General features: G+C 47.4%; 2 protein-coding genes across 2 annotated transcripts; both read left to right on the top strand.

The window, feature by feature from the left end:
- Positions 1 to 35,819: 35,819 nt before the first annotated feature.
- On the top strand, positions 35,820 to 41,826 carry LOC139269196 (uncharacterized). The gene is made up of 2 exons (XM_070888288.1): positions 35,820 to 36,495; positions 40,808 to 41,826. The coding sequence occupies exons 1-2, from the start codon at positions 35,820 to 35,822 to the stop codon at positions 41,824 to 41,826; spliced, it is 1,695 nt and encodes a 564-aa protein (XP_070744389.1).
- A 9,499-nt stretch (positions 41,827 to 51,325) lies between these two features.
- On the top strand, positions 51,326 to 59,935 carry LOC139269195 (GATA zinc finger domain-containing protein 14-like). The gene is made up of 4 exons (XM_070888287.1): positions 51,326 to 52,072; positions 53,732 to 54,406; positions 56,560 to 56,706; positions 59,666 to 59,935. The coding sequence occupies exons 1-4, from the start codon at positions 51,326 to 51,328 to the stop codon at positions 59,933 to 59,935; spliced, it is 1,839 nt and encodes a 612-aa protein (XP_070744388.1).
- Positions 59,936 to 72,089: the final 12,154 nt, after the last annotated feature.

Below are 72,089 nucleotides of genomic sequence, written 5' to 3'. Positions count from 1 at the left end.
TTGTGTAATACGATCACCCGGAAGAGTAATGATGACACCCAGAGGAGTAATATCAACCAGAGAAGTACTACGGGCACCCAGAGGAGTAATATAAAAACAGAGGAGTAATACCGCCACCCAGAGGAATAATAGCGTCACCCCGAGTAGTAATACCTTCATGCAGAAGAGTAATACTGTCACCCAGAGGAGTAATACCGATATCCACAGGAGTAAAACGGTCACTCATGGGAGTTAATCCGTCACCGAGAAGAGTAATACCGACACCCAGAGGAATAAGACCGACATCTAGAGGATTAATACCATCACCCAGATGATTAATACCGCCACCCAGTGGAGTACTACCGACATCCAGAGGAATAATACCGATACACAGATGAATAATAGCGTCTCCCAGAGGAGTAATACCGAACCCCAGAGGAGTAATATCGACATCCAGATGAATACTACCGACATCCAGAGGAGTAATACCGTCAGCCAGAGCAGTAATTCCGACAACCAGAGATGTAGTACCTAAACCCAGAGGACTAATACCCTCAGCCAGAGGAGTAATACCGACATTTAGAGGAGGAATACCGACATCCAGAGGAGTAATGCCGACACCCAATGGAGTAATACCGACACCCAGATGATGAATACCAACATCCAGAGGAGTAATACCGACACGCAGTGGAGTAATATCGACAACCAGGCGCGAAATAACAACCCAGAGGAGTAATACCGTCACATAGAGATACAATATCGACACCCAGAGGAGTAATACCGACACCCAGAGGACTAATACCGTCACCCAGAGGAGTAATACCGCCATTCAAAGAAGTAATGCCGACATCCAGAAGAGTAATACTTTCACCACGACGAATAATACCGACACACAGAGGAGTAATACGACAACCAGAGGAGTAATTCCGTCACCCGCCGGTGTAATCCCGACACCCAGAGGAGTAATACCAACCCAGAGGAGTAATACCAACACCCAGATGAGTAATATCGACACAGAGGTGTCATACCGACATTCAGACGAGTAAGACCAAACCAGAGGAGTAATACCGCCACCCACAGGAGTAATAGCTTCACCCCGAGTAGTAGTACCTAAATCGAGAGGAGTAATACTGTCACCCAGAGGAGTAATACCGATATCCAGAGGGGTAATATGGTCACCCAGGGGAGTTATACTGTCAACAAGAGGAGTGATACCAACACCCAGAGGAATAATACCGATATCCAGAGGAGTAATGCCATCACCTAGAGGAGTAATACTTTCACCCAGAGGTGTAATATTTTCAACCAGAGGAGTAATACCGTCACCCAGAGGAGTAACACCGACAACCAGAGTAGTAATACCGACATCCAGTTGAGTAATATTGTCACCAAGAGGAGTAATACCGCTATCCAGAGGAGCAATACCGACACCAGAGGAGTAATACCGACAGCCAGAGGAGTAATACCGAACACCAGAGGAGTAATACCGAAACCCAACAGAGTAATACCGACACACTGAGGAGTAATACCGACACGCAGCGGAGCAGTGCAGAGACCCAGAGGAGCAATACCGACACACTATTCAGTAATTCCGTCACCCGGCGGTGTAATCCCGACACCCTAGGAGTAATACCATCATCCAGAGGAGTAATACCGTCACCCAGAGGAGTAATACCAACCCAGAGGAGTAATACCAACACCCAGATGAGTAATATCGACACACAGAGGAGTCATACCGACACCCAGACGAGTAAGACCAAACCAGAGGAGTAATACCGCCACCCACAGGAGTAATAGCTTCACCCCGAGTAGTAGTACCTAAATCGAGAGGAGTAATACTGTCACCCAGAGGAGTAATACCGATATGCAGAGGGGTAATACGGTCAACCAGGGGAGTTATACTGTCAACAAGAGGAGTAATACCAACACCCAGAGGAATAATACCGATATCCAGAGGAGTAATACCATCACCCAGAGGAGTAATACCGTCACCCAGTGGAGTAATACCGTCACCCAGAGAAGTAATACTTTCACCCAGAGGATTAATACCGAAAAGCAGAGGAGTAAAACCGTCGCGAAGAGGAGTAATACCATCACCCAGAGGAGCAATAGCGACATCCAGAGAAGAATAACTGACATGCAGAGGAGTAATACCGACACCCAGACGAGTAATACCGTCACCCAGAGGTCGAATACCGACATCCAGAGAAGTAATACCGACATCCAGGTGAGTAATAATTTCTCCCATAGGATTAATACCGAAAAGCAGAGGAGTAAAACCGGCGCGAAGAGGAGTAATACCGACACCCAGAGGAGCAATACCGACACCAGAGGAGTAATACCGACACCCATAGGAGCAATACCGACACCAGAGGAGTAATACCGACACCCAGAGGAGTAATACAGATATCCAGAGGAGTAACACCGTCACAAAGTGGAGTAATACCGACACCCATAGGAGTAATACCGACATGCAGAGGAGTAATACCAACACCAAAGGAGTAATACCGTCACCCAGATGAGTAATACCGAAACCCAAACGAGTAATACCGACACCCTGAGGAGTAATACCGACATGCAGCGGAGCAATGCAGAGACCCAGAGGAGCAATACCGACACCCAGTTGAGTAATTCCGTCAGTCGCCGGTGTAATCGCGACACCCAGAGGAGTAATACCAACCCAGAGGAATAATACCAACACCCAGATGAGTAATATCGACACACAGAGGAGTAATACAGACATCCAGAGGAGTAACACCGTCACAAAGTGGAGTAATACCGACACCCATAGGAGTAATACCGACATGCAGATGAGTAATACCAACACCAAAGGAGTAATACAATCACCCAGATGAGTAATACCGAATCCCAAACGAGTAATACCGACACCCTGAGGAGTAATACCGACATGCAGCGGAGCAATTCAGAGACCCAGAGGAGCAATACCGTCACCCAGTTGAGTAATTCCGTCAGCCGCCGGTGCAATCCCGACACCCAGAGGAGTAATACCAACCCCGAGGAGTAATACCAACACCCAGATGAGTAATATCGACACACAGAGGAGTCATACCGACACCCAGACGAGTAAGACCAAACGAGAGGAGTAATACCGCCACCCACAGGAGTAATAGCTTCACCCCGAGTAGTAGTACCTAAATCGAGAGGAGTAATACTGTCACCCAGAGGAGTAATACCGATATCCAGAGGGGTAATAAAGGTCACTCAGGGGAGTTAAACTGTCAACAAGAGGAGTAATACCCACACCTAGAGGAATAATACCGATATCCAGAGGAGTAATACCATCACCCAGAGGAGTAATACCGTCACCCAGTGGAGTAATACCGTCACCCAGAGAAGTAATACCGTCAGTCAGAGGAGCAATAGCGACATCCAGAGAAGTATAACTGACATACAGAGGAGTAATACCGACACCCAGACGAGTAAGACCGTCACCCAGAGGACGAATACCGACATCCCGAGAAGTAATACCGACATCCAGGTGAGTAATACTTTCACCCATAGGATTAATACCGAAAAGCAGAGGAGTAAAACCGGCGCGAAGAGGAGTAATACCGACACCCAGAGGAGTAAGACCGACACCAGAGGAGTAATACCGACACCGAGAGAAGTAATACCGACATCCAGAGGAGTAATACCGTCACAACGTGGAGTAATACCGACACCCATAGGAGTAATACCGACATGCAAATGAGTAATACCAACACCAAAGGAGTAATACCGTCACCCAGAGGAGTAATACCGAATCCCAACAGAGTAATACCGACACCCTGAGGAGTAATACCGACACGCAGCGGAGCAATGCAGAGACCCAGAGGAGCAATACCGAGAACCAGTTGAGTAATTCCATCACCCGGCGGTGTAATCCCGACACCCAGAGGAGTAATATTGTCACCCAGAGGAGTACTACCGAAACACTGAGGAGTAATACTGTGACCCAGAGGAGTAATACTGTCAACCAGTGGAGTAATATCGAGACCCAGAGGAATAATACTGTCACGCAGAGAGTAATACCGACAGCCAGAGGAGCACAATCGACATCTAGAGGAGTAGTACTGACACTGAGAGGAGCGATACCGTCACCCAGAGGAGTAATGTCGTCACCCAGAGGAGTAACACCGATACCCAGAGGAGTAATGCCGTCACCGAGATGAGTAATCCCGACAACCAGAGGAGCAATACCAATACCAGAGGAATAATACTGTCGACCAGATAAGTAATACCGAAACCCAGATGAGTAATGTCATCACCCAGAGGAGTAATACCTACACCTAGAGCAGCAATAATGACACCCAGAGGAGCAATACCGTCAGCCGGAGGAACAATAACGACACCGAGAGGAGTAATACCTACATCCAGAGGAGTAATAGCGACACCCAGAGGAGTAATATCGACACCCAGAGGCGTAATACAGAAATCCAGAGGGGTGATGCCGCCACACAGAGGAGTAATACTGACATCTAGAGGAGCAATACCGACATCCAGAGGAGCAATACTACACCGAGAGGAATAATACCGACACACAGAGCAGTAAAACCGACACCCAGAGATGTAGTACCGACACGCAGTGGAGTAATATCGACAACCAGGCGAGTAATAACAACCCAGAGGAGTAATACCGTCACGCAGAGATGCAATATCGACACCCAGAGGAGTAATACCGAAACCCAGAGGACTAATGCCGTCACCCAGAGGAGTAATACCGACATGCAGATAAGTAATACCAACACCCAGAGGAGTAATACCGTCATCCAGAGGAGTAATAACGAAACATAGAAGAGTCAATCCCACACCCAGAGGAGTAATACCGACACCCACCGGAGCAGGACTGAGACGCAGGGGAGCAATACCGACACCCAGTTGTGTAATACGATCACCCGGAAGAGTAATCACGACACCCAGAGGAGTAATATCAACCAGAGAAGTACTACGGACACGCAGAGGAGTAATATAAAAACAGAGGAGTAATACCGCCACCCAGAGGAATAATAGCGTCACCCCGAGTAGTAATACCTTCATGCAGAAGAGTAATACTGTCACCCAGAGGAGTAATACCGATATCCACAGGAGTAAAACGGTCACTCATGGGAGTTAATCCGTCACCGAGAGGAGTAATACCGACACCCAAAGGAATAAGACCGACATCTAGAGGATTAATACCATCACCCAGATGATTAATACCGTCACCCAGTGGAGTAATACCGTCACCCAGTGGAGTACTACCGACATCCAGAGGAATAATACCGATACACAGATGAATAATAGCGTCTCCCAGAGGAGTAATACCGAACCCCAGAGGAGTAATATCGACATCCAGATGAATACTACCGACATCCAGAGGAGTAATACCGTCAGCCAGAGCAGTAATACCGACAACCAGAGATGTAGTACCTAAACCCAGAGGACTAATACCCTCAGCCAGAGGAGTAATACCGACATTTAGAGGAGGAATACCGACATCCAGAGGAGTAATGTCGACACCCAATGGAGTAATACCGACACCCAGATGATGAATACCAACATCCAGAGGAGTAATACCGACACGCAGTGGAGTAATATCGACAACCAGGCGCGAAATAACAACCCAGAGGAGAAATACCGTCACCTAGAGATGCAATATCGACACCCAGAGGAGTAATACCGACACCCAGAGGACTAATACCGTCACCCAGAGGAGTAATACCGACATTCAAAGAAGTAATGCCGACATCCAGAAGAGTAATACTTTCACCACGACGAATAATACCGACACACAGAGGAGTAATACGACAACCAGAGGAGTAATACCGACACCCAGAGAAGTAATACCGATATCCAGAGGAGTAATACCGTCACCAAGTGGAGTAATACCGACACGCAGAGGAATAATACCGAAATGTAGAGGAGTAATACCAACACCAAGACGTGTAATACCTTCACCCAGAGGAGTACTACCGACACCCAGAGGAGTAATACCGACACCCGGAGGAGTAATACTGTCACGTAGAGGACTATTACCGATATCCAGAGGAGTAATACGATCACCCAGGGGAGTTATACCATTACCGAGAGGAGTAATACCGACACGCAGAGGAATAATACAGACATTCAGAGGAGTAATACCATCACCCAGATGGGTAATACCGTCACCGAGAGGACAAGTACTGTCACCCAGGGGAGCAATGCCGACATTCAGATCAGTAATACCGATATCCAGATGAGTAATGCCGACATCCAGAGTAGTAATACCGCCAGCCAGAGGGGTAATACCGACATCCAGTGGTGTAGTACCGAGAGCCAGTGGAGTGATACCAAACCCCAGAGGAGTAACATATACATCAAGAGGAGTAATACCGTCACCCAGAGGAGTAATACTGTCATGCATGGGAGTAATTCCGACGTCCAGAGGAGTAAAACCAACACCCAAATGAGTAATACCGACATCCAGAGGAGTACTACCGTCACACAGAGGAGTAATACAAACACCCTGAGGACTAATATCGACATGCAGAGGAGTAATACTGTCACTCATGGGAGTTAATCCGTCACCGAGAGGAGTAATACCGACACCCAGAGGAATAAAACCGACATCTAGAGGATTAATACCATCACCCAGAGAATTAATACCGTCACCCAGTGGAGTACTACCGACATCCAGAGAAATAATACCGATACACAGATGAATAATAGCGTCTCCCAGAGGAGTAATACCGAACCCCAGAGGAGTAATATCGACATCCAGATGCATACTACCGACATCCAGAGGAGTAATACCGTCAGCCAGACCAGTAATACCGACAACCAGAGATGTAGTTACGAAACCCAGAGGATTAATAACCTCAGCCAGAGGAGTAATACCGACATTTAGAGGAGGAATACCGACATCCAGAGGAGTAATGCCGACACCCAATGGAGTAATACCGACATCCAGAGGAATAATACAGACATTCAGAGGAGTAATACCATCACCCAGATGGGTAATACCGTCACCGAGAGGAGAAGTACCGTCAACCAGGGGAGCAATACCGACATCCAGAGAAGTAATACCGACACGCAGAGGAGTAATATCGACATCCAGAGGAGTAATACCGACACTCATAGCAGTAATATAGACACCCAGATCAGTAATACCGACATCCAGATGAGTAATACCGTCACCCGGATGAGTAATACCGACACCCAGAGGAGTAATGCCGTCACCCAGAGGAGTAAAACCGAACACAAGAGGAGTAATATCGACATCCAGATGAGTAATGCCGACATCCAGAGAAGTAATACCGTCAGCCAGAGGAGTAATCCAGACAGCCAGTGGTGTAGTACCGAGAGCCAGTGGAGTGATACCGAACCCCAGAGGAGTAACATATACATCAAGAGGAGTAATACCGTTGCCTAGAGGAGTAATACCGTTACCCAGAGGAGTAATACTGTCACACATGGGAGTAATTCCGACGTCCAGAGGAGTAAAACCAACACCGAGATGAGTAATACCGAAATCCAGATGAGTAGTACCGTCACGCAGATGAGTAATACCGACACCAGAGGAGTAACACCGTCACGCAGAGGGGTAATACAAAGACCCAGAGGATTAATATCGACACCCAGAAGTGTAATACCGGCACTCAGAGGAACAATACCGGCACCGAGAGGAGTAATACCGACACCCAGATGAGTAATAGCGACACCCAGAGGAGTAATACCGACACCCAGGGCAGTAATTCCGAATTCCAGCGGAGTAATAACGTCACCCAGAGAAGTAATACTCTCACCCAGAGGATTAATACCGAAAAGCAGAGGAGTAAAACCGTCGCGAAGAGGAGTAATACCGTCACCCAGAGGAGCAATACCGACATCCAGATAAGTATAACTGACATGCAGAGTAGTAATAACGACACCGAGACAAGTAATACCGTCACCCAGAGGACGAATACCGACATCCAGAGGAGTAATACCGACACCAGAGGAGCAATACCGACACCCAGAGGAGTAATACCGACATCCAGAGGAGTAATACCGTCACAAAGTGGAGTAATACCGATACCCTTATGAGTAATACCGACATGCAGAGGAGTAATACCGTCACCCGGAGGAGTAATACCGAACACCAGAGGAGTAATATCGACACCCAGGGCAGTAATTCCGAAATCCAGCGGAGTAATACCGTCACCCAGAGAAGTAATACTCTCACCAAGAGGATTAATACCGAAAAGCAGAGGAGTAAAACCGTCGCGAAGAGGAGTAATACCGTCACCCAGAGGAGCAATACCGACATCCAGATAAGTATAACTGACATGCAGAGTAGTAATACCGACACCCAGACAAGTAATACCGTCACCCAGAGGACGAATACCGACATCCAGAGGAGTATTACCGACACCAGAGGAGTAATACCGACACCCAGAGGAGTAATACCGACATCCAGAGGAGTAATACCGTCACAAAGTGGAGTAATACCGATACCCTTAGGAGTAATACCGACATGCAGAGGAGTAATACCGTCACCCGGAGGAGTAATACCGAACACCAGAGGAGTAATATCGACATCCAGAGGAGTAATACCGACATCCAGATGAGTAATACCGTCACAAAGTGGAGTAATACCGATACCTAAAGTAGTAATACCGACATGCAGAGGAGTAATACCGTCACCCAGAGGAGTAATACCGAATACCAGAGGAGTAATACCGAAACCCAACAGAGTAATACCGACACCCTGAGGAGTAATACCGACACGCAGCAGAGCAGTGCAGAGAGCCAGAGGAGCAATACCGGCACACTATTCAGTAATTCCGTCACCCGGCGGTGTAATCCCGACACCCAGAGGAGTAATACCGAACAGCAGAGGAGTGATATCGACATCCAGGCGAGTAATGCTGACATCCAGAGAAGTAAAACCGACATCCAGAGGAGTAATACCGACATCCAGGTGTGTAATACCGACACCCAGAGGGGTAATATCGACACCCAGAGGAGTAATACCGACACGCAGCGGATAAATACCGACACACCGACGAGTAATACCAACCCAGAGGATTAATACTGATATCCAGAGCTGCAATGCCGACAACCAGAGGAGTAATTCTTCCACCCAGAGGTGTAATATTTTCAACCAGAGGAGTAATACCGTCACCCAGAGGAGTAACACCGACAACCAGAGTAGTAATACCGACATCCAGTTGAGTAATATTGTCACCAAGAGGAGTAATACCGCTATCCAGAGGAGCAATACCGACACCAGAGGAGTAATACCGACCCCGAGAGGATTAATACCGAACACCAGAGGAGTAATACCGAAACCCAACAGAGTAATACCGACACCCTGAGGAGTAATACCGACACGCAGCGGAGCAGTGCAGAGACCCAGAGGAGCAATACCGACACACTATTCAGTAATTCCGTCACCCGGCGGTGTAATCCCGTCACCCAGAGGAGTAATACCGTCACCCAGGGGAGTAATACCGACACCCGGAGGAGAAATATCAACACCCAGAGGAGTAAAACCGACATCCAGAGGAGTAATTTCGTCACACAGAGGAGTAATACCGAACAGCAGAGGAGTGATATCGACATCCAGGCAAGTAATGCTGACATCCAGAGAAGTAAAACCGACATCCAGAGGAGTAATACCGACATCCAGGTGTGTAATACCGACACCCAGAGGAGTAATATCGACACCCAGAGGAGTAATACCGACAAGCAGCGGATAGATACCGACACTCCGACGAGTAATACCAACCCAGAGGAGTAATACTGATATCCAGAGCTGCAATGCCGACAACCAGAGGAGTAATACTTTCACCCAGAGGTGTAATATTTTCAACCAGAGGAGTAATACCGTCATCCAGAGGAGTAACACCGACAACCAGAGTAGTAATACCGACATCCAGTTGAGTAATATTGTCACCAAGAGGAGTAATACCGCTATCCAGAGGAGCAATACCGACACCAGAGGAGTAATACCGACACCCAGAGGAGTAATACTGACACGCAGAGGAATAATACCGAAATGTAGAGGAGTAATACCAACACCCAGAGGAGTAATACCGTCAGCCAGAGGAGTAATACCGATATCCAGTGAAGCAATACCGAGACACAGAGGAGCAATACCGACACCCAGTTGAGTAGTACATTCACCCAGAGGAGTACTACCGACACCCAGAGGAGTAATACCGACACCAGGAGGAGTAATACTGTCACGTAGAGGAATATTACCGATATCCAGAGGAGTAATAAGATCACCCAGGGGAGTTATACCGTTACCGAGAGGAGTAATACCGACACGCAGATGAATAATACAGACATTCAGAGGAGTAATACCATCACCCAGATGGGTAATACCGTCACCGAGAGAAGAAGTACCGTCACCACAGGGGAGCAATACCGACATCCAGAGGAGTAATACCGACACGCAGATGAATAATACAGACATTCAGAGGAGTAATACCATCACCCAGATGGGTAATACCGTCACCGAGAGAAGAAGTACCGTCACCACAGGGGAGCAATACCGACATCCAGAGAAGTAATACCGACACGCAGAGGAGTAATACCGACATCCAGAGGAGTAATACCGACACACATATTAGTAATATAGACACCCTGATCAGTAATACCGACATCCAGATGAGTAATGCCGTCACCCAGATGAGTAATACCGACACCCAGAGGAGTAATGCCGTCACCCAGAGGAGTAATACCGAACATCAGAGGAGTAATATCAACAACCAGATGAGTAATGCCGACATCCAGAGAAGTAATACCGTCAGCCAGAGGAGTAATACAGACAGCCAGTGGTGTAGTACCGAGAGCCAGTGGAGTAATACCGTCATCCAGAGGAGTAATACTATCACACATGGGAGCAATTCCGACGTCCAGAGGAGTAAAACCAACACCCAGATGAGTAATACCGACATCCAGATGAGTAATACCGTCACTCAGATGAGTAAGACAAACACCCAGAGGACTAAAATCGACACCCAGAAGTGTAATACCGACACTCAGAGGAGCAATACCGGCACCGAAAAGAGTAATGCCGACACCCAGATGAGTATTAGCGACACCCAGAGGAATAATACAAACAACCAGAGGACTAATATCGACACCCAGAAGTATAATACCGACACTCAGAGGAGCAATACCGGCACCGAGAGGAGTAATACCGACACCCAGATGAGTAATAGCGACACCCAGAGGAGTAACACCGTCACCCAGAGGAGTAATACAAACACCCAGAGGACTAATATCGACACCCAGAAGTGTAATACCGACACTCAGAGGAGCAATACCGGCACCGAGAGGAGTAATACCGACACCCAGAGGAGTAATACCGACACCCAGGGCAGTAATTCCGAAATCCAGCGGAGTAATACCGTCACCCAGAGAAGTAATACTTTCACCCAGAGGATTAATACCGAAAAGCAGAGGAGTAAAACCGTCGCGAAGAGGAGTAATACCGTCACCCAGAGGAGCAATACCGAGATCCAGAGAAGTATTACTGACATGCAGAGTAGTAATACGGACACCAAGACAAGTAATACCGTCACCCAGAGGACGAATACCGACATCCAGAGGAGTAATACCGACACCAGAGGAGTAATATCGACACCCAGAGGAGTAATACCGACATCCAGAGGATTAATACCATCACAAAGTGGAGTAATACCGATACCCATAGGAGTAATACCGACATGAAAAGGAGTAATACCGTCACCCGGAGGAGTAATACCGAACACCAGAGAAGTAATATCGCGACCCAGAGGAGTAAATTCGTCATCCAGAGGAGTAATACCTTCATCCAGTGGAATAATGTCGTCACCCAGAGGAGTAATGCCGCACAGCAGAGGAGTAATATCGACATCCAGAGGAGTAATGCTGACATCCAGAGAAGTAATACCTACATCCAGAGGAGTAATACCGACATCCAGGTGTGTAATACCGACACTCAGAGGAGTAATCTCGACACCCAGAAGAGTAATGCCGACAAGCAGTGGAGAAATACCGACACCCCGACGAGTAATACCAACCCAGAGGAATAATACCGATATCCAGAGCTGGAATACCGGCACTCAGAGGAGTAATACTTTCACCCAGAGGTGTAATATTGACAACCAGAGGAGTAATACCGTCACCCAGAGGAGTAACACCGACCAGCAGAGTAGTAATATCAACATCCAGATGAGTAATAGTGTCACCAAGAGGAGTAATACTGTCATCCAGAGCAGTAATACTGTCGAATAATATGGACACCAAGAGGAGTAACACCGTCACCCAGAGGAGTAATTCAGTCACCCAGAGGGGTAATACTGTCGAGTAATACTGTCACCCAGAGAAGTAATAGCGACATCCAAATGAGTAATACCGACACCCAGAGGAGTAATACTGACTCCCAGAGGAGTAATACTGTCGAATACTACTGGCACCTAATGGAGTAATACAGTCACTCAGAGGTGCAATACCGATACTGAGAGGAGTAATACCGACATCTAGGTGAGTAATTCCGAAACCAGAGGAATAATACCGAGACCCACAGGAGTAATACCATCATCCCGAGGAGTAACACCGACACCCAGAGGAGTAATACCGATATCCAGAGGATTAATACTCTCATCCAGAGGAGTAATATCGATATCCATATGCGGTCACCCAGGTGAGTTATACCGTCACCGATAGGAGTAATACCGATACGCAGCAGAGTAATAGCGACATCCAGAGGAGTAATACTGTCACCCAGGGGAGTAAATCCGACGTACAGAGGAGTAAAACTGACACGCAAGGGAGTGATACCGACATCCAGAGGAGTAATACCTTCAGCCAGAGGAGCACTACTGACACCAGAGGAGTAATTTCGACGCCCAGAGGAATAATACCGACATTAAGAAGAGTAACACCGTCACCCAGAGGAGTAATACCGACACCCAGTTGAGCAATAAAGACACCGAATGGAGTAATACCGACTCCCAAATGAGCAATGGCGACATCCATAGGAGTAATACCGACATCCAGAGGAGTAATTGCGACATCCAGAGGAGTAATACAGACATCCGGAGGAGTAATACCGACACCCAGAGGAGCAATACCGACATCCAGAGGAATAATACCGACACCCAGACGTGTAATATCAAATCAGAGGAGTAATATCGACATCCAGAAGTGTAATACCGCCACCCAGAGGAGAAATACCGACAGCCAGAGGAGCAATACCGACACCCTGATGAGCAATACCGACACACAGTGGCGTAATACCGACAACCAGATGATTAATACCGTCACGAAGAGGAGTAATACCGACGTCCAGAGGAGAAATACCGATAACCAGAGGAGTAATACTGTCAACCAGAGGAGTAATACCGAAAACCAGATGCGTAATGTAGTCACCCAGAGGAGTAATACTGTCAACCAGATAAGTAATACCGAAAACCAGATGAGTAATGTCGTCACCCAGAGGAGTAATACCTACACCCAGAGGAGCAATACCAACACCCAGCGGAGCAATACAGATACCCAGAGGAGTAATACCTTCACCCCGAGGAGTAATACCGAAACGCAGGTTAGTAAAACCGTCACGAAGAGGAGTAATACCATCACACAGAAGAGAATTACTGTAAACCAGAGGAGTAATACAGACGCCACAGAACTAATACAGACACCCAGATGAGTAATATTGTCACCCAGATGAGTACTACCGACACACTGGGGTCTAATACTGTGACCAGTGGGGTAATACCGAGACCCAGAGGAATAATACTGTCACCCAGAGAGTAATAACGACAGCCAGAGGAGTAATATCGATATCTATAGGAGTAGTACCGAGACTGAGATGAGCAATACTGTCACCCAGAGGAGCAACGCCATCACCCACAGAGTAATACCGATACCCAGAGGAGTAATGCCGTCACCCAGATGAGTAATCCCGGCACCCAGAGGAGCAATATCAACATCGAGAGGAGTAATAATGTCGACCAGAGAGGTAATACCAAAACCCAGATGAGTAATGCCATCACCCAGAGGAGTAATACCTACATCCAGATGAGCAATACTGACACCCAGAGGAGCAAAACCGACAGCCAGAGGAGTAAGATCGACATCCACAGGAGTAAGATCGTCACCCAGAGGAGCACAACAAACAGCGAGGAGTAATACCGACACCCAGAGGAGTAATACCGACACACAGAGGAGTAAAATGGACATCCAGAGGAGCAATAGCGACAGCCGGGGGAGCAACAATGGCACCTAGAGGAGTAATACCGACATCCAGAAGAGTAATTCCAACATCCAGGGGAGTAATGCAGACATCCGGAGGAGTAATACCGACACCCAGAGGCGCAATACCGACATCCAGAGGAGTAATACCGATATCCAGAGGAGTAATACCGATACGCAGAGGAGTAATACCGATACCCAGACGTGTAATACCAAATCAGAGGAGAAATGCCGACATCCAGATGTGTAATACCGCCACCCAGAGGAGCAATACCGACAGCGGAGGAGCAATACCGACACCCAGATGAGCAATACCGACACCCAGTGGCGTAATACCGACAACCAGATGATTAATACCGTCACGAAGAGGAGTAATACCGACGACCAGAGGAGCAATACCGATAACCAGAGGAGTAATACTGTCAACCAGAGGAGTAATTCCGAAAACCAGATGAGTAATTTCGTCACCCAGAGGAGTAATACTGTCAACCAGAGGAGTAATACCGAAAACCAGATGAGTAATGTCGTCACCTAAAGGAGTAATATCTACACCCAGTGGAGCAATACCAACACCCAGAGGAGCAATACCGATACCCAGGAGAGTAATACCTTCACCCTGAGGAGTAATACCGAAACGCAGGGGAGTAAAACCGTCACGAAGAGGAGTAATACCATCACACAGAAGAGAATTACTGTAACCCAGAGGAGTAATACAGACGTCACAGGACTAATACAGACACCCAGATGAGTAATATTGTCAGCCAGACGAGTAATATAGACAGCCAGAGGAGTAATCCCGACACACACAGGAGTAATATTGTCACCCAGATGAGTATTACCGACACACTGAGGACTAATACTGTGACCAGTGGATTAATACCGAGACCCAGAGGAATAATACTGTCACCTAGAGAGTAATAACGACAGCCAGATGATTAATATCGACATCTAGAGGAGTACTAAGTAGACTGATGGGAGCAATACTGTCTCCAAGAGGAGTAATGCCATCACCCACAGGAGTAATACCGATACCCGGAGGAGTAATGCTGTCACCCAGATGAGTAATCCCGACAGCCAGAGGAGCAATACCAACACCTAGAGGAGCAATACTGTCGACCAAAAGAGTAATACCGAATCCCAGATGAGAAATGCCATCACCCAGAGGAGTAATACCTACATCCAGAGAAGCAATACTGACACCCAGAGGAGCAATACCGACAGCCAGAGGAGTAATACCGACATCCACAGTAGTAAAACCGTCACCCAGAGGAGCAAAACCGACACCAGAGGAGAAATACCGACACCCAGATGAGTAATACAGACCCACAGAAGATTAATATCGACATCCAGAGAAGCAATACCGACACCCGGAGGAGCAATAACGACATCGAGAGGGGTAATACCGCCATCCAGAGGAGTAATTGCGACACCTAGAGGAGGAATACCGACACCGAGATGAGTAATACCGAAATCCAGAGGGATGGTGCCGTCACCCAGAGAAGTAGTACTGTCACCCAGAGGAATAATACCGAATAGCATGGGCGCAAAGCCATCACGTAGAGAAGTAATACCTTCACCCACTGGAGCAATACCGACACCCAGAAGAGTGATACTGTCACCCAGAGGAGTAATACCGACTTCCAGAGAAGTAATACCACCATCCAGAGGAGCCATACTGTCACCAAGAGCAGAAATACTGACAGCCAGAGGACGAATACCAACACCCAGAAAAGTAATACCGAAACACAGAGGAGTAATACCGATACCCAGACGAGTAATACCGACACCCGGAGGAGCAATAACGACACCGAGAGGAGTAATACCGACATCCAGAGGAGTAATAGCGACACCCAAAGGCGTAATACCGAAATCCAGTGGGGTGATGCCGTCACCCAGAGAAGTAATACTGTCACCCAGAGGAATAATACCGAATAGCAGCGGAGCAAAAACGTCATGAAGAGGAGTAATACCTCCACCCAGAGGAGCAATACCGACACCCAGAGTAGTGATACCGTCACCCAGTGGAGGAATACCGACACCAAGAGGAGTAATACCGATATCCAGATGAGTAATACCAAACCAGAGGAATAATACCGCTACCCAAAGGAGTAATATAGTCACCCGCAGTAGTAATACCTTCATCCAGAGGAGTAATACTGTCACCCAGAGGAGAAATGTCGATATCCAGAGAAGTAATACGGTCCCCCAGTGGAGTTAATCCGTCACCGAGAGGAGTAATACCGACACCCAATGGTATAATAACGACATCCAGAGGATGTATACCATCACCCACAGGAGTAATACCGTCACCCAGAGGAGTAATACCGACATCCAGAGGCGTAATACCGACACGCAGAGGTGTAATAATGATATCTAGAGGAGCAATACCGACACCCAGAGGAGCAATACTGACGCCCAGACGAGTAATACCGACACCCAGTAGAATAGTACCGTCACCCAGAGGAGTAATACCATCACACAGAGGAGCAATACTGTCATCTAGAGGAGTAATACAGACACCAGAGGAGTAATACCATCACCCAACGGAGTATACCCACATCTAGATGAGTAATACCCCATCCAGAGCAGTAATACCAACATCCATATAGTAATACCGACAACCAGAGGAGTAGGAGTAATACCGGCATCCAGAGAGTAATACCGACACCCACACGAGCAATACCATCACCCAGAGGAGTAATACCGTCACCCAGAGGAGTAATACCATCACACAGCGGAGTAATACTGTCACCCAGAGGAGTAATACAGACGCCGAAGGAGTAATTCCGAAACCCAGAGGAGTAAAACTATCACCCAGCGGAGTAATATCCACATCCAGAGGATTAATACCCAATCCAGAGGTGTAAAACCGACATCCAGAGAGTAATACCTACAACCAAGGAGTATGAGTAATACCGGCACACAGAGAGTAATACCGACACCCGGACGAGCAACACCATCACCCAGAGGAGTAATACCATCACCCAGAGGAGTAATAACATCACACAGGTGAGTAATACTGTCACCCAGAGGAGCAATACAGGCACCAGAGAATTTATACCGACACCCAGAGGAGTAATATTGTCAGCCAGAGGAGTAATACTGTTAACCAGAGGAGCACTACTCTCACCCGGAGGAGTAATATTGTCACCCAAAGGAGTAATACCGACAGCCAGAGGAGTAATCCCGTCAGCCAGATGAGTAATATTGTCATCCAGAGGAGTAATACAATCACACAGAGGAGTAATACTGTCACCCAGAGGAGTAGTACCGAAACCCAGAGGAGTAATACTGTCAACCAGAGGAGTACTCCCGTCACCCAGACGAGTAATACCGACAGCCAGAGGAGTAATCCCGACATCCAGCGAGTAATACCTACAACCAGAGGAGTATGACCAACACACTGAGGATTAATACTGTGACCAAGAGGAGTAATAATGTCAACCTGTGGAGTAATACCGAGACACAGAGGAATAACACCGTCACCCACAGGGTAATACCGACAGCCAGAGGAGTAATATCGACATCTAGAGGAGTAGTACCTAGACTGAGGGGAGCAATACTGTCTCCCAGAGGAGTAATGCCATCACCCACAGGAGTAATACCGATACCCAGAGGAGTAATGCCGTCGCGCAGATGAGTAATCTCGACAGCCAGAGGAGCAATAACAACACCCATAGGAGTAATGCTGTCGACCAGCGGAGTAATACCGAAGCCCAGAGGAGCAATACTGACAGCCAGAGGAGTAATACCGACATCCACAGGAGTAAAACCGTCACCCAGAGGAGCAAAATCGACACCAGAGGAGAAATACCGACTTCCAGATGAGTAATACCGACACACAAAGGATTATTATCGATTTCCAGAGGAGCAATACTGACACCCGGAGGAGCAATAATGACTCCGAGGGAGTAATACCGACAAGCAGTGGAGTAATGCCGGCACCCAGAGGCTGAATACCGAAATCCAGAGGGGCGATTCTGTCACCCAGAGAATTAATACTATCACCCAGAGGAATAATACCGAATAGCAGGGGAGCAACTCCGTCACGAAGAGGAGCAATACCGTCACCCAGAGGATTAATTGCGACATCCAGAGAAGTAATACCACCATCCAGAGGAGCAATCCTGTCACCAATAGGAGAAATACCGACAGCCAGAGGAGTAATACCGGCATCCACAGGAGTAAAACCGTCACCCAGAGGAGCAATACCGACACCCAGAGGAGTAATACCGACAATACCAGAGGAGTAATACCGACACACAGAGGAGTAATATCGACATCCAGAGGAACAATACCGGCACCCGGAGGAGCAATAACGACACCAGAGTAGTAATACCGACACCCAGAAGAGTAATACCGACACATAGAGGAGTAATACTGACGTCCAGAGGAGCAATGTCGGCACCCGGAGGAGCAATAACGACACCGAGAGGAGTAATACCGACATCCAGAAGAGTAATAGCGACAAACAGAGGAGTAATAACGACACCCAGAGGCGTAATACCGAAATCCAGAGGGGTGATGCCATCACCCAGAGAAGTAATACTGACACCCAGAGGAATAATACCGAATAGCATGGCAGCAAAATCGTCACGAAGAGGAGAAATACCTTCACCCAGATGAGCAATACAGACACCCAGATGAGTGATACCGTCACCCAGAGGAGTAATACCGACACCCAGAGGAGTAATACCGACACCTAGAGGAGTAATACCGATACCCAGACGAGTAATAACAAACCAGAGGAATAATACCGCTACCCAGCGGAGTAATAGCATCACTCCGAGTAGTAATATCTTCATCCACAGGAGTAATACCGTCACCCAGAGGAGAAAAACCGATATCCAGTGGACTAATACCGACATCCAGAGGATTAATACCATCAGCCAGAGGAGTAATACCGTCAGCTAGAGGAGTAATACCGACATCCAGAGGCGTAATACCGACACTCAGAGGTGTAATACCGACATCTAGAGGAGCAATACGGACACCCAGAGGAGCAATACCGACACCGAAAGGAGTAATATCCACACCCAGAGAGTAATACCGGCACCCAGCCGAGTAATACCGTCACCAAGATAAGTAATACCTTCAGCTAGAGGAGTAATACTGTCACCCAGAGGATTAATATAGACACCAGAGGCGTAATACAGACACCCAGAGTAGTAATACCGTCACTCGTCGGAATAATAACTACATCCAGAACATTAATACCCCATCCAGAGGAGTAATATCGACATCCAGAGAGTAATACCGACAACCAGAGGAGTAGGAATAATACCGGCACCCAGAGAGTAATACCGACACCCAGGCGAGCAATACCATCACGCAGAGGAGTAACACCGTCACACAGAGGAGTAATACCATCATATGGATGATTAATGCTGTCACCTAGATGAGTAATACAGACGCCAGAGGAGTAATACCGACACACAGAGTAATAGTACCATCACCCAGCGGAGGAATACCCACATCCAGAGGATTAATACCCCATCCAGAAGAGTCATACCGACATCCAGAGAATAATACCGACAACCAGAGAAGTGGGAGTAATACTGGCACCCAGAGAGTAATACCGATACCCAGACGAGCAATACCATCACCCAGATGAGTAATACCGTCACCCAGAGGAGTAATCCCATCACACAGAGGAGTAATACCGTCACACAGAGGAGTAATACCATCACACAGAGGAGTAATCCTGTCACCCAGATGAGTACTGCAGACGCCAGTGGAGTAATACCTACACCCAGAGGAGTAATACCATCACCAAGCGGAGTAATACCCACATCCAGAGGATTAATACCCCACCCAGAGGCGTAATACCGGCATGCAGAGAGTATTACCGATAACCAGAGGCGTAGGAGTACTACTGGCACCCAGAGAGTAATACCGACACCCAGACGAGCAATACCGTCACCCAGAGGAGTAATACTGTCACCCAGAGGAGTAATACAGACACCAGAGGATTAATACCGACACCCAGATGAGTAATATTGCCAGCCAGAGGAGTAATACTGATAACCAGAGGAGTAATAAAGTCACCCAGACGAGCAATATTGTCACCCAGAGGAGTAATACCGATAGCCAGAGGAGTAATCCCGACACCCAGAGGAGTAATACTATCACCCAGAGGAGTAATACTGTCACTCAGTGGAGTAATACCGAGACCTAGAGGAATAATACTGTCACCCAGTGGAGTAATACCGAAAGCCAGAGGAGTGATAGCGACATCTAGAGGAGTAGTGCCGACATCGAGAGGGCAATACCGTCACCCAGAGGAGTAGGACCGTCACCCAGAAGAGTAATACCGATACCCAGAGGAGTAATGACGTCGCTCAGATCAGTAATACCGACAACCAGAGGAGCTATACCAACACCCAGAGGAGTAATACTGTCAAACAAAGGATTAATACCGAAACCCAGATGAGTAATGTCGTCACCCGGAGGAGTAATACCTACACCCAAAGGAGCAATACCAATACCCAGAGTAGCAATACCGATACCCAGATGAGTAATACCGATATTCAGAGGAGTAATGCCGTCACCCAGAGGAGTAATACCTCACACAGAGGAGTAATACTGCCACGCAGAGGAGTAATAAAGACACCAGAGGAATAATACCGTCACCCAGATGAGTAATATTGTCACCCAGACGAGTAATACCGACAGCCAGAGGAGTAATCCCAACACCCAGAGGAGTAATATTCACACCCAGAGGAGTATTACCGACACACTGGGGATTAATACTGTCACCCAGGGGAGTAATACTGTCACCCAGTGGAGTAATATCGAGACCCAAAGGAATAATACTGTCACCCAGAGATTACTACCGACAGCCAGAGGAGTAATATCGATATCTAGAGGAGAAGTACCGACACCGATAGGAGCAATACCTTCACCCAGACGAGTAATACCGTCTCCCAGCGGAGTAATACTGTCAACGAGAGGAGTAATACCGAAACACAGATGAGTAGTGTCGTCACCCAGAGGAGCAATACCAACACCCAGAGGAGTAATACTGTCAACCAGAGGAGTAATACCGAAACGCAGATGAGTAATGTCGTCACCCAGAGGAGTAATACCTACACCCAGAAGAGCAATACCAACGCCCAGAGGAACAATACCGATACCCAGAGGAGTAATACCGGTATCCAGAGGAGTAATACCGTCACCCAGAAAAGTAATACCGAAACGCAGGGGGGTAAAACCGTCACGACGAAGAGTAATACCATCGCACAGTGGAGTAATACTGTAACCCAGAGTAATACAGACGCCACAGGATTAATACAGACACCCAAATGAGTAATATAGTCATCCAGGCGAATAATACTGATAACCAGAGGAGTAATACCGTCACCCAGAGGAGTAATATTGTCACCTAGAGGAGTAATACCGACATCCACAGAAGTAATACCACCATCCAGAGGAGCAATACTATCAGCAAGAGGAGAAATAGCGACACCCAGAGGAGTAATACCGACATCCAGAGGAGTAATACCGACATCAAAATGAGTAATACCATCACCCAGTGGAAGAATACCGACACCCAGATGAGTGATACCGACATGCAGTGGAGTAATACCAACACCCAGAGGAGTAATACTTTCAGCCTGAGGATTAATACAGCAACTAGAGGATTAATACCGACACCCAGATTAGTTTATTTTCAACCAGAGAAGTAATGCTGATAACCAGAGGAGTAATACCGTCACACAGAGGAGTAATAGTGTCACCCATCGGAGTAATACTGATAGCCAGAGGAGTAATGACGATACCCAGATGAGTAATATTGTCACCCAGAGGTGTACTACCGACACACTGAGCAGTAAAACTGTCACCCAGAGGAGTAATACTGTCACCCAGTGGAATAATACCGAGACCCAGAGGAAAAATGCTGTCACCCAGAGAGTAATACCGAAGCCGGCGGAGCAATACCAACATCCAGAGGAGCAATAATGTCAACCAGAGGAGTAATACCGAAACCCAGATGAGTAATGTCGTCACCCAGAGGAGTAGTGCCTACACCCAGAGGAGCAATAACGACACCCAGAGGAGTAATACCGAAACCCAGAGGAGTAATACCGACACCTAGAGTAGTAATACCGATACCCAGACGAGTAATAACAAACCAGAGGAATAATACCGCTACCCAGAGGAGTAATAGCATCACTCCGAGTAGTAATATCTTCATCCACAGGAGTAATACCGTCACCAAGGGGAGAAATACCGATATTCAGTGGACTAATACCGACATCCAGAGGATTAATACCATCAGCCAGAGGAGAATACCGTCAGCTAGAGGAGTAATATCGACATCCAGAGGCGTACTACCGACACTCAGATGTGTAATACCGACATCTAGAGGAGCAATACGGACACCCAGAGGAGCACTACCGACACAGAAAGGAGTAATATCGACACCCAGAGAGTAATACCGGCATCCAGCCGAGTAATATCATCAGCCAGAGGAGTAATACCGTCAGCTAGAGGAGTAATACCGACATCCAGAGGCGTAATACCGACACTCAGAGGTGTAATACCGACATCTAGAGGAGCAATACGGACACCCAGAGGAGCAATACCGACACAGAAAGGATTAATATCGACACCCAGAGAGTAATACCGGCACCCAGCCGAGTAATACCGTCACCCAGAGAAGTAATACCGTCAGCTAGAGGAGTAATACCATCACCCAGAGGAGTAATACTGTCAGCCAGAGGATTAATATAGACACCAGAGGCGTAATACCGACACCCAGAGGAGTAATGCCGTCACCCGGCGGAGTAATAACGACATCCAGAACATTAATACCCTATCCAGAGGAGTAATATCGACATGCAGAGAGTAATACCGACAACCAGAGGAGCAGGAATACTACCGGCACCCAGAGAGTAATACCGACACCCAGGCGAGCAATACCATCACGCAGAGGAGTAACACCGTCACACAGAGGAGTAATACCATCATACAGATAATTAATGCTGTCACCCAGATGAGTAATACAGACGCCAGAGGAGTAATACCGACATCCAGAGGAATAGTACCATCACCCAGCGGAGGAATACCCACATCCAGAGGATTAATACCCCATCCAGAAGAGTCATACCGACATCCAGAGAATAATACCGACAACCAGCGGAGTGGGAGTAATACTGGCACCCAGAGAGTAATACCCACACCGAGACGAGAAATACCATCACCCAGAGGAGTAATACCGTCACCCAGAGGAGTAATCCCATCACACAGAGGAGTAATACCGTCACACAGAGGAGTAATGCCATCACACAGAGGAGTAATCCTGTCACCCAGATGAGTAATACAGACGCCAGTGGAATAATACCGACACCCAGAGGAGTAATACCATCACCCAGCGGAGTAATACCCACATCCCGAGGATCAATACCCCATCCAGACGCGTAATACCGGCATCCAGAGAGTATTACCGACAACCAGAGAAGTAGGAGTAATACTGGCACCCAGAGTGTAATACCGACACCCAGACGAGCAATACCATCACCCAGAGGAGTGATACTTTCACCTTGAGGAGTAATACAGACACCAGAGGATTAATACCGACACCCAGATGAGTAATATTGTCAGCCAGATGAGTTATACTGATAACCAGAGGAGTAATAAAGTCACCCAGACTAGCAATATTGTCACCCAGAGGAGTAATACCGGCAGCCAGAGGAGTAATCCCGACACCCAGAGGAGTAATACTTTCACCCAGAGGAGTAATAATGTCACTCAGTGGAGTAATACCGAGACCCAGAGGAATAATACTGTTACCCAGTGGAGTAATACCGACAGCCAGAGGAGTCATATCGACAACTAGAGGAGTAGTGCAGAAATGGAGGGCAATACCGTCACCCAGAGGAGTAAGACGGTCACCCAGAGGAGAGATACCGATACCCAGAGGAGTAATAACGTCACCCAAATCAGTAATACCGACAACCAGAGGAGCTATACCAACACCCAGAGGAGTTATACTGTCAACCAGAGGAGTAATACCGAAACCCAGATGAGTAATGTCGTCACGCGGAGGAGTAATACCTACACCCAAAGGAGCAATACCAACACCCAGAGTAGCAATACCGATACCCGGATGAGTAATACCGATATCCAAAGGAGTAATACCGACACCCAGAGGAGTAATACCGACACCTAGAGGAGTAATACCGATACCCAGACGAGTAATAACAAACCAGAGGAATAATACCGCTAGCAAGCGGAGTAATAGCATCACTCCGAGTAGTAATATCTTCATCCACAGGAGTAATACGGTCACCCAGAGGAGAAATACCGATATCCAGTGGACTAGTACCGAAATCCAGAAGGTTAATACCATCAGCCAGAGGAGTAATACCGTCAGCTAGAGGAGTAATACCGACATCCAGAGGCGTAATACCGACACTCAGAGGTGTAATACCGACATCTAGAGGAGCAATACGGACACCCAGAGGAGCAATACGGACACCGAAAGGAATAATATCGACACCCAGAGAGTAATACCGCCACCCAGCTGAGTAATACCGTCACCCAGAGAAGTAATACCGTCAGCTAGAGGAGTAATACCATCACCCAGAGGAGTAATACTGTCACCCAGAGGATTAATATAGACACCAGAGGCGTAATACCGACACCCAGAGGAGTAATACCGTCACCCGGCGGACACATAACTTCATCCAGAACATTAATACCCCATCCAGGTGAGTAATATCGACATCCAGAGAGTAATACCGACAACCAGAGGAGTAGGAATAATACCGGCACCCAGAGAGTAATACCGACACCAGGCGAGCAATACCATCATCCAGAGGAGTAACACCGTCACACAGAGGAGTAATACCATCATACAGATGATTACTGCTGTCACCCAGATGAATAATACAGACGCCAGAGGAGTAATACCGACACCCAGAGGAATAGTACCATCACCCAGCGGAGGAATACCCACATCCAGAGGATTAATACCCCATCCAGAAGAGTCATACCGACATCCAGAGAATAAAACCGACAACCAGAGGAGTGGGAGTAATACTGGCACCCAGAGAGTAATACCGACACCCAGACGAGCAAGACCATCACCCAGAGGAGTAATACCGTCACCCAGAGGAGTACTCCCGTCACACAGAGGAGTAATACCGTCACACAGAGGAGTAATACCATCACACAGAGGAGTAATCCTGTCACCCAGATGAGTAATACAGACGCCAGTGGAGTAATACCGACACCCAGAGGAGTAATACCATCACCCAGCGGAGTAATACCCACATCCAGAGGATTAATACCCCACCCAGAGGCGTAATACCGGCATCCAGAGAGTATTACCGACAACCAGATGAGTAGGAGTAATACTAGCACCAAGAGAGTAATACCGACACCAGGACGAGCAATACCATCACCCAGAGGAGTAACACTGTCACCCAGAGGAGTAATACAGACACCAGAGGATTAATACCGACACCCAGATGAGTAATATTGTCAGCCAGAGGAGCAATACTGATAACCAGAGGAGTGATAAAGTCACCCAGACGAGCAATATTGTCACCCAGAGGAGTAATAGCGACAGCCAGAGGAGTAATCCCGACACCCAGATAAGTAATACTGTTACCCAGAGGAGTAATACTGTCACTCAGTGGAGTAATACCGAGACCCAGAGGAATAATACTGTCACCCAGTGGAGTAATACCGACAGCCAGAGGAGTGATATCGACATCTAGAGGAGTAGTGCCGACATCGAGAGGGCAATACCGTCACCCAGAGGAGTAAGACCGTCACCCAGAGGAGTAATACCGATACCAAGATGAGAAATGACGTCACCCAGATCAGTATTCCGACAACCAGAGGAGCTATACCAACACCCAGATTAGCAATACCGATACCCAGATGAGTAATACCGATATCCAGAGGAGTAATTCCGTCACCCAGAGGAGTAATACCCTCAGACAGAGGAGTAATACTGCCAAGCAGAGGAGTAATACAGACACCAGAGGAATAATACCATCACCCAGAGGAGTAATATTGTCACCCAGACGAGTAATACCGACAGCCAGAGGAATAATATCGAAATCTAGAGGAGAAGTACTGACGCCGAGAGGAGCAATACCTACACCCAGAGAAGTAATACCGTCTCCCAGAGGAGTAATACTGTCAACCAGAGGAGTAATACCGAAACCCAGATGAGTAGTGTCGTCACCCAGAGGAGCAATACCAACACCCAGAGGAGTAATACTGTCAACCAGAGGAGTCATACCGAAACCCAGATGAGTAATGTCGTCACCCAGGAAAGTAATACCTACACCCAGAAGAGCAATACCAACACCCAGAGGAACAATACTGATACCCAGAGGAGTAATACCGGTATCCAGAGGAGTAATACCGTCACCCAGAAAAGTTATACCGAAACGTAGGGGAGTAAAACCGTCACGAAGAAGAGTAATACCATCGAACCGTGGAGTAATACTGTAACCCAGAGTAATACAGACGCCGCAGGATTAATACAGACACCCAAATGACTAATATAGTCATCCAGGGGAACAATACTGATAACCAGAGGAGTAATACCGTCACCCAGAGGAGTAATATTGTCACCTACAGGAGTAATACCGACAGCCAGAGGAGTAATCCCGACACCCAGAGTAGTACCGACACTGAGAGGAGCAATGCCGTCAGCAAGAGGAATAATGCTGTCACGCATTGGAGTAATAGCGATTCCCAGAGGAGTAATGCCGTCACCCAGATGAGTAATCCCGACACCCAGAGGAGCAATACCAACACCCAGAGGAGCACTACTGTCGACCAGAGGAGTAATACCGAAACCCAGATGAATAATGCCATCGCAAAGACGAGTAATACCTACATCCAGAGGAGCAATACTGACACCCAGAGCAGCAAGACCGACAGCCAGAGGAGTAATACCGACATCCACAGGAGTAAAAGCCTCACCCAGAGGACCAAAACCGACACCTAGAAGATTAATACCGACACCCAGAGGAGTAAGACCGACACACAGAGGATTAATATCGACATCCAGAGGAGCAATACCGACACACGAAGGAGCAATAACGACACGGAGAGGAGTAATACCGACATCTAGAGGAGTAATACCGACACCCAGATGAGTAATACCGACACCCGGAGGCGTAATACCGAAATCCAGAGGGGTGATGCCGTCACCCAGACAAGTAATACTGTCACCCAGATGAATAATACCGAAGAGCAGGGGAGCACAAACGTCACGAAGAGGAGTAATACTGTCAGCCAGAGGAGCAATACCGATACCCAGAGGAGTGATACCGTCACCCAGAGGAGTGATGCCGACATCCACAGAAGTAATACCACCATCCAGAGGAGAAATACTGTCACCAAGAGGAGACATACCGACACCCAGAGGTGTAATACCGACATCCAGAGGAGTAATACTGTCACCCAGAGGAGTAATACTGTCACTCAGTGGAGTAATACCGACAGCCAGAGGAGTGATATCGACATCTAGAGGAGTAGTGTCAACATCGAGAGGGCAATACCGTCACCCAGAGGAGTAGGACCGTCACCCAGAGGAGTAATACCGATACCCAGATGAGTAATGACGTCACCCAGATCAGTAATACCGACAACCAGAGGAGCTATACCAACACCCAGAGGAGTAATACTGTCAACCGGAGGAGTAATACCGAAACCCAGATGAGTAATGTCGTCACCCGGAGGAGTAATACCTACACCCAAAGTAGCAATACCAACACCCAGAGTAGCAATACCGATACCCAGATGAGTAATACCGATATCCAGAGGAGTAATGCCGTCACCCAGAGGAGTAATACCCTCAGACAGAGGAGTAATACTGCCACGCAGAGGAGTAATACAGATACCAGAGGAATAATACCGTCACCCAGAGGAGTAATATTGTCACCCAGACGAGTAATACGACAGCCAGAGGAGTAATCCTAACACCCAGAGGAGTAATATTGTCACCAAGAAGAGTATTACCGACACACTGAGGATTAATACTGTCATCCAGGGGTGTAATACTGTCACCCAGTGGAGTAATACCGAGACCCAAAGGAATAATACCGTCACCCAGAGAGTACTACCGACAGCCAGAGGAGTAATATCGAAATCTAGAGGAGAAGTACCGACACCAAGAGGAGCAATACCTTCACCCAGAGGAGTAATACCGTCTCCCAGAGGAGTAATACTGTCAACCAGAGGAGTAATACCGAAACCCAGATGAGTAGTGTCGTCACCCAGAGGAGCAATACCAACACCCAGAGGAGTAATACTGTCAACCAGAGGAGTAATACCGAAACCCAGACGAGTAATGTCGTCACCAAGAGAAGTAATACCTACACCCAGAAGAGCAATACCAACACCCATAGGAACAATACCGATACCCAGAGGAGTAATACCGGTACCCGGAGGAGTAATACCGTCACCCAGAAAAGTAATACCAAAACGTAGGGGAGTAAAAGCGTCACGAAGAAGAGTAATACCATCGAACAGTGGAGTAATACTAAAACCCAGAGTAATACAGACGCCACAGGATTAATACAGACACCCAAATGACTAATATAGTCATCCAGGGGAATAATACTGATAACCAGAGCAGTAATACCGTCACCCAGAGGAGTAATATTGTCACCTAGAGGAGTAATACCGACAGCCAGAGGAGTAATCCCGACACCCAGAAGAGTAGCACCGACACTGAGAGGAGCAATGCCGTCAGCAAGAGGAATAATGCTGTCACGCATTGGAGTAATAGCGATTCCCAGAGGAGTAATGCCGTCACCCAGATGAGTAATCCCGACACCCAGAGGAGCAATACCAACACCGATAGGAGCAATACTGTCGACCAGAGGAGTAATACCGAAACCCAGATGAATAATGCCATCGCAAAGACGAGTAATACCTACATCCAGCTGAGCAATATTGACACCCAGAGCAGCAAGAGCGACAGCCAGAGGAGTAATACCGACATCCACAGGAGTAAAAGCCTCACCCAGAGGACCAAAACCGACACCCAGAAGATTAATACCGACACCCAGAGGAGTAAGACCGACACACAGAGGATTAATATCGACAACTAGAGGAGCAATACCGACACACGAAGGAGCAATAACGACACGGAGAGGAGTAATACCGACATCGAGAGGAGTAATACCGACACCCAGATGAGTAATACCGACACCCGGAGGCGTAATACCGAAATCCAGAGGGGTGATGCCGTCACCCAGACAAGTAATACTGTCACCCAGATGAATAATACCGAAGAGCAGGGGAGCACAAACGTCACGAAGAGGAGTAATACTGTCAGCCAGAGGAGCAATACCGATACCCAGAGGAGTGATACCGTCACCCAGAGGAGTAATGCCGACATCCACAGAAGTAATACCACCATCCAGAGGAGAAATACTGTCACCAAGAGGAGACATACCGACACCCAGAGGAGTAATACCGACATCCAGAGGAGTAATACTGTCACCCAGAGGAGTAATACTGTCACTCAGTGGAGTAATACCGACAGCCAGAGGAGTGATATCGACATCTAGAGGAGTAGTGCCAACATCGAGAGGGCAATACCGTCACCCAGAGGAGTAGGACCGTCCCCCAGAGGAGTAATACCGATACCCAGATGAGTAATGACGTCACCCAGATCAGTAACACCGACAACCAGAGGAGCTATACCAACACCCAGAGTAGCAATACCGATACCCAGATGAGTAATACCGATATCCAGAGGAGTAATGCCGTCACCCAGAGGAGTAATACCCTCAGACAGAGGAGTAATACTGCCGCGCAGAGGAGTAATACAGACACCAGAGGAATAATACCGTCACCCAGAGGAGTAATATTGTCACCCAGACGAGTAATACGACAGCCAGAGGAGTAATCCCAACACCCAGAGGAGTAATATTGTCACCCAGAAGAGTATTACCGACACACTGAGGATTAATACTGTCATCCAGGGGTGTAATACTGTCACCCAGTGGAGTAATACCGAGACCCAAAGGAATAATACCGTCACCCAGAGAGTACTACCGACAGCCAGAGGAGTAATATCGAAATCTAGAGGAGAAGTACCGACACCAAGAGGAGCAATATCTTCACCCAGAGGAGTAATACCGTCTCCCAGAGGAGTAATACTGTCAACCAGAGGAGTAATACCGAAACCCAGATGAGTAGTGTCGTCACCCAGAGGAGCAATACCAACACCCAGAGGAGTAATACTGTCAACAAGAGGAGTAATACCGAAACCCAGACGAGTAATGTCGTCACCAAAAGAAGTAATACCTACACCCAGAAGAGCAATACCAACACCCATAGGAACAATACCGATACCCAGAGGAGTAATACCGGTACCCGGAGGAGTAATACCGTCACCCAGAAAAGTAATACCAAAACGTAGGGGAGTAAAAGCGTCACGAAGAAGAGTAATACCATCGAACAGTGGAGTAATACTAAAACCCAGAGTAATACAGACGCCACAGGATTAATACAGACACCCAAATGACTAATATAGTCATCCAGGGGAATAATACTGATAACCAGAGCAGTAATACCGTCACCCAGAGGAGTAATATTGTCACCTAGAGGAGTAATACCGACAGCCAGAGGAGTAATCCCGACACCCAGAAGAGTAGCACCGACACTGAGAGGAGCAATGCCGTCAGCAAGAGGAATAATGCTGTCACGCATTGGAGTAATAGCGATTCCCAGAGGAGTAATGCCGTCACCCAGATGAGTAATCCCGACACCCAGAGGAGCAATACCAACACCGAGAGGAGCAATACTGTCGACCAGAGGAGTAATACCGAAACCCAGATGAATAATGCCATCGCAAAGACGAGTAATACCTACATCCAGAGGAGCAATACTGACACCCAGAGCAGCAAGACCGACAGCCAGAGGAGTAATACCGACATCCACAGGAGTAAAAGCCTCACCCAGAGGACCAAAACCGACACCCAGAAGATTAATACCGACACCCAGAGGAGTAATACCCTCAGACAGAGGAGTAATACTGCCACGCAGAGGAGTAATACAGACACCAGAGGAATAATACCGTCACCCAGAGGAGTAATACCGACACACAGAGGATTAATATCGACATCCAGACGAGCAATACCGACACACGAAGGAGCAATAACGACACGGAGAGGAGTAGTACCGACATCGAGAGGAGTAATACCGACACCCAGATGAGTAATACCGACACCCGGAAGCGTAATACCGAAATCCAGAAGGGTGATGCCGTCACCCAGACAAATAATACTGTCACCCAGATGAATAATACCGAAGAGCAGGGGAGCACAAACGTCACGAAGAGGAGTAATACTGTCAGCCAGAGGAGCAATACCGACACCCAGAGGAGTGATACCGTCACCCAGAGGAGTAATGCCGACATCCACAGAAGTAATACCACCATCTAGAGGAGCAATACTTTCACCAAGCGGAGATATACCGACATCCAGAGGAGTAATACCGACATCCAGAGCAGTAATACCGACATCAAAATGAGTAATACAATCACCCAGTGGAAGAATACCGACACCCAGATGAGTGATACCGACATGCAGAGGAATAATACCAACACCCAGAGGAGTAATACTGTCAGCCTGAGGATTAATACAGACACTAGAGGATTAATACCGACACCCAGATGAGCAATAATGTCAACCAGAAGAGTAATACCGAAACCCAGATGAGTAATGTCGTCACGCAGAGGAATAGTGCCTACACCCAGAGGAGCAATAACGTCACCCAGAGGAGCAATACCGACACCCAGATGAGTAATGCCGACACCCGGAGGCGTAATACCGAAATCCAGAGGGGTGATGCCGTCTTCCAGACAAGTAATACTGTCACCCAGATGAATAATACCGAAGAGCAGGGGAGCACAAACGTCACGAAGAGGAGTAATACTGTCAGCCAGAGGAGCAATACCGACACCCAGAGGAGTGATACCGTCACCCAGAGGAGTAATGCCGACATCCACAGAAGTAATACCACCATCTAGAGGAGCAATACTGTCACCAAGAGGAGATATACCGACACCCAGAGGAGTAATACCGACATGCAGAGGAGTAATACAAACACCCAGAGGAGTAATACTGTCAGCCTGAGGATTAATACAGACACTAGAGGATTACTACCGACACCCAGATTAGTAATACTTTCAACCAGAGGAGTAATACTGATAACCAGAGGAGTAATACCGTCACCCAGAGGAGTAATATTGTCACCCACAGGAGTAATACTGACAGCCAGAGGAGTAATGCCGAAACCCAGAGGAGTAATATTGTCACCCAGAGGTGTAATTCTGACAGCCAGAGGAGTAATGACGATACCCAGAGGAGTAATATTGTCACCCAGAGGAGTACTACCGACACACTGAGCAGTAAAACTGTCACCCAGAGGAGTAATACTGTCACACAATGGAGTAATACCGAGACCCAGAGGAAAATGCTGTCACACAGAGAGTAATACCGACAGCCAGAGGAGTAATATCGACATCTAGAGGAGTAGTACCGACACCGAGAGGAGGAATACCGCCACGCAGAGGAGTAATACCTTTACCTAGAAGAGAAATACCGATACCCAGAGGAGTAATGCTGTCACCCAGATGAGTAATACCGACAACCAGAGGAGCAATACCAACAGCCAGAGGAGCAATAATGTCAACCAGAAGAGTAATATCGAAACCCATATGAGTAATGTCGCCAAGCAGAGGAATAGTGCCTACACCCAGAGGAGCAATAACGACACCCAGAAGAGCAATACCGACACCCAGAGGAGTAATACCGATACCCAGAGGAGTAATGCTGTCACCCAGATGAGTAATATCGACAACCAGATGAGCAATACCAACACCCATAGGAGTAATACTGTCAACTAGAGGCGTAATACCGACACGCAGAGGTGTAATACCGACATCTAGAGGAGCAATACGGACACCCAGTGGAGCAATACCGACACGAAGAGGAGTAATACCGACACCCAGAGAGTAATACCTTCACCCAGAGGAGTAATACCGTCACCCAGAGGAGTAATACCGCCAGCTAGAGGAGTAATACCATCACCCAGAAGAGTAATACTGTCAGCCAGAGGAGTAATACAGACACCAGAGGAGTAATACCTACACCCAGAGGAGTAATACCATCACCCGGCGGAATAATACCCACAGCCAGAATATTAATACCCCATCTAGAGGAGTAATATCGACATCCAGAGAGTAATACCGACAACCAGAGGAGTAGGAGTAATACCGGCACGCAGAGAGTAATACCGACACCCAGGCGAGCAATACCATCACCCAGAGTAGTAATACCGTCACACAGATGAGTAATACCATCACACAGAGGATTAATACTGTCTCCCAGATGAGTAATACAGACGCCAGAGAAGTAATAGCGACACTCAGAGGAATATTACCTTCACCCAGCGAAGTAATGCCCACATCCAGAAGATTAATGCCCCATCCAGAGGAGTCGTATTGACATCCAGAGAGTAATACCGACAACCAGAGGAGTAATGCCATCACACAGAGGAGTAATACTGTCACCGAGTGGAGTAATAAAGACACCAGTGGATTAATACCGACATCCAGATGAGTAATATAGTCAGCCAGAGGCGTAATACTGTCAACCAGAGGCATGTTACCGACATGCAGAGGTGTAATACCGACATCTAGAGTAGCAATACGGACACCCAGAGGAGCAATACCGACACCGAGAGGAGTAATACCGACACCCAGAGAGCAATACCGTCACCCAGAGGAGTAATACCGTCAGCTAGAGGAGTAATATCATCACCCTTAGGATTAATACCGCCACACAGAGGAGTAATACTGTCACCCAGTGCAGTAATACAGACAACCAGAGGATTAATACCGACACCCATGTGAGTAATATTGTCAGCCAGAGGATTAATACTGAAAACCAGGGGAGTAATACCGTCACTCAGAGGAGTAATATCATCACACAGAGGAGCAATACCTTCACCCAGATGAGTAATAAAGACGCCGGACGAGTAATACCGACACCCAGAGGAGTAATACCATCATCCATCGGAGTAATACCCACATCAAGAGGATTAATACACCATCCAGAGGTATAATACCGACATCCAGAGAATAATACCGACAAACAGAGGAATAGGCGTTATTCCGGCACCCAGAGAGTAATACCGACATTCAGACGAGCAATACCATCACACAGTGGAGTAATACTGTCACCCAAAGGAGTAATACAGACACCAGAGGATTAATACCAACACCCAGATGAGTAATATTGTCAGCCAGAGGACTAATACTGATAACCAGAGGAGTAATAAATTCACCCAGAGGAGCAATATTGTCACCCAGAGGAGTAATACCGACAGCCAGAGGAGTAATCCCGACACCCAGAGGAGTAATACTGTCATCCAGAGGAGTAATACTGTCACTCAGTGGAGTAATACCGAGACCCATTGGAATAATACTGTCACCCAGTGGAGTAATACCGACAGCCAGAGGAGTGATATCGACATCTAGAGGAGTAGTACCGACACCGACAGGAGCAATAGCGTCACCCAGAGGAGTAGGACCGTCACCCAGAGGAGTAATACCGAGACCCAGAGGAGTAATGACGCCACCCAGATCTGTAATACCGACAACCAGAGGAGCTATACCAACACGCAGAGGAGTAATACTGTCAACCAGAGGAGTAATACCGAAACGCAGATGAGTAATCTATTCACCCGGAGGAGTAATACCTACACCCAAAGGAGCAATACCAACACCCAGAGTAGCAATACCGATAACCAGATGAGTAATACCGATATCCAGAGGAGTAATGCCGTCACGCAGATGAGTAATACCCTCACACAGAGGAGTAATACTGCCACCCAGAGGAGTAATACAGACACCAGAGGAGTAATACCGGCACCCAGAGAGTAATACCGACATCCAAACGAGCAATACCATCCCCCAGAGGTGTAATACTGTCACACAGAGGAGTAATATCATCAAACAGAGGAGTAATACTTTCACCCAGATGGGTAATACAGACGCCAGAGGAGTAATACCGACACATAGATGAGTAATACCATCATCCATCGGAGTAATACCCACATCAAGAGGAGTAATACCCCATCCAGAGGAATAATACCGACATCCAGAGAATAATACCGACAACCAGAGGAGTAGGAGTAATATCGGCACCCAGAGAGTAATACCGACACCCAGACAAGCAATATCATCACAGAGGAGTAATACTGATAACCAGAGGAGCAATACCGACAGCCAGAGGAGTAATACTGTCACCTAGAGGAGTAATACCGACAGCCAGAGGAGTAATCCCGACACCCAGAGGAGTAGTACCGACACTGAGAGGAGCAATGCCCGTCAGTAAGAGGAATAATGCTGTCAAGAATTGGAGTAACAGCGATTCCCAGAGGAGTAATGCCATCACCCAGATGAGTAATCTCGACACCCAGAGGAGCAATACCAACACCCAGAGGAGTAATACTGTCGACCAGAGGAGTAATACCGAAATCCAGATGAATAATGCCATTGCACAGATGAGTAATACTACATCCAGAGGAGCAATACTGACACCTAGAGGAGCAATACCGACAGGCAGAGGAGTAATACCGACATCCACATGAGTAAAGCCCTCACCCAGAGGACCAAAACCGACACCAAGAAGATTAATACCGACACCCAGAGGAGTAATACCGACACACAGAGGATTAATATCGACATCCATAGGAGCAATACCGACACACGGAGGAGCAATAACGACACGGAGAGGAGTAATACCGACATCGAGTGGAGTAATGCCGACACCCAGATGAGTAATACCGACACCCGGAGGCGTTATACCGAAATCCAGACGGGTGATGCCGTCACCCAGAGAAGTAATAATGTCACCCAGCGGAATAATACCGAAGAGCAGGGGAGCAAAAACGTCACGAAGAGGAGTAATACCGTCACCCAGAGGAGCAATACCGACACCCAGTGGAGTGATGCCGTCACCCAGAGGAGTAATACCGACATCCACAGAAGTAATACCACCATCCAGAGGAGCAATACTGTCACCAAGAGGCGAAATACCGACACCCAGAGGAGTAATTCCGACATCAAAATGAGTAATACCATCACCAATTGGAAGAATACCGACATCCAGAGGTGTGATACCGTCACCCAGAGGAGTAATACCGACAGCCACAGAAGTAATACCACCATCCAGAGGTGCAATACTATCACCAAGAGGAGAAATACCGACACCCAGAGGAGTAATACCGATATCCAGAGGAGTAATACCGACATCAAAATGAGTAATACCATCACCCAGTGGAAGAATACCGACACCCAGATGAGTGATACCGACATGCAGAGCAGTAATACCAACACCCAGAGGATTAATACTTTCAGCCTGAGGATTAATACAGACACTAGAGGATTAATACCGACACCCATATTAGTAATATTTTCAACCAGAGGAGTAATACTGATAACCAGAGGAGTAATACCGTCACCCAGAGGAGTAATAGTGTCACCCATCGGAGTAATACTGATAGCCAGAGGAGTAATGACGATACCCAGAGGAGTAATATTGTCACCCAGAGGTGTACTACCGACACACTGAGCAGTAAAACTGTCACCCAGAGGAGTAATACTGTCACCCAGTGGAATAATACCGAGACCCAGAGGAAAAATGCTGTCACCCAGAGAGTAATACCGAAGCCGGAGGAGCAATACCAACAGCCAGAGGAGCAATAATGTCAACCAGAGGAGTAATACCGAAACCCAAAGGAGTAATGCGGACACCTAGAGGAGTAATACCGATACCCAGACGAGTAATAACAAACCAGAGTAATAATACCGCTACCCAGCGGAGTAATAGCATCACTCCGAGTAGTAATATCTACATCCACAGGAGTAATACCGTCACCCAGAGGAGAAATACCGATATTCAGTGGACTAATACCGACATCCAGAGGATTAATACCATCAGCCAGAGGAGTAATACCGTCAGCTAGAGGAGTAATACCGACATCCAGAGGCGTAATACCGACACTCAGAGGTGTAATACCGACATCTAGAGGAGCAATACGGACACCCAGAGGAGCAATACCGACACCGAAAAGAGTAATATCGACACCCAGAGAGTAATACCGGCACCCAGCCGAGTAATACCGTCACCCAGAGAAGATATACCGTCAGCTAGAGGAGTAATACCATCACCCAGAGGAGTAATACTGTCACCCAGAGGATTAATATAGACACCAGAGGCGTAATACCGACAGCCAGAGGAGTAATGCCGTCATCCGGCGGAGTAATAACTACATCCAGAACATTAATACCCCATCCAGAGGAGTAATATCGACATCCAGAGAGTAATACCGACAACCAGAGGAGCAGGAATACAACCGGCACCCAGAGAGTAAAACCGACACCCAGGCGAGCAATACCATCACGCAGAGGAGTAACACCGTCACACAGAGGAGTAATACCATCATGCAGATAATTAATGCTGTCGCCCAGATGAGTAATACAGACACCAGAGGAGTAATACCGACACCCAGAGGAATAGTACCATCACCCAGCGGAGGAATACCCACATCCAGAGGATTAATACCCCATCCAGAAGAGTCATACCGACATCCAGAGAATAATACCGACAACCAGAGGAGTGGGAGTGATACTGGCACCCAGAGAGTAATACCCACACCCAGACGAGCAATACCATCACCCAGAGGAGTAATACCATCACCCAGAGGAGTAATCCCATCACACAGAGAATTAATACCGTCACACAGAGGAGTAATGCCATCACACAGAGGAGTAATCCTGTCACCCAGATGAGTAGTACAGACGCCAGTAGAATAATACCGACACCCAGAGGAGTAATACCATCACCCAGTGGAGTAATACCCACATCCATAGGATCAATACCCCATCCAGAGGCGTAATATCGGCATCCAGAGAGTATTACCGACAACCAGAGGAGTAGGAGTAATACTGGCACCCAGAGTGTAATACCGACACCCAGACGAGCAATACCATCACCCAGAGGAGTGGTACTGTCACCCAGAGGAGTAATACAGACACCAGAGGATTAATACCGACACCCAGATGAGTAATATTGTGTGCCAGAGGAGTAATACTGATAACCAGAGGAGTAATAAAGCCATGCAGACGAGCAATATTGTCACCCAGAGGAGTAATACCGGCAGCCGGAGGAGTAATCCCGACACCCAGAGGAGTAATACTGTCACTCAGAGGAGTAATACTGTCACTCAGTGGAGTAATACCGAGACCCAGAGGAATAATACTGTCACCCAGTGGAGTAATACCGACAGCCATGGAGTCATATCGACATCTAGAGGAGTAGTGCAGAAATGGAGGACAATACCGTCACCCAGAGGAGTAAGACTGTCACGCAGAGGAGTGATACTGATACCCAGAGGAGTAATGACGTCACCCAGATCAGTAATACCGACAACCAGAGGAGCTATACCAACACCCAGAGGAGTAATACTTTCAACCAGAGGAGTAATACCGAAACCCAGATGAGTAATGTCGTCACCCGGAGGAGTAATACCTACACCCAAAGGAGCAATACCAACACCCAGAGTAGCAATACCGATACCCAGATGAGTAATACCGATATCCAAAGGAGTAATACCGACACCCAGAGGAGTAATACCGACACCTAGAGGAGTAATACCGATACCCAGACGAGAAATAACAAACCAGAGGAATAATACCGCTAGCAAGCGGAGTAATAGCATCACTCCGAGTAGTAATATCTTCACCCACAGGAGTAATACCGTCACCCAGAGGAGAAATACCGATATCCAGTGGACTAGTACCGACATCCAGAGGGTTAATACCATCAGCCAGACGAGTAATACCGTCAGCTAGAGGAGTAATACCGACATCCAGAGGCGTAATACCGACACTCAGAGGTGTAATACCGACATCTAGAGGAGCAATACGGACACCCAGAGGAGCAATACGGACACCGAAAGGAGTAATATCGACACCCAGAGAGTAATACCGCCACCCAGCTGAGTAATACCGTCACCCAGAGAAGTAATACCGTCAGCTAGAGGAGTAATACCATCACCCAGAGGAGTAATACTGTCACCCAGAGGATTAATATAGACACCAGAGGTGTAATACCGACACACAGAGGAGTAATATCGTCACCCGGCGGACAAATAACTACATCCAGAACATTAATACCCCATCCAGATGAGTAATATCGACATCCAGAGAGTAATACCGACAACCAGCGGAGTAGGAATAATACCGGCACCCAGAGAGTAATACCGACACCAGGCGAGCAATACCATCATCCAGAGGAGTAACACCGTCACACAGAGGAGTAATACCATCATACAGATGATTACTGCTGTCACCCAGATGAGTAATACAGACGCCAGAGGAGTAATACCGACACCCAGAGGAATAGTACCATCACCCAGCGGAGGAATACCCACATCCAGAGGATTAATACCCCATCCAGAATAGTCATACCGTCATCCAGAGAATAAAACCGACAACCAGAGGAGTGGGAGTAATACTGGCACCCAGAGAGTAATACCGACACCCAGACGAGCAATACCATCACACAGAGGAGTAATACCGTCACGCAGAGGAGTAATACCATCACACAGAGGAGTAATCCTGTCACTCAGATGAGTAATACAGACGCCAGTCGAGTAATACCGACACCCAGAGGAGTAATACCATCACCCAGCGGAGTAATACCCACATCCAGAGGATTAATCCCCCACCCAGAGGCGTAATACCGGCATCCAGAGAGCATTACCGACAACCAGATGAGTAGGAGTAATACTAGCACCAAGAGAGTAATACCGACACCCAGACGAGCAATACCATCACGCAGAGGAGTAATACTGTCACCCAGAGGAGTAATACAGACACCAGAGGATTAATACCGACACCCAGATGAGTAATATTGTCAGCCAGAGGAGCAATACTGATAACCAGAGGAGTGATAAAGTCACCCAGACGAGCACTATTGTGACCCAGAGGAGTAATCCCGACACCCAGAGGAGTAATACTGTCACCCAGAGGAGTAATACTGTCACTCAGTGGAGTAATACCGAGACCCAGAGGAGTGATATCGACATCTAGAGGAGTAGTGCCGACATCGAGAGGGCAATACCGTCACCCAGAGGAGTAAGACCGTCACCCAGAGGAGTAATACCGATACCCATATGAGTAATGACGTCACCCAGATCAGTAATACCGACAACCATAGAAGCTATACCAACACCTAGAGTAGCAATACCGATACCCAGATGAGTAATACCGATATCCAGAGGAGTAATGCCGTCACCCAGAGGAGTAATACCCTCAGACAGATGAGTAATACTGCCAAGCAGAGGAGTAATACAGACACCAGAGGAATAATACCATCACCCAGAGGAATAATATTATCACCCAGACGAGTAATACCGACAGCCAGAGGAGTAATCCCAACACCCATAGGAGTAATATTGTCACCCAGAGGAGTATTACCGACACACCATCGAACAGTGGAGTAATACTGTAACCCAGAGTAATACAGACGCCACAGGATTAATACAGACACCCAAATGACTAATATAGTCATCCAGGGGAACAATACTGATAACGAGAGGACTAATACCGTCACCCAGAGGAGTAATATTGTCACCTACAGGAGTAATACCGACAGCCAGAGGAGTAATCCCGACCCCCAGAGGAGTAGTACCGACACTGAGAGGAGCAATGCCGTCAGCAAGAGGAATAATGCTGTCACGCATTGGAGTAATAGCGATTCCCAGAGGAGTAATGCCGTCACCCAGATGAGTAATCCCGACACCCAGAGGAGCAATACCAACACCCAGAGGAGCAATACTGTCGACCAGAGGAGTAATACCGAAACCCAGATGAATAATGCCATCGCAAAGACGAGTAATACCTACATCCAGAGGAGCAATACTGACACCCAGAGCAGCAAGACCGACAGCCAGAGGAGTAATACCGACATCCACAGGAGTAAAAGCCTCACCCAGAGGACCAAAACCGACACCCAGAAGATTAATACCGACACCCAGAGGAGTAATACCGACACACAGAGGATTAATATCGACATCCAGAGGAGCAATACCGACACACGAAGGAGCAACAACGGCACGGAGAGGAGTAATACCGACATCGAGAGGAGTAATACCGACACCCAGCTGAGTAAAACCGACACCCGGAGGCGTAATACCGAAATCCAGAGGGGTGATGCCGTCTTCCAGACAAGTAATACTGTCACCCAGATGAATAATACCGAAGAGCAGGGGAGCACAAACGTCACGAAGAGGAGTAATACTGTCAGCCAGAGGAGCAATACCGATACCCAGAGGAGTGATACCGTCACCCAGAGGAGTAATGCCGACATCCACAGAAGTAATACCACCATCCAGAGGAGAAATACTGTCACCAAGAGGAGAAATACCGACACCAAGAGGAGTAATACTGTCACCCAGAGGAGTAATACTGTCACTCAGTGGAGTAATACCGACAGCCAGAGGAGTGATATCGACATCGAGAGGATTAGTGCCAACATCGAGAGGGCAATACCGTCACCCAGAGGAGTAAGACCGTCACCCAGATGAGTAATACCGATATCCAGAGGAGTAATGCCGTCACCCAGAGGAGTAATACCCTCACACAGAGGAGTAATACGACAGCCAGAGGAGTAATCCCAACACCCAGAGGAGTAATATTGTCACCCAGAGGAGCATTACCGACACACTGAGGATTAATACTGTCATCCAGGGGTGTAATACTGTCACCCAGTGGAGTAATACCGAGACCCTAAGGAATAATACCGTCACCCAGAGAGTACTACCGACAGCCAGAGGAGTAATATCGAAATCTAGAGGAGAAGTACCGACACCGAGCGAGCAATACCTTCACCCAGAGGAGTAATACCGTCTCCCAGAGGAGTAATACTTTCAACCAGAGGAGTAATACCGAAACCCAGATGAGTAGTGTCATCACCCAGAGGAGCAATACCAACACCCAGAGGAGTAATACTGTCAACCAGAGGAGTAATACCGAAACCCAGATGAGTAATGTCGTCACTAAGAGAAGTAATACCTACACCCAGAAGAGCAATACCAACACCCATAGGAACAATACCGATACCCAGAGGAGTAATACCGGTACCCGGAGTAGTAATACCGTCACCCATAAAAGTAATACCAAAACGTAGGGGAGTAAAACCGTCACGAAGAAGAGTAATACCATCGAAAAGTGGAGTAATACTGAAACCCAGAGTAATACAGACGGCACAGAATTAATACAGACACCCAAATGACTAATATAGTCATCCAGGGGAATAATACTGATAACCAGAGGAGTAATACCGTCACCCAGAGGAGTAATATTGTCACCTAGAGGAGTAATACCGACAGCCAGAGGAGTAATCCCGACACCCAGAAGAGTAGCACCGACACTGAGAGGAGCAATGCCGTCAGCAAGAGGAATAATGCTGTCACGCATTGGAGTAATAGCGATTCCCAGAGGAGTATTGCCGTCACCCAGATGAGTAATCCCGACACCCAGAGGAGCAATACCAACACCCAGAGGAGCACTACTGTCGACCAGAGTAGTAATACCGAAACCCAGATGAATAATGCCATCGAAAAGAGGAGTAATACCTACATCCAGAGGAGTAATATTGTCACCCACAGGAGTAATACTGACAGCCAGAGGAGTAATGACGATACCCAGAGGAGTAATATTGTCACCCAGAGGTGCAATTCTGACAGCCAGAGGAGTAATGACGATACCCAGAGGAGTAATATTGTCACCCAGAGGAGTACTACCGACACACTGAGCAGTAAAACTGTCACCCAGAGGGGTAATATTGTCACCCAATGGTGTAATACCGAGACCCAGAGGAAAATGCTGTCACCCAGAGAGTAATACCGAAAGCCGGAGGAGTAATATCGACATCTAGAGGAGTAGTACCGACACCGAGAGGAGGAATACCGCCACCCAGAGGAGTAATACCTTTACCCAGAAGAGAAATACCGATACACAGAGGAGTAATGCTGTCACCCAGATGAGTAATACCGACAACCAGAGGAGCAATACCAACAGCCAGAGGGGCAATAATGTCAACCAGAAGAGTAATACCGAAACCCAGATGAGTAACGTCATCACGCAGAGCAATAGTGCCTACACCCAGAGGAGCAATAACGACACCCAGAGGAGCAATACCGACACCCAGATGAGTAATACCGACACCCGGAGGCGTAATACCGAAATCCAGAGGGGTGATGCCGTCACCCAGACAAGTAATACTGTCACCCAGATGAATAATACCGAAGAGCAGGGGAGCACAAACGTCACGACGTGGAGTAATACTGTTAGCCAGAGGAGCAATACCGACACCCAGAGGAGTGATACCGTCACCCAGAGGAGTAATGCCGACATCCACAGAAGTAATACCACCATCTAGAGGAGCAATACTGTCACCAAGAGGAGATATACCGACACCCAGAGGAGTAATACCGACATCCAGAGGAGTAATACCGACATCAAAATGAGCAATACAATCACCCAGTGGAAGAATACCGACACCCAGATGAGTGATACCGACATGCAGAGGAGTAATACCTACATCCAGAGGAGTAATACTGTCAGCCTGAGGATTAATACAGACACTAGAGGATTACTACCGACACCCAGATTAATAATACTTTCAACCAGAGGAGTAATACTGATAACCAGAGGAATAATACCGTCACCCAGAGGAGTAATATTGTCACCCACAGGAGTAATACTGACAGCCAGAGGAGTAATGACGATACCCAGAGGAGTAATATTGTCACCCAGAGGTGTAATTCTGACAGCCAGAGGAGTAATGACGATACCCAGAGGAGTAATGTTGTCACCCAGAGGAGTACTACCGACGCACTGAGCAGTAAAACTGTCACCCAGAGGAGTTATACTGTCACCCAATGGAGTAATACCGAGACCCAGAGGAAAATGCTGTCACCCAGAGAGTAATACCGACAGCCAGAGGAGTAATATCGACATCTAGAGGAGTAGTACCGACACCGAGAGGAGGAATACCGCCACCCAGAGGAGTAATACCTTTACCCAGAAGAGAAATACCGATACCCAGAGGAGTAATGCTGTCACCCAGATGAGTAATACCGACAACCAGAGGAGCAATACCAACAGCCAGAGGAGCAATAATGTCAACCAGAAGAGTAATATCGAAACCCAGATGAGTAATGTCGCCACGCAGAGGAATAGTGCCTACACCCAGAGGAACAATAACGACACCCAGACGAGCAATACCGACACCCAGAGGAGTAATACCGATACCCAGAGGAGTAATGCTGTCACCCAGATGAGTAATATCGACAACAAGATGAGCAATACCAACACCCATAGGAGTAATACTGTCAACTAGAGGCGTAATACCGACACGCAGAGGTGTAATGCCGACATCTAGAGGAGCAATACGGACACCCAGTGGAGCAATACCGACAAGAAGAGGAGTAATACCGACACCCAGAGAGTAATACCTTCACCCAGACGAGTAATACCGCCACCCAGAGGAGTAATACCACCAGCTAGAGGAGTAATACCATCACCCAGAGGAGTAATACTATCAGCCAGAGGAGTATTACAGACACCAGAGGAGTAATACCGACACCCAGAGGAGTAATACCATCACCCGGCGGAATAATACCCACATCCAGAATATTAATACCCCATCTAGAGGAGTAATATCGACATCCAGAGAGTAATACCGAATACCAGATGAGTAGGAGTAATACCGGCACCCAGAGAGTAATACCGACACCCAGGCGAGCAATACCATCACCCAGAGTAGTAATACCGTCACACAGAGGAGTAATACCATCACACAGAGGATTAATACTGTCACCCAGATGAGTAATACAGACGCCAGAGGAGTAATAGCGACACTCAGAGGAATATTACCTTCACCCAGCGAAGTAATGCCCACATCCAGAAGATTAATGCCCCATCCAGAGGAGTCGTAGTGACATCCAGAGAGTAATACCGATAACCAGAGGAGTAATACCATCACACAGAGGAGTAATACTGTCACCGAGTGGAGTAATACAGACACCGGTGGATTAATACCGACATCCAGATGAGTAATATTGTCAGCCAGAGGCATAATACTGTCAACCAGAGGCATGATACCGACATGCAGAGGTGTAATACCGACATCTAGAGGAGCAATACGGACACCCAGAGGAGCAATACCGACACCGAGAGGAGTAATACTGTCACCTAGAGGAGTAATACCGACAGCCAGAGGAGTAATCCCGACACCCAGAGGAGTAGTACCGACACTGAGAGGAGCAATGCCGTCAGTAAGAGGAATAATGCTGTCACGCATTGGAGTAACAGCGATTCCCAGAGGAGTAATGCCATCACCCATATGAGTAATCTCGACACCCAGAGGAGCAATACCAACACCCAGAGGAGTAATACTGTCGTCCAGAGGAATGATACCGAAACCCAGATGAATAATGCCATTGCACAGAGGAGTAATACTACATCCAGAGGAGCAATACTGACACCCAGAGGAGCAAGACCGACAGCCAGAGGAGTAATACAGACATCCACAGGAGTAAAACCCTCACCCAGAGGTCCAAAACCGACACCCAGAAGATTAATACCGACACCCAGAGGAGTAATACCGACACACAGAGGATTAATATCGACATCCAGAGGAGCAATACCGACACACGGAGGAGCAATAACGACACGGAGAGGAGTGATACCGACATCGAGTGGAGTAATGCCGACACCCAGATGAGTAATACCGACACCCGGAGGCGATATACCGAAATCCAGAGGGGTGATGCCATCACCCAGACAAGTAATAGTGTCACCCAGCGGAATAATACCGAAGAGCAGGGGAGCAAAAACGTCACGAAGAGGAGTAATACCGTCACCCAGAGGAGCAATACCGACACCCAGTGGAGTGATACCGTCACCCAGAGGAGTAATACCGACATCCACAGAAGTAATACCACCATCCAGAGGAGCAATACTGTCACCAAGAGGCGAAATACCGACACCCAGAGGAGTAATTCCGACATCAAAATGAGTAATACCATCACCTATTGGAAGAATACCGACATCCAGAGGAGTGATACCGTCACCCAGAGAAGTAATACCGACATCCACAGAAGTAATACCACCATCCAGAGGTGCAATACTATCACCAAGAGGAGAAATACCGACACCCAGAGGAGTAATACCGACATCCAGAGGAGTAATACCGACATCAAAATGAGTAATACCATCACCCGGTGGAAGAATACCGACACCCAGATGAGTGATACCGACATGCAGAGCAGTAATACCAACACCCAGAGGAGTAATACTTTCAGCCTGGGGATTAATACAGACACTAGAGGATTAATACCGACACCCAGATTAGTAATACTTTCAACCAGAGGAGTAATACTGATAACCAGAGGAGTAATACCGTCACCCAGAGGAGTAATAGTGTCACCCATCGGAGTAATACTGATAGCCAGAGGAGTAATGACGATACCCAGAGGAGTAATATTGTCACCCAGAGGTGTACTACCGACACACTGAGCAGTAAAACTGTCACCCAGAGGAGTACTACTGTCACCCAGTGGAATAATACCGAGACCCAGAGGAAAAATGCTGTCACCCAGAGAGTAATACCGAAGCCGGAGGAGCAATACCAACAGCCAGTGGAGCAATAATGTCAACCAGAGGAGTAATACCGAAACCCAGAGGAGTAATAACGACACCTAGAGGAGTAATACCGATACCCTTACGAGTAATAACAAACCAGAGGAATAATACCGCTACCCAGCGGAGTAATAGCATCACTCCGAGTAGTAATATCTTCATCCACAGGAGTAATACCGTCACCCAGAGGGAAAATACCGATATTCAGTGGACTAATACCGACATCCAGAGGATTAATACCATCAGCCAGAGGAGTAATACCGTCAGCTAGAGGAGTAATACCGACATCCAGAGGCGTAATACCGACACTCAGAAGTGTAATACCGACATCTAGAGGAGCAATACGGACACCCAGAGGAGCAATACCGACACCAAAAGGAGTAATATCGACACCCAGAGAGTAATACCGGCACCCAGCCGAGTAATACCGTCACCCAGATAAGTAATACCGTCAGCTAGAGGAGTAATACCATCACCCAGAGGAGTAATACTGTCAGCCAGAGGATTAATATAGACACCAGAGGCGTAATACCGACAACCAGAGGAGTAATGCCGTCATCCGGCGGAGTAATAACTACATCCAGAACATTAATACCCCATCCAGAGGAGTAATATCGACATCCAGAGAGTAATACCGACAACCAGAGGAGCAGGAATACTACCGGCACCCAGAGACTAATACCGACACCCAGGCGAGCAATACCATCACGCAGAGGATTAACACTGTCACACAGAGGAGTAATACCATCATACAGATAATTAATGCTGTCACCCAGATGAGTAATACAGACGCCAGAGGAGTAATACCGACACCCAGAGGAATAGTACCATCACCCAGCGGAGGAATACCCACATCCAGAGGATTAATACCCCATCCAGAAGAGTCATACCGACATCCAGAGAATAATACCGACAACTAGAGAAGTGGGAGTAATACTGGCACCCAGAGAGTAATACCCAGACCCAGACGAGCAATACCATCACCCAGAGGAGTAATACCATCACCCAGAGGAGTAATCCCATCACACAGAGAATTAATACCGTCACACAGAGGAGTAATGCCATCACACAGAGGAGTAATCCTGTCACCCAGATGAGTAGTACAGACGCCAGTGGAATAATACCGACACCCAGAGGAGTAATACCATCACCCAGTGGAGTAATACCCACATCCAGAGGATCAATACCCCATCCAGAGGCGTAATATCGGCATCCAGAGAGTATTACCGACAACCAGAGGAGTAGGAGTAATACTGGCACCCAGAGTGTAATACCGACACCCAGACGAGCAATACCATCACCCAGAGGAGTGATACTGTCACCCAGAGGAGTAATACAGACACCAGAGGATTAATACCGACACCCAGATGAGTAATATTGTGTGCCAGAGGAGTAATACTGATAACCAGAGGAGTAATTATGTCATGCAGACGAACAATACTGTCACCCAGAGGAGTAATACCGGCAGCCAGAGGAGTAATCCCGACACCCAGAGGAGTAATACTGTCACCCAGAGGAGTAATAATGTCACTCCGTGGAGTAATACCGAGACCCAGAGGAATAATACTGTCACCCAGTGGAGTAATACCGACAGCCAGAGGAGTCATATCGACATCTAGAGGAGTAGTGCAGAAATGGAGGGCAATACCGTCACCCAGAGGAGTAAGACCGTCACCCAGAGGAGTGATACTGATACCCAGAGGAGTAACGACGTCACCCAGATCAGTAATACCGACAACCAGAGGAGCTATACCAACACACAGAGGAGTAATACTGTCAACCGGAGGAGTAAGACCGTCACCCAGAGGAGTGATACTGATACCCAGAGGAGTAATGACGTCACCCAGATCAGTAATACCGACAACCAGAGGAGCTATACCAACACCCAGAGGAGTAATACTGTCAACCAGAGGAGTAAGACCGAAACCCAGAAGAATAATGTCGTCACCCGGAGGAGTAATACGTACACCCAAAGGAGCAATACCAACACCCAGAGTAGCAATATCGATACCCAGATGAGTAATACCGATATCCAAAGGAGTAATACCGACACCCAGAGGAGTAATACCGACACCTAGAGGAGTAATACCGATACCCAGACGAGTAATAACAAACCAGAGGAATAATACCGCTACCCAGCGGAGTAATAGCATCACTCCGAGTAGTAATATCTTCATCCACAGGAGTAATACCGTCACCCAGAGGAGAAATACCGATATCCAGTGGACTAGTACCGATATGCAGAGGATCAATACCCTCAGCCAGAGGAGTAATACCGTCAGCTAGAGGAGTAATACCGACATCCAGAGGCGTAATACCGACACTCAGAGGTGTAATACCGACATCTAGAGGAGCAATACGGACACCCAGAGGAGCAATACGGACACCGAAAGGAGTAATATCGACACCCAGAGAGTAATACCGCCACCCAGCCGAGTAATACCATCACCCAGAGAAGTAATACCGTCAGCTAGAGGAGTAATACCATCACCCAGAGGAGTAATACTGTCACCCAGAGGATTAATATAGACACCAGAGGCATAATACCGACACCTAGAGGAATAATACCGTCACCCGGCGGAGTAATAACTATATCCAGAACATTAATACCCCATCCAGATGAGTAATATCGACATCCAGAGAGGAATACCGACACCAGGCGAGCAATACCATCATCCAGAGGAGTAACACCGTCACACAGAGGAGCAATACCATCATACAGATGATTAATGCTGTCACCCAGATGAGTAATACAGACGCCAGAGGAGTAATACCGACACACCGAGGAATAGTACCATCACCCAGCGGAGGAATAACCACATCCAGAGGATTAATACCCCATCCAGAAAAGTCATACCGACATCCAGAGAATAATACCGACAACCAGAGGAGTGGGAGTAATACTGGCACCCAGAGAGTAATACCGACACCCAGGCGAGCAACACCATCACCCAGAGGAGTAATACCGTCACCCAGAGGAATAAACCCATCACACAAGGAGTAATACCGTCACATAGAGGAGTAATACCATCACACAGCGGAGTAATACCCACATCCAGAGGATTAATACCCCACCCAGAGGCGTAATACCGGCATCCAGAGAGTATTACCGACAACCAGAGGAGTAGGAGTAATACTGGCACCCAGAGAGTAATACCGACACCCAGACGAGCAATACCATCACCCAGAGGAGTAATACCGTCACCCAGAGGAGTAATACAGACACCAGAGGATTAATACCGACACCCAGATGAGTAATATTGTCAGCCAGAGGAGCAATACTGATAACCAGAGGAGTGATAAAGTCAACCAGACGAGCAATATTGTCACCCAGGGGAGTAATAGCGACAGCCAGAGGAGTAATCCCGAAACCCAGAGGAGTAATACTGTCACCCAGAGGAGTAATACTGTCACTCGGTGGAGTAATACCGAGACCCAGAGGAATAATACTGTCACCCAGTGGAGTAATACCGACAGCCAGATGAGTGATATCGACATCTAGAGGAGTAGTGCCGACATCGAGAGGGCAATACCGTCACCCAGAGGAGTAAGACCATCACCCAGAGGAGTAATACCGATACCCAGATGAGTAATGACGTCACCCAGATCAGTAATACCGGCAACCAGAGGAGCTATACCAACACCCAGAGTAGCAATACCGATAACCAGATGAGTAATACCGATATCCAGAGGAGTAATGCCGTCACCCAGAGGAGTAATACCCTCAGACAGAGGAGTAATACTGCCACGCAGAGGAGTAATACAGACACCAGAGGAATAATACCATCACCCAGAGGAGTAATATTGTCACCCAGACGAGTAATACCGACACACTGAGGATTAATACTGTCATCCAGGGGTGTAATACTGTCACCCAGTGGAGTAATACCGAGACCCAAAGGAATAATCCTGTCAACCGGAGAGTACTACCGACAGCCAGAGGAGTAATATCGAAATCTAGAGGAGAAGTACCGACACCGACAGGAGCAATACCTTCACCCTGAGAAGTAATACCGTCTCCCAGAGGAGTAATACTGTCAACCAGAGGAGTAATACCGAAACCCAGATGAGTAATGTCGTCACCCAGAGGAGTAATACTGTCAACCAGAGGAGTAATACCGAAACCCAGATGAGTAATGTCGTCACCCAGAGAAGTAATACATACACCCAGAAGAGCAATACCAACACCCAGAGGAACAATATCGATAGCCAGAGGAGTAATACCGGTATCCAGAGGAGTAATACCGTCATCCAGAAAAGTAATACCGAAACGTAGGGGAGTAAAACCGTCACGAAGAAGAGTAATACCATCGAACAGTGGAGTAAGACTGTAACCCAGAGTAATACAGACGCCACAGGATTAATACAGACACCCAAATGACTAATATAGTCATCCAGGGGAACAATACTGATAACCAGAGGAGTAATACCGTCACCCAGAGGAGTAATATTGTCACCTACAGGAGTAATACCGACAGCCAGAGGAGTAATCCCGACACCCAGAGGAGTAGTACCGACACTGAGAGGGGCAATGCCGTCAGCAAGTGGAATAATGCTGTCATGCATTGGAGTAATAGCGATTCCCAGAGGAGTAATGCCGTCACCCAGATGAGTAATCCCGACACCCAGAGGAGCAATACCAACAACCAGAGGAGCAATGCTGTCGACCAGAGGAGTAATACCGAAACCCAGATGAATAATGCCATCGCAAAGAGGAGTAATACCTACATCCAGAGGAGCAATACTGACACCAAGAGCAGCAAGACCGACAGCCAGAGAAGTAATACCGACATCCACAGGAGTAAAAGCCTCACCCAGAGGACCAAAATCGACACCCAGAGGATTAATACCGACACCCAGAGGAGTAATACCGACACACAGAGGATTAATATCGACATCCAGAGGAGCAATACCGACACAGGAAGGTGCAATAACGACACGGAGAGGAGTAATACCGACATCGGTAGGAGTAATATCGACACCCAGATGAGTAATGCCGACACCCGGAGGCGTAATACCGAAATCCAGAGGGGTGAAGCCGTCACCCAGACAAGTAATACTGTCAACCAGATGAATAATACCGAAGAGCAGGGGAGCACAAACGTCACGAAGAGGAATAATACTGTCAGCCAGAGGAGCAATACCGACACCCAGAGGAGTGATACCGTCACCCAGAGGAGTAATGCCGACATCCACAGAAGTAATACCACTATCCAGAGGAGCAATACTGTCAACAAGAGGAGAAATACCGACACCCAGAGGAGTAATACCGACATCCAGAGGAGTAATACTGTCACCCAGAGGAGTAATACTGTCACTCAGTGGAGTAATACCGAGACCCAGAGGAATAATACTGTCACCCAGTGGAGTAATACCGGCAGCCAGAGGAGTGATATCGACATATAGAGGATTAGTGCCAACATCGAGAGGGCAATACCGTCACCCAGAGGAGTAAGGCCGTCACCCAGAGGAGTAATACCGATACCCAGATGAGTAATGACGTCACCCAGATCAGTAATACCGACAACCAGAGGAATTATAACAACACCCAGAGGAGTAATACTGTCAACCAGAGGAGTAATACCGAAACCCAGATGAGTAATGTCGTCACCCGGGGGAGTAATACCTTCACACAAAGGAGCAATACCAACACCCAGAGTAGCAATACCGATACCCAGATGAGTAATACCGATATCCAGAGGAGTAATGCCGTCACCCAGAGGAGTAATACCCTCACGCAGAGGCGTAATACTGCCACGCAGAGGAGTAATACAGACACCAGAGGAATAATACCGTCACCCAGAGGTAATATTGTCACCCAGACGAGGAATACCGACAGCCAGATGAGCAATCCCAACACCCAGAGGAGTAATATTGTCACCCAGAGGAGTATTACCGACACACTGAGGATTAATACTGTCATCCAGGGGTGTAATACTGTCACCCAGTGGAGTAATACCGACAGCCAGAGGAGTAATATCGAAATCTAGAGGAGAAGCACCGACACCGAGAGGAGCAATACCTTCACCCAGAGGAGTAATACCGTCTCCCAGAGGAGTAATACTGTCAACCAGAGGAGTAATACCGAAACCCAGATGAGTAATGTCGTCAACAAGAGAAGTAATACCTACACCCAGAAGAGCAATACCAACACCCAGAGGAACAATACCGATACCCAGAGGAGTAATACCGGTATCCAGAGGAGTAATACCGTCACCCAGAAAAGTAATACCGAAACGTAGGGGAGTAAAACCGTCACGAAGAAGAGTAATACCATCGAACAGTGGAGTAATACTGTAACCCAGAGAGTACTACCGACAGCCAGAGGAGTAATATCGAAATCTAGAGGAGAAGCACCGACACCGAGAGGAGCGATACCTTCACCCAGAGGAGTAATACTGTCTCACAGAGGAGTAATACTGTCAACCAAAGGAGTAATACCGAAACCCAGATGAGTAATGTCGTCACCAAGAGAAGTAATACCTACACCCAGAATAGCAATACCAACACCTAGAGGAACAATACCGATACCCAGAGGAGTAATACCGGTATCCAGAGGAGCAATACCGTCACCCAGAAAAGTAATACCGAAACGTAGTGGAGTAAAACCGTCACGAAGAAGAGTAATACCATCGAACAGTGGAGTAATACTGTAACCCAGAGTAATACAGACGCCACAGGATTAATACAGATACACAAATAACTAATATAGTCATCCAGGGGAATAATACTGATAACCAGAGGAGTAATACCGTCACCCAGAGGAGTAATATTGTCACCTAGAGGAGTAATACCTACAGCCAGAGGAGTAATCCCGACACCCAGAGGAGTAGTACCGACACTGAGAGGAGCAATGCCGTCAGCAAGAGGAATAATGCTGTCACGCATTGGAGTAATAGCGATTCCCAGAGGAGTAATGCCGTCATCCAGATGAGTAATCCCGACACCCAGAGGAGCAATACCAACACCCAGAGGAGCAATACTGTCGACCAGAGGAGTAATACCGCAACCCAGATGAATAATGCCATCGCAAAGAGGAGTAATACCTACATCCAGAGGAGCAATACTGACACCCAGAGCAGCAAGACCGACAGCCAGAGGAGTAATACCGACATCCACAGGAGTAAACGCCTCACCCAGATGACCAAAACCGACACCCAGAAGATTAATATCGACATCCAGAGAAGAAATACCACCATCCAGAGGAGCAATACTGTCGCCAACATGAGAAATACTGGCACCCAGAGGAGTAATACCTACAACCAGAGGAGTAATACCGACACTCAGAGGAGTAACATCGAGAGCCGGAGGAGTATTCCCGTCACCCAGAGGAGTAATATTGACTCCCAGAGCAGTACTACCGACACACTGAGTAGTAATACTGTCACACAGAGGAATAATACTGTCACCCAGAGGAATAATACTGTCACTCAGAGAATAACACCAACAGCCAGAAGAGTAACATCGACATCTAGAGGAGTAGTACCGACACAGAGAGGAACAATACCGCCACCCAGACGAGTAATACCGTCACCCAGAGAAGTAATACCGATACCCAGAGGAGTAATGCCATCACCCAGAAGAGTAATACCGACAACCAGAGGAGCAATACCAACACCCAGAGGATTAATACTGTAACCAGAGGCGTAATACCGACAACCAGATCAGTAATGTTGTCATCCAGATGAGTAATACCTACATCCAGAGGAGCAATACCGACACCCATAGGAGCAACACTAACACCCAGACGGGTAATACCGATTTCCAGAGGTTTAATACAATCACCCAGAAGAGTAATAACGAAACGCAGGGGAGTAAAACCGTCAAGAAGAGGAGTAATGCCATCACACAGAGGAGTAATACTGTCACCCAGAGGAGTAATACAGACACCACATGATTAATACAGACACCCAGATGAGTAAATATTGTCAGCCAGAGCAATAATACTGATAACCAGAGGAGTAATGCCGTCACACAGAAGAGTAATATTGTCATCCAGAGAAGTAATACCGACAGCCAGAGGAGTAATCCCGAAACCCAGAGGAGTAATATTGCCACGCAGATGTGTATTACCGACACACTGAGGACAAATACTGTGACCAAGAGGAGTAATACTGTCAACCAGAGGAGTAATACCATCACACAGAGGAGTAATACTGTCACCCAGATGAGAAATACAGACACCAGATGATTAATACCGACACCCAGATGAGTAATATTGTCAGCCAGACGAGTAATACTGATAACCAGAGGAGTAATACCGTCACCCAGAGGAGTAGAATTTCCGCCTAGAGGAGTAATATCGACAGCCAAAAGAGTAATCCCGACACCCAGAGGAGTAATATTGTCACGCAGAGGAGTACTACCGACACACTGAGGAGTAATACTGTCACGCAGGGGAGTAATACTGTCACCCAGTGGAGTAATATCGAGAGACAGAGGAATAATACGGTCACGCAGAGAGTAATACCGACAGCCAGCGGAGTAATATCGACATCAAGAGGAGTAGTACCGACACTGAGAGTAGCAATACCGTGACGCAGATGAGTAATACCTTCACCCAGAGTAGTAATACCCATACCCGGAGGAGTAATGCCGTCACCCAGGTGAGTAATAACGACAACCAGAGGAGCAATACCAACACCCAGAGGGGTAATATTGTCAACCAGAGGAGTAATACCGAAACCCAGATGAGTAATGTCATCACCCAGTGGAGTAATACCTACACCCAGCGGAACAATACCAACATCCAGAAGAGCAATACCGATACTCAGAGGAGTAATACCGATATCCAGAGAAGTAATACCGTCACCCAGAGGAGTAATACCGAAACGCAAGGGAGTAAAACCGTCAGGAAGAGGAGTAATACCATCACACAGAGGAGTAATACTGTAACCCAGAGGAGTAATACAGACGCCAGAGGATTAATGCAGACACCCAGATGAGTAATATTTTCAGCCAGAGGAATAATACTGATAACCAGAAGAGTAATACAGTCACCCAGAGGAGTAATACCAACAGCCAGAAGAGTAATCCCGAGACCCAGAGGAGTAATATTGTCACCAAGAGGAGTACTACCGACACACTGAGGAGTAATACTGTCACCCAGGTGAGTAATACTGTCACCCAGTGGAGTAATACCGAGACCAAGAGAAATAATACTGTCACGCAGAGAGTAGTAACGACAGCCAGAGGAGTAATATCGACATCAAGAGGAGTAGTACCGACATCGAGAAAAGCAATACCATTCCCCAGATGAGTAATACCTTCACCCAGAGTAGTAATACCGATACCTAGAGGAGTAATGCCATCACCCAGATGAGTAATACCGACAACCAGAGGAGCAATACCAACACCCAGCTGAGTAATGTCATCACCCAGTGGAGTAATACCTACACCCAGAGGAGCAATATCAACATCCATAGCAGCAATACCAATACTCTGAATTGTAATACTGATATCCAGAGAAGTAATACCGTCACCCAGAGGAGTAATACCGAAACGCAGAGGAGTAAAACCATCAGGAAGAGGATTAATAACATCACACAGAGGAGTAATACTGTAACCCAGAGGAGTAATACAGACGCCACAGGATTAATGCAAACACCCAGATGAGTCATATTGTCAGCCAGAGGAATAATACTGATAACCAGAGAAGTAATACCGTCACCAAGAAGAGTAATATTGTCACAAAGAGAAGTAGTACCGACAGCCAGAGGAGTAATCCCGACACACAGAGGAGTAATATTGCCACTCAGGTGAGTACTACCGACACACTGAGGACTAATACTGTGACCAGAGGAGTAATACTGTCAACAGGTGGTGTAATACCGAGACCCATAGGAATAATACCGGAACCCAGATGAGTAATGCCATCGCCCAGAGGAGTAATACCTACATCCAGAGGAGTAATACTGACACCCAGAGGAGCAATACCGACAGCCAGAGGAGTAATACCGACATCCACAGGAGTAAGACCGTCACCCAGAGGAGCAAATCCGACACCCAGAGGACTATTACCGACACCCAGAGGAGTAATGCAGACACACAGATGATTACTATCGACATCCAGAGGAGAAATACCAACATTCTGAGGAGCAAGCAATAACTACACCGAGAGGAGTAATACCGAGATCCAGAGGAGTCATAGCGACACCCAGAGGTGTAATACCGACACTCAGAGGCGTAATACCGAAATCCAGTGGTTTGATGCCGTCATCCAGTGAAGTAATACTGTCATCCAGAGGAATAATACCGAATAGCAGGGCAGCAAAACCGTCACGAAGAGAAGTAACACAGTCACCCAGAGGAGCAATACCGACACCCAGAGGAGTGGTATCGTCAGCCAGAGTGGCAATACCGACATCCAGAGAAGTAAGACCACCATCCATAGGAGCAATACTGTCGCCAACAGGAGAAATGCCGACACCCAGGGGAGTAATAGCGACAACCAGAGGAATAATATCGACACCCAGATGAGTAATACCGATATCCAGAGGAGTAATAACGTCACCCAGTGGAACAATACCGATGCCCAGAGGAGTAATACCGACATGCAGAGGAGTAATACCAACTCCCATAGGAGTAATACTGTCACCCAGAGGAGTAATACAGACACCAGATTGTTAATACCGACACGCAGATGAGTAATATTGTCAGCCATTGGAGTAATACTGATAACCAGACGAGTCATACCGTCACCCAGAGGAGTAATATTGTCACAGAGAGGATTAAAACCGACAGCCAGAGGAGTAATATTGTCACGCAGAGGAGTACTACCGACACACTGAGGAGTAATACTGTCACGCAGGGGAGTAATACTGTCACCCAGTGGAGTAATATCGAGAGCCAGAGGAATAATACGGTCACGCAGAGAGTAATACCGACAGCCAGCGGAGTAATATCGACATCAAGAGGAGTAGTACCGACACTGAGAGTAGCAATACCGTGACGCAGATGAGTAATACCTTCACCCAGAGTAGTAATACCCATACCCGGAGGAGTAATGCCGTCACCCAGATGAGTAATAACGACAACCAGAGGAGCAATACCAACACCCAGGGGGGTAATATTGTCAACCAGAGGAGTAATACCGAAACCCAGATGAGTAATGTCATCACCCAGTGGAGTAATACCTACACCCAGCGGAACAATACCAACATCCAGACGAGCAATACCGATACTCAGAGGAGTAATACCGATATCCAGAGAAGTAATACCGTCACCCAGAGGAGTAATACCGAAACGCAAGGGAGTAAAACCGTCAGGAAGAGGAGTAATACCATCACACAGAGGAGTAATACTGTAACCCAGAGGAGTAATACAGACGCCAGAGGATTAATGCAGACACCCAGATGAGTAATATTTTCAGCCAGAGGAATAATACTGATAACCAGAAGAGTAATACCGTCACCCAGAGGATTAATACCAACAGCCAGAAGAGTAATCCCGAGAACCAGAGGAGTAATATTGTCACCAAGAGGAGTACTACCGACACACTGAGGAGTAATACTGTCACCCAGGTGAGTAATACTGTCACCCAGTGGAGTAATACCGAGACCAAGATAAATAATACTGTCACGCAGAGAGTAGTACCGACAGCCAGAGGAGTAATATCGACATCAAGAGGAGTAGTACCGACATCGAGAAAAGCAATACCATTCCCCAGATGAGTAATACCTTCACCCAGAGTAGTAATACCGATACCCAGAGGAGTAATGCCATCACCCAGATGAGTAATACCGACATATCCAGAGGAGTAATAACGTCACCCAGTGGAACAATACCGATGCCCAGAGGAGTACTACCGACATACAGAGGAGTAATACCAACTCCCATAGGAGTAATACTGTCACCCAGAGGATTAATACAGACACCAGATTGTTAATACCGACACGCAGATGAGTAATATTGTCAGCCATTGGAGTAATACTGATAACCAGACGAGTCATACCGTCACCGAGAGGAGCAATACCGCCACCCAGACGAGTAATAGCGCCACCCAGAGAAGTAATGCCGATACCAGAGGAGTAATACTGTCGACCAGAGGAGTAATACCAAAACCCAGATGAGTACTGCCATAGCCCAGAGGAGTAATACCTACATCCAGAGGAGCAATACTGACACCCAGAGGAGCAATACCGACAGCCAGAGGAGTAATAACGGCATCCACATGAGTAAATCCGTCACCAAGAGGAGCACACCCGATCCCAGAGGAGTAATGCAGACACACAGAGGATCAATATCGACATCCAGAGGAGCAATACCAACATTCTGAGGAGCAGTAACTACATCAAGACGAGTAATACCGAGATCCAGAGGAGTAATAGCGACACCCAGAGGTGTAATACCGACACTCAGAGGCGTAATACCGAAATCCAGAGATTTTATGCCGTCATTCAGAGAAGTAATACCTACATCCAGAGGAGCAATACTGACACCCAGAGGAGCAATACCGACAGCCAGAGGAGTAATACCGGCATCCACATGAGTAAATCCGTCACCCAGACGAGTAATACCGTCACCCAGAGAAGTAATGCCGATACCCAGAGGAGTAATACTGTCGACCAGAGGAGTAATACCAGAACCCAGATGAGTAATGCCATCGCCCAGAGGAGTAATACCTACATCCAGAGGAGCAATACTGACACCCAGAGGAGCAATACCGACAACCAGAGGAGTAATACTGATATCCACAGGAGTAAATCCGTCACCCAGAGGAGCAAAACCGACACCCAGAGGAATAATACCGACACCCAGAGGAGTAATGCAGACACACAGAATATTAATATCGACATCCAGAGGAGCAATACCAACATTCGGAGGAGCAATAACTACATCGAGAGGCGTAATACCGACATCCAGAGGAGTAATAGCGACACCCAGAGGTGTACTACCGACACTCAGAGGCGTAATACCGAAATCCAGAGGTTTGATGCCGTCATCCAGAGAAGTAATATTGTCATCCAGAGGAATAATACCGAATAGCAGGAGAGCAAAATCACCACGAAGAGGAGTAATACCGTCACCCAGAGGAGCAATACCGATACCCAGAGGAGTGATATCGTCACCCAGAGGGGTAATACCGACATCCAGAGAAGCAATGCCACCATCCAGAGGAGCAATACTGTCGCCAACAGGAGAAATACTGGAACCCAGAGGAGTAATACCTACAACCAGAGGAGTAATACCGACAGCCAGAGGAGTAACACCGAGAGGCGAAGGAGTAATCTCGTCAGCCAGAGGAGTAATATTGTCTTCGAGAGCAGTACTACCGACATACTGAGTAGTAATACTGTCACCCAGAGGAATAATACTGTCACCCAGTGGATTAATACCAAGACCCAGAGGAATAATACTGTCACCCAGATTCTAATACCGACAGCCAGAAGAGTAATATCGACATCTAGAGGAGTAGTACCGACACAGAGAGGAACAATACCGCCACCCAGACGAGTAATACCGTCACCCAGAGAAGTAATACCGATACCCAGAGGAGTATTGCCGTCACCGAGATGAGTAATACCGACAACCAGAGGAGCAATACCAACACCCAGAGGAGTAATAACGTAACCAGAGGAGTAATACCGAAAACCAGATCAGTAATGTTGTCATCCAGATGAGTAATACCTACATCCAGAGGAGCAATACCGACACCCATAGGAGCAACACTAACACCCAGAGGAGTAATACCGATTTCCAGAGGTGTAATACCATCACCCAGAGGAGTAATAACGAAACGCAGGGGAGTAAAACCGTCACGAAGAGGAGTAATGCCATCACACAGAGGAGTAATACTGTCACCTAGAGGAATAATTTAGACACCACATGATTAATACAGACACCCAGATGAGTAAATATTGTCAGCCAGAGCAATAATACTGATAACCAGAGGAGTAATGCCGTCACACAGAAGAGTAATATTGTCACCCAGAGAAGTAATACCGACAGCCAGAGGTGTAATCCCGACTCCCAGAGGAGTAATATTGCCACCCAGATGAGTACTACCGACACACTGAGGACTAATACTGTGACCAAGAGGAGTAATACTGTCAACCGGAGGAGTAATACCATCACACAGAGGAGTAATACTGTCACCCATAGGAGTAATACAGACAGCAGATTATTAATACCGACACCCAGATGAGTAAAATTGTCAGCCAGACGAGTAATACTAATAACCAGAGGAGTAATACCGTCACCCAGAGGAGTAATATTGTCACCCAGAGTAGTAATACCGACAGCCAGAGGAGTAATCCCGTCACCAGAGGAGTAATATTGTCGCCCAGAGCAGTACTACGACACACTGAGAAGTAATACTGAGACCCAGAGGAATAATACTGCCACCCAGAGAGGAATACCGACAGCCAGTATAGTAATATCGGCATCTAGAGTAGTACTGACACCGAGAGGAGCAATACCGCCAACCAGACGAGTAATACCGTCAACCAGAGAAGTAATACCGATACCCAGAGGAGTAATGCCGTCACCCAGATGAGTAATTCCGACAACCAGAGGAGCAATACCAACACCCAGAGGAGTAATACTGTAACCAGAGGAGAAATACCGAAAACCTAATCAGTAATGTCTTCATCCAGAGGAGTAATACCTACACCAAGAGGAATAATAGCGACACCCAGAGGAGCAAAACCGAAAGCCAGAGGAGTAATAAGGATTTCCAGAGGTGTAATACAGTCACCCAGAGGAGTAATGGCGAAACGCAGGGGAGTAAAACCGTCACGAAGAGGAGTAATGACATCACACAGAGGTGTAATACTGTCACCCAGAGGAGTAATACAGTCACCACATGATTAATACAGACACCCAGATGAGTAATATTGTCAGCCAGAGCAATAATACTGAAAACCAGAGGAGTAATACCGTCACCGAGAGGAGTAATATTGGAACCCAGAAGAGTAATACCGACAGCCAGAGGAGTAATTCCGACACCCAGAGGAGTAATATTGCCACCGAGATGAGTACTACCGAAACACTGAGGAGTAATACTGTGACCCAGAGGAGTAATACTGTCAACCAGTGGAGTAATACCGAGACCCAGAGGAATAATACTGTCACGCAGAGAGTAATACCGACAGCCAGAGGCGTACTATCGACATCTAGATGAGTAGTACCGACACTGAGAGGAGCGATACCGTCACCCAGAGGAGCAATGTCGTCACCCAGAGGAGAAATACCGATACCCAGAGGAGTAATGCCGTCACCGAGATGAGTAATCCCGACAACCAGAGGAGCAATACCAATACCAAGAGAAGTAATACTGTCGACCAGAAGAGTAATACCAAACCCAAGATGAATAATGTCATCACCCAGAGGAGTAATACCTACACCTAGAGCAGCAATAATGACACACAGAGGAGCAATACCGTCAGCCAGAGGAACAATAACGACACCGGGAGGAGTAATACCGTCACCCTGAGGAGTAATAGCGACACCCAGAGGAAGAATAGCGACACCCAGAGGCGTAATACAGAATTCCAGAGGGGTGATGCCGTCACCCAGAGAAGTAATACTGTCACCCAGAGGAATAATATCGTACAGCAGTGGAGCAAAACGGTCACGAAGAGGAGTAATATCTTCACCCAGAGGAGCAATATCGAGACCCAGAGGAGTGATACCGACACCGAGTTGAAAAATACCGACACCCAGATGAGTAATACCGACACCAAGAGGAGTAATACCGATACTCAGACGAGTAATACCAAACCAGAGGAATAATACCGCTACCCAGAGGAGTAATAGCTTCACCACGAGTAGTAATAACTTCATCCAGAGGAGTAATACTGTCAATCAGAGGAGAAATACCGATATCCAGAGATGTAATACGGTCAGCCAGGGGAGTTAATCCGTCACTGAGAGGAGTAATACCGACACCCAGTGGAATAATACCGACATCCAGAGGATTAATACCATCACCCACAGGAGTAATACCGTCACCCAGAGGAGTAATACCGTCACCCAGGGGAGTAATACCGACATACAGAGGCGTCATTCCGACACGCAGAATTGTAATACTGACATCTAGCGTAGCAATACCGAAATCCAGAGGAGCAATACTACACCGAGAGGAATAATACGGACACACAGAGCAGTAATATCCACACCCAGATATGTAGTACCGAAACCCAGAGAACTAATAAACTCAGCCAAATGAGTAATATCGACATTTAGAGGAGGAATACCTACATCCAGAGGAGTAAGGCCGTCACCCAATGGAGTAATACCGACACCCAGATGATGAATACCGACATCCAGAGGAGTAATACCGACACGCAGTGGAGTAATATCGACAACCAGGCGAGTAATAACAACCCAGAGGAATAATACCGTCACCCAGAGATGCAATATCGACACCCAGAGGAGTAATACCGAAACCCAGAGGACTGATTCCGTCACCCAGAGAAGTAATACCGACATGCAGAGAAGTAATACCAACACCCAGAGGAGTAATACCGTCATCCAGAGGAGTAATAACGAAACGCAGAAGAGTCAATCCCACAACCAGAGGAGTAATACCGACACCCACCGGAGCAGGACTGAGACGCAGGGGAGCAATACCGACGCCCAGTTGTGTAATACGATCACCCGGAAGAGTAATCACGACACCCAGAGGAGTAATATGAACCCAGAGGAGTACTACGGACACCCAGAGGAGAAATATCAAAACAGAGGAGTAAAACCGCTACCCAGAGGAATAATAGCGTCACCCCGAGTAGTAATACCTTCATGCAGAGGGGTAATACTGTCACCTAGAGGAGTAATACCGATATCCAGAGGAGTAATACGGTCACTCATGGGAGTTCATCCGTCACCGAGAGGAGTAATAGCGACACCCCGAGGAATAAGACCGACATCTAGAGGATTAATACCATCACCCAGAGGATTAATATCGTCACCCAGTGGAGTAATACCGTCACCCAGTGGAGTACTACCGACATCCAGAGGAATAATACCGATACACAGATGAATAATAACGTCTCCCAGAGGAGTAATACCGACATCCAGATGAATACTACCGACATCCAGAGGAGTAATACGGTCAGTCATGGGAGTTAATCCGTCACCGAGAGGAGTAATAGCGACACCCCGAGGAATAAGACCGACATCTAGAGGATTAATACCATCACCCAGAGGATTAATACCGTCACCCTGTGGAGACATATCAACACCCAGAGGTGTAAAACCGACATCCAGATGAGTAATTTCGTCACACAGAGGAGTAATACCGACACCCAGAGGAGTAATGCCGTCACCCAGAAGAGTAATACCGAACAACAGAGGAGTAATATCGACATCCAGATGAGTAATGCCGCCATCCAGAGAAGTAATACCGTCAGCCAGAGGTGTAATACAGACAGCCAGTGGTGTAGTACCGAGAGCCAGTGGAGTGATAGCGAACCCCACAGGAGTAACATATACATCAAGAGGAGTAATACCGTTGCCCAGAGGAGTAATACCGTCACGCAGAGGAGTAATACTGTCACACATGGGAGTAATTCCGACGTCCAGAGGAGTAAAACCAACACCCAGATGAATAATACCGAAATCCAGATGAGTAGTACCGTCACGCAGATGAGTAATACCGACAGCCAGAGGAGTAATATCGACACCCAGAGGAGTAATACCGACAAGCAGCGGATAAATACTGATACCCCGACGAGTATTACCAACCCAGAGGAGTAATGCTGATATCCAGAGCTGCAATGACGACAACCAGAGGAGTAATACTTTCACCCAGAGGTGTAATATTTTCAACCAGAGGAGTAATACCGTCACCCTGAGGAGTAACACCGACAACCAGAGTAGTAATACCGACATCAAGTTGAGTAATATTGTCACCAAGAGGAGTAATACCGCTATCCAGAGGAGCAATAGCGACACCAGAGGAGTAATACCGACACCCAGAGGAGTAATAGCGAACACCAGAGGAGTAACAACGAAACCCAACAGAGTAATACCGACACCCTGAGAAGTAATACCGACACTCAGCGGAGCAGTGCAGAGACCCAGAGAAGCAATACCGACACACTATTCAGTAATTCCGTCACCCGGCAGTGTAATCCCGACAACCAGAGGAGTAATACCATCATCCAGAGGAGTAATACCGTCACCCAGAGGAGTAATGCCGTCACGCAGGGAAGTAATACTGACATCCACAACAGTAATACCGATACACAGAGGAGCAATGCCGACATCCAGAGGAGTAATACCGACACCCGGCGGAGAAATATCAACACCCAGAGGAGTAAAACCGACATCCACAGGAGTAATTTCGTCACACAGAGGAGTAATACCGAACAGCAGAGGAGATATATCGACATCCAGGCGAGTAATGCTGACATCCAGAGAAGTAAAACCGACATCCAGAGGAGTAATACCGACATCCAGGTGTGCAATGCCGACACCCAGAGGAGTAATACCGACATCCAGGTGTCTAATACCGACACCCAGAGGAGTAATATCGACACCCAGAGGAGTAATACCGACAAGCAGCGGATAAATACCGACACCCCGACGAGTAAAACCAACCCAGAGGAGTAATACTGATATCCAGAGATGCGATGCTGACAACCAGAGGAGTAATACTTTAACCCAGAGGTGCAATATTTTCAACCAGAGGAGTAATACCGTCACCCAGAGGAGTAACACCGACAACCGGAGTAGTAATACCGACATCCAGTTGAGTGATATTGTCACCAAGAGGAGTAATACCGCTATCCAGAGGAGCAATACCGACACCAGATGAGTAATACCGACACCCAGAGGAGTAATACAGACATCCAGAGGAGTAATACCGTCACCCAGAGGAGTAACACCGACAACCAGAGTAGTAATACCGACATCCAGTTGAGTAATAGTGTCATCAAGAGGAGTAATACCGCTATCCAGAGGAGCAATACCGACACCAGATGAGTAATAACGACACCCAGAGGAGTAATACAGACATCCGGAGGAGTAATACCGTCACAAAGTGGAGTAATACCGACACTCATAGGAGTAATACCGACATGCAGAGGAGTAATACCAACACCAAAGGAGTAATACCGTCACCCAGATGAGTAATACCGAAACCCAAACGAGTAATACCGACACCCTGAGGAGTAATACCGACATGCAGCGGAGCAATGCAGAGACCCAGAGGAGCAATACCGACACGCAGTTGAGTAATTCCGTCACCCGCCGGTGTAATCCCGACACACGGAGGAGTAATACCAACCCAGAGGAGTAATACCAACACCCAGATGAGTAATATCGACACACAGAGGAGTCATACCGACACCCAGACGAGTAAGACCAAACCAGAGGAGTAATACCGCCACCCACAGGAGTAATAGCTTCACCCCGAGAAGTAGTACCTAAATCGAGAGGAGTAATGCTGTCAGCCAGAGGAGTAATACCGATATCCAGAGGGGTAATATGGTCACCCAGGGGAGTTATACTGTCAACAAGAGGAGTAATACCAACACCCAGAGGAATAATACCGATATCAAGAGGAGTAATACCATCACCTAGAGGAGTAATACTTTCACCCAGAGGTGTAATATTTTCAACCAGAGGAGTAATACCGTCACCCAGACGAGTAACACCGACAACCAGAGTAGTAATACCGACATCCAGTTGAGTAATATTGTCACCAAGAGGAGTAATACCGCTATCCAGAGGAGCAATACCGACACCAGAGGAGTAATACCGACACCCAGAGGAGTAATACCGAACACCAGAGGAGTAATACCGAAACACAACAGAGTAATACCGATAACCTGAGGAGTAATACCGACATGCAGCGGAGCAGTGCAGAGACCCAGAGGAGCAATACCGACACACTATTCAGTAATTCCGTCACCCGGCGGTGTAATCCCGACACTCAGAGGAGTAATATCATCATCCAGAGGAGTAATACCGTCACCCAGAGGAGTAATACCGTCACCCAGGGGAGTAATACTGACATCCATAACAGTAATACCGATACACAGAGGAGCAATGCCGACATCCAGAGGAGTAATACCGACACCCGGAGGAGAAATATCAACACCCAGAGGAGTAAAACCGACATTCAGAGGAGTAATTTCGTCACACAGAGGAGTAATACCGAACAGCAGAGGAGTGATATCGACATCCAGGCGAGTAATGCTGACATCCAGAGAAGTAAAACCGACATCCAGAGGAGTAATACCGACATCCAGGTGTGCAATACCGACACACAGAGGAGTAATATCGACACCCAGAGGAGTAATACCGACAAGCATCGGATAAATACCGACACCCCGACGAGTAATACCAACCCAGAGGAGTAATACTGATATCCAGAGCTGCAATGCCGACAAGCAGAGGAGTAATACTTTCACCCAGAGGTGTAATATTTTCAACCAGAGGAGTAATACCGTCACCCAGAGGAGTAACACCGACAACCAGAGTAGTAATACCGACATCCAGTTGAGTACTAGTGTCACCAAGAGGAGTAATACCGCTATCCAGAGGAGCAATACCGACACCGGATGAGTAATACCGACACCCAGAGGGGTAATACAGACATCCAGAGGAGTAATACCGTCACAAAGTGGAGTAATACCGACACTCATAGGAGTAATACCGACATGCAGAAGAGTAATACCAACACCAAAGGAGTAATACCGTCACCCAGATGAGTAATATCGACACACAGAGGAGTCATACCGACACCCAGAAGAGTAAGACCAAACCAGAGGAGTAATACCGCCACCCACAGGAGTAATAGCTTCACCCCGAGAAGTAGTACCTAAATCGAGAGGAGTAACACTGTCACCCAGAGGAGTAATACCGATATCCAGAGGGGTAATATGGTCACCCAGGGGAGTTATACTGTCAACAAGAGGAGTAATACCAACACCCAGAGGAATAATACCGATATCAAGAGGAGTAATACCATCACCTAGAGGAGTAATACTTTCACCCAGAATTGTAATATTTTCAACCAGAGGAGTAATACCGTCACCCAGACGAGTAACACCGTCAACTAGAGTAGTAATACCGACATCCAGTTGAGTAATATTGTCACCAAGAGGAGTAATACCGCTATCCAGAGGAGCAATACCGACACCAGAGGAGTAATACCGACACCCAGAGGAGTAATACCAAACACCAGAGGAGTAATACCGAAACCGAACAGAGTAATACCGACACCCTGAGGAGTAACACCGACATGCAGCGGAGCAGTGCAGAGACCCAGAGGAGCAATACCGACACACTATTCAGTAATTCCGTCACCCGGCGGTGTAATCCCGACACCCAGAGGAGTAATATCATCATCCAGAGGAGTAATACCGTCACCCAGAGGAGTAATACCGTCACCCAGGGGAGTAATACTGACATCCATAACAGTAATACCGATACACAGAGGAGCAATGCCGACATCCAGAAGAGTAATACCGACACCCGGAGGAGAAATATCATCACACAGAGGAGTAAAACCGACATACAGAGGAGTAATTTCTTCACACAGAGGAGTAATACCGAACAGCAGAGGAGTGATATCGACATCCAGGCGAGTAATGCTGACATCCAGAGAAGTAAAACCGACATCCAGAGGAGTAATACCGACATCCAGGTGTGCAATACCGACACCCAGAGGAGTAATATCGACACACAGAGGAGTAATACCGACAAGCAGCGGATAAATACCGACACCCCGACGAGTAATACCAACCCAGAGGAGTAATACTGATATCCAGAGCTGCAATGCCGACAACCAGAGGAGTAATACTTTCACCCAGAGGTGTAATATTTTCAACCAGAGGAGTAATACCATCACCCAGACGAGTAACACCGACAACCAGAGTAGTAATACCGACATCCAGTTGAGTAATATTGTCACCAAGAGGAGTAATACCGCTATCCAGAGGAGTAATACCATCACCTAGAGGAGTAATACTTTCACCCAGAGGTGTAATATTTTCAACCAGAGGAGTAATACCTTCACCCAGAAGAGCAACACCGACAACCAGAGTAGTAATACCGACATCCAGTTGAGTAATATTGTCACCAAGAGGAGTAATACCGCTATCCAGAGGAGCAATACCGACACCAGAGGAGTAATACCGACACCCAGAGGAGTAATACCGTACACCAGAGGAGTAATACCGAAACCCAACAGAGTAATACCGACACCCTGAGTAGTAATACCGACACGCAGCGGAGCAGTGCAGAGACCCAGAGGAGCAATACCGACACACTATTCAGTAATTCCGTCACCCGGCGGTGTAATCCCGACACCCAGAGGAGTAATACCATCATCCAGAGGAGTAATACCGTCACCCAGAGGAGTAATACCGTCACCCAGGGGAGTAATACTGACATCCATAACAGTAATACCGATACACAGAGGAGCAATGCCGACATCCAGAGGAGTAATACCGACACCCGGAGAAGAAATATCAACACCCAGAGGAGTAAAACCGACATCCAGAGGAGTAATTTCGTCACACAGCGGAGTAATACCGAACAGCAGAGGAGTGATATCGACATCCAGGCGAGTAATGCTGACATCCAGAGAAGTAAAACCGACATCCAGAGGAGTAATACCGACATCCAGGTGTGCAATACCGACACCCAGAGGAGTAATATCGACACCCAGAGGAGTAATACCGACAAGCAGCGGATAAGTACCGACACCCCGACGAGTAATACCAACCCAGAGGAGTAATACTGATATCCAGAGCTGCAATGCCGACAAGCAGAGGAGTAATACTTTCACCCAGAGGTGTAATATTTTCAACCAGAGGAGTAATACCGTCACCCAGAGGAGTAACACCGACAACCAGAGTAGTAATACCGACATCCAGTTGAGTACTAGTGTCACCAAGAGGAGTAATAACGCTATCCAGAGGAGCAATACCGACACCGGATGAGTAATACCGACACCCAGAGGGGTAATACAGACATCCAGAGGAGTAATACCGTCACAAAGTGGAGTAATACCGACACTCATAGGAGTAATACCGACATGCAGAGGAGTAATACCAACACCAAAGGAGTAATACCGTCACCCAGATGAGTAATATCGACACACAGAGGAGTCATACCGACACCCAGAAGAGTAAGACCAAACCAGAGGAGTAATACCGCCACCCACAGGAGTAATAGCTTCACCCCGAGAAGTAGTACCTAAATCGAGAGGAGTAACACTGTCACCCAGAGGAGTAATACCGATATCCAGAGGGGTAATATGGTCACCCAGGGGAGTTATACTGTCAACAAGAGGAGTAATACCAACACCCAGAGGAATAATACCGATATCAAGAGGAGTAATACCATCACCTAGAGGAGTAATACTTTCACCCAGAAGTGTAATATTTTCAACCAGAGGAGTAATACCGTCACCCAGACGAGTAACACCGTCAACTAGAGTAGTAATACCGACATCCAGTTGAGTAATATTGTCACCAAGAGGAGTAATACCGCTATCCAGAGGAGCAATACCGACACCAGAGGAGTAATACCGACACCCAGAGGAGTAATACCAAACACCAGAGGAGTAATACCGAAACCCAACAGAGTAATACCGACACCCTGAGGAGTAACACCGACATGCAGCGGAGCAGTGCAGAGACCCAGAGGAGCAATACCGACACACTATTCAGTAATTCCGTCACCCGGCGGTGTAATCCCGACACCCAGAGGAGTAATATCATCATCCAGAGGAGTAATACCGTCACCCAGAGGAGTAATACCGTCACCCAGGGGAGTAATACTTACATCCATAACAGTAATACCGATACACAGAGGAGCAATGCCGACATCCAGAAGAGTAATACCGACACCCGGAGGAGAAATATCAACACACAGAGGAGTAAAACCGACATACAGAGGAGTAATTTCTTCACACAGAGGAGTAATACCGAACAGCAGAGGAGTGATATCGACATCCAGGCGAGTAATGCTGACATCCAGAGAAGTAAAACCGACATCCAGAGGAGTAATACCGACATCCAGGTGTGCAATACCGACACCCAGAGGAGTAATATCGACACACAGAGGAGTAATACCGACAAGCAGCGGATAAATACCGACACCCCGACGAGTAATACCAACCCAGAGGAGTAATACTGATATCCAGAGCTGCAATGCCGACAACCAGAGGAGTAATACTTTCACCCAGAGGTGTAATATTTTCAACCAGAGGAGTAATACCGTCACCCAGACGAGTAACACCGACAATCAGAGTAGTAATACCGACATCCAGTTGAGTAATATTGTCACCAAGAGGAGTAATACCGCTATCCAGAGGAGTAATACCATCACCTAGAGGAGTAATACTTTCACCCAGAGGTGTAATATTTTCAACCAGAGGAGTAATACCTTCACCCAGAGGAGCAACACCGACAACCAGAGTAGTAATACCGACATCCAGTTGAGTAATATTGTCACCAAGAGGAGTAATACCGCTATCCAGAGGAGCAATACCGAAACCCAACAGAGTAATACCGACACCCTGAGGAGTAATACCGACAAGCAGTGGAGCAGTGCAGAGACCCAGAGGAGCAATACCGACACACTATTCAGTAATTCCGTCACCCGGCGGTGTAATCCCGACACCCAGAGGAGTAATACCATCATCCAGAGGAGTAATACCATCACCCAGAGGAGTAATACCGTCACCCAGGGGAGTAATACTGACATCCATAACAGTAATACCGATACACAGAGGAGCAATGCCGACATCCAGAGGAGTAATACCGACACCCGGAGGAGAAATATCAACACCCAGAGGAGTAAAACCGACATCCAGAGGAGTAATTTCGTCACACAGAGGAGTAATACCGAACAGCAGAGGAGTGATATCGAAATCCAGGCGAGTAATGCTGACATCCAGAGAAGTAAAACCGACATCCAGAGGAGTAATACCGACATCCAGGTGTGCAATACCGACACCCAGAGGAGTAATATCGACACCCAGAGGAGTAATACCGACAAGCAGCGGATAAATACCGACACCCCGACGAGTAATACCAACCCAGAGGAGTAATACTGATATCCAGAGCTGCAATGCCGACAAGCAGAGGAGTAATACTTTCACCCAGAGGTGTAATATTTTCAACCAGAGGAGTAATACCGTCACCCAGAGGAGTAACACCGACAACCAGAGTAG

This window comes from Pristiophorus japonicus, chromosome 8 (genome assembly GCF_044704955.1).
Source record: "Pristiophorus japonicus isolate sPriJap1 chromosome 8, sPriJap1.hap1, whole genome shotgun sequence".
Lineage (NCBI taxonomy): Eukaryota > Metazoa > Chordata > Chondrichthyes > Pristiophoridae > Pristiophorus > Pristiophorus japonicus.
This window is presented reverse-complemented; position numbering and strand designations above follow the sequence as displayed.

Excerpts from the sequence above, each read along its gene's own strand:
- LOC139269196 (XM_070888288.1), top strand. The coding sequence starts at position 35,820 with ATGAGTAAAGCCCTCACCCAGAGGACCAAAACCGACACCAAGAAGATT. Across the intron at positions 36,496-40,807 it reads TAATACCGACATCAAAATGA|TCATCCAGGGGAACAATACT; the intron begins GTAATACCATCA and ends TGACTAATATAG.
- LOC139269195 (XM_070888287.1), top strand. The coding sequence starts at position 51,326 with ATGACTAATATAGTCATCCAGGGGAACAATACTGATAACCAGAGGAGT. Across the intron at positions 54,407-56,559 it reads TAACACCAACAGCCAGAAGA|ATGAGTCATATTGTCAGCCA; the intron begins GTAACATCGACA and ends GCAAACACCCAG. Across the intron at positions 56,707-59,665 it reads GGAGTAATATTGCCACTCAG|AGGAGCAAAACCGACACCCA; the intron begins GTGAGTACTACC and ends TCCGTCACCCAG.